The sequence below is a fragment of the Lycium barbarum genome, chromosome 12 (genome assembly GCF_019175385.1).
Source record: "Lycium barbarum isolate Lr01 chromosome 12, ASM1917538v2, whole genome shotgun sequence".
NCBI classification, from domain to species: domain Eukaryota; kingdom Viridiplantae; phylum Streptophyta; class Magnoliopsida; order Solanales; family Solanaceae; genus Lycium; species Lycium barbarum.
The window spans coordinates 47361490-47433578 of record NC_083348.1 but is presented as its reverse complement, the minus strand read 5'-3'; the positions used below and the strand labels follow the sequence as shown (position 1 = coordinate 47433578).

Below are 72089 nucleotides of genomic sequence, written 5' to 3'. Positions count from 1 at the left end.
GTTGGTTACACCATCTACTTAAGTAAGTCATAAACTAAGCATATAACTAAACAGGACATCATTTAACAATATAAACCAGCATTAGCAAGTACTTAGACTAAGCAAGACCCAAACAGACTAGCTAGTTTAACATCATACTAAGAAAAATCTAAATGAGGGAAACAAAATGATAAAGAATTACCTTTTGTATGCACAACCGAGAAAAGAATGGACCTTGGAGCCTTGTGCTTCCAATTTCGAAACTCAGTCACACAAAACACAAAACAAAAGAGAATAATTTTTAGAACTAAGAGAAACTCCAACTTTAAGGTCAAAGTTTTGAAACTTTTATACTGAGAAGCTTAAATTCAAAATTCTACCCTCTTGAGGTTGTCAAAACTTGTGAAATAGTGAGGGTTGGGGTTCTATTTATAGAACCCCAAAATTCATTCAAAGGATAAAATTATGTGGTACAAACACTATTTTGAGAATTAAACCTTCAATACATGAAATCAACGACCAAGATCTAAAGACAACAAACTTATAGGATCAGATCTGACCCATTTTAGGTCAATCCGAACCAAACCCTTATGAACCAATAAGAATTGAGTGCGTACAGTCACAAATAAACACCAAAAATGCAAAAAACGTGTTTTGATTCTGAAAACAAAAGGGAAAAGTAAAAGACAAGGTGATTACGGCTATGTTTGGATGAATTTGAGTGAAGAACGAAGCTAAACATTAATTGTTTCATGCAAATGACTCTGCAAAAGCTGCGTATCCTCTGCCTTCTCTATGATTTTACCATTTTTAGACGAGAGAGAAAGGGAGAGTGTAGGCGGCGGCTTAGGGTTTGCGATGAAAGGGAAAGAGAGAGGATAGGGGTCGTTTGGCATGAAATTAAAAAAGGGGTGTATCCCCTTATCAGATGCGGAACTGGGCCGGGTCGTGCCCATTTGGGCTGGACTCGGTCCAACGTAAAAAAGAATGAATATGAGGCCTTTTGCGTGGATACTATGGATATATATTCGTGTATATACATTCATAAAGGGTAAAATGGGTAAATTAAATTAATGAAAAATGCTGAAATATCAATTATTGATCATATTATAGTAATTAAGACATAATTAGCCTTTGAATTAATTTAAATGTACGACTAATTGTGTAAGTAGGCTCAATTTGCAAATTTAACCTTAATTGGTTTCAATATTAATTGGTTGTTGAAAGTATGGCCATTTTTTTAGCTTAATTAGTCAATTAAAGTTCAATTACATTAATGACCTTAATTAATTTGAGACAAATAATTTCAATTAAGGCCATAAAAAGGCTATTTTTTGCAAAATTGACCCCAATTGCTTTAACCATGAATTGGCTAATTCCATTGTGGCCATAATGTAAATAATTAAATCATTAAAACCCAATTTTACAATAATGCTCCTCTAATTGATTAACTAGCCTAATTAAACATTTATAGACAATTATGAATAATCTTAACAAATTATTCGATTACACAAAATTAAAGGTTAAGGGGTAAAATGGCCAATTATTTTAATTACTAGAACTCCTTGGATTAAAGGGAATAATGTATTTGCTAATTTGGTTTTTGACAATTTAAACAATTAAATAAATAATTGTTTAAAAATTTCTTTTCGTTGATTAAATCTAACAAATCTCATAAATGTCATAAAATGTACCACTTAATACCTAAATGACTTATAATATCATATAAATTGTTTTATCAATTTAAAGAAGTAAAATATTGACCTAAGCAATTTTATAAAATTATTTTGACCTCTAAAATGCATGATTCATCTTTTTTGCCATCCAAGGACTCTAAGTAATTAAAATAAATTATGGAAGGTAAAAAATTAGGTGTCAACAAAGGTAACTATTGAATTTGTACGCGGTTTAAAAGATATGTGGTTTGATTAGTTGTCAATATAAGGAAAATAGAAATAACAATTGATTGAGTAAAACAAAGAGAATGATAGCCTGTACTCGTATATATCTTCTCTGGATTATGGGTCCAACTTTGATTTGTTGAACTGTGAACCCGAGCCAATTACGAGCGCTTATACTTTTTTGATGAATATTACAAAGTAAGAATAAGTGTATGTATGCGTATTCTTCAAGTTGGTATAATATGAGGGTTTCATCCCCATTTTATAGTTACAACAGTGGGCCTTCTCCTAAACCCTAAAAAGCCCGAAATAAACCCTAACTAAAGGCGGCATCTACGCGGAGGGCGTAACTGGCGGCTAGAAATCCGGCTCATTATGGATTCTTCACATAAGTTGGTCGGAGTCTCTTCGGTCTCTGGCGTCTCTTCGGTTTAACGAACGATACTTCGAACATCAATATGTCTGAACCACCAAACTCAGTCCATATAAACCAATAGTTATGAATGTGGCAAACACCTCAAAAGTCATAGGAGACTTCAGCATCTACCCACAGTATGAAACTTGTCTATGGAGCTTCTAAGAAAAACAAACTAACTCAGGACACAGCCCGAAACTACTAAGGAGTAATAATTGACTCAATGAAAACCCACGAACAAATGTGTGGGCTCACCAACAATCTGGAAAGCAGCAAGTATTCCTAACCCGCGAGATCTGCTGCTGATATTCTCCCTGATGGTTTCAAGTATCAAAGTGATTGCAAGGTTTCAAACCATCTTGAATCCGTGGAAAGTTTTGAATCGTTCGTCGACGCTGCCACCATCCCCAAGGTTCGAAGTGACTACAACTTAGGTGTCGATATTGTCATTGTTCCAGTTGGCTGTGGGGTGACAATCGACCACCATATCCTAGGTTATTCCCTTATGTATACATACCCTTTCGCAATCGGCTACTCCTTTCCCATTCCTCAGGTAATAGAGGACTTTTGCGGCCGTTATCGGATTTGTGTAGGGCAAGTTGCTCTACAAGTTTGGAGATTGGTGTATTGTATCATCCTTCTGGCAAACATAGCCGGAGTTTCTTTTACCCTCGACTATTTGAACCCGATGATGATTATGACAGGGGATGGTTACACTGATTTGTTATGATTCGGACAAACCAACTCCATCGTTCTTTAACCGAGCCTTCCCCCGAAGCGTGGAATCCCACTCCGATTTCTGTCGAACCGAAGCTTATAATTAGAACTTTTTATTAGGTTGTTGCTTTTCTAGATGTTTCTCGCGACCTGACTCATAATTGGAGAAGTATCTCCTCCGAATGGTGGAGAGGGAAGAATCGTGGTAAGCTTCTGACATTTGTATTTATACTCGTACTGTTTATCCGTTGTGTGTCTTACGTTAGAACCCCTGTTTTTAGGTCTTTCAATGAAGAGACTCTTCTCGATGAAGAATACTAAAGATGACGGCATTGCAAATTTTGTTCCTTTGAGCAGAATATCAAAACAAAAGAATGTCCCGGCCTTCCCAATTACCTCCATGGGTATTAGCTCCCGGATCAGATCTCGTCGCCTGCTTTCGAGGGCTAAAAGGGAAGTTCTTCGAGGGAACCAAGCTCTCGTAGTCATTCTTGATGACGGTGAACCGCCAGTCAAGGTCAATGTTGCCATATAGGGCAGTCCCAGTGGCAACTCGATCAGGCCAAAATATGGAGCTGAAGCCATTTAGCTGAAGTATGAACCTGCAAGAGCATCCAAGGATATAAATCAAAATTCTTAACCTTCGGGTCGTCGGATTAACTTTTCCTCATTTTTTTTAGGACCATACGCTTAGCCATGTTTTGTACGGTTATTATGACCGAAGTAGTAGCATTCCTACCAATGTATAGAAGTTTTACTTGAATCGAATGGGACCCTTTCGGGTTATGAATGCTTATATCCTTTTTTAGTTTAGTCCGAATCAAATTGGACCTTTGTGTATGAATTTTTTCTTTATGTTCGAGTATCGGAATGTTGATCTTGGTGAAATCTTCTTTTGTACGTGTTGAAACTGGCGGGAAAACAAAACGTCTTTTAACATCACGTCCGTCTGACTTCAAACACGTGTTACATCCCGATTGGGCGCCTTCTTAGTTCTCTGATCGATGCGTTTCGACATAATTACTCCCGCCTATAAATAGTCTGTTTTCCTTCATTTTTACTATTTACAGCTTGAAAAATCACCCCTTGTTTTTCGTCCTTGCCTTGCTTTTCACCTTCATTTGAAACATCCAATCCTTCGCCAGAATCTTCAAATCTGCATCGGTAGCTTCCAAATCTTCATAATTTTCTTCAAACCTTCATAATTTTCTTCAAATCTTCATACATCACCTTTAAATCTTTAGAAATGGCAACGAACTCCCAATTTTCTTCTAAGAACACCTTACCGGCTACCTTTTCTCCTTCGACGACCGACATCAGTACTAGCACCGGGGTTGATGCTCGGATCGAACCCTTCGAGCCTCAGCCACAAGATATTCTGCCCGCGAATTTTCACTTTGACATCGAGTACCATGTAGAGATAGTGGTGAAAAAATTCGATATGGGATTTGATGTCCGATATTACCCCTCCTCGATCAAGGTGACAAACCTACCAAGAGTTCGAACCGACTGTGGTTGGTCCCGTCTTTCAGAGATCGTCGCTGTGAGTCCGAACGATGACATTACCACCTTCGTGGAAGGATATTTGAGTGTTTACACTTATCCTTTCACGTTCAAACTTGACCCCCCGATTGATCAGGTCATTCTCAAAAACAACCTTCATCACTCCATGGGGAGTGTACCATTACAGGGTAATGCCTTTTGTCCTCAAGAATGCCGGCGCAGCATACATGATAGCGATGACTAACATTTTCCACAACATGATCCATAGAGAAATTGAAGTCTATGTGGACGATGTCATTATCAAGTAAAGGGAAAGTTCAGAGCATACGACACAATTGAGGAAATTTTTCGATAGGCTCCGAAAGTTTAACTTGAAATTGAACCCGGCCAAATGTGTGTTCGGAGTATCGGCCAAACAATTACTGGGGTTCATATCAGTCTAAGAGGCATAGAGCTAGACCCAACAAAGATCAAAGCAATCCAAGAATTACCTCTTCCCTAAACTAAGAAAGAAGTCATGAGTCTCCTGGGAAGGTTGAACTACTTTGGACAATTCATAGCCCAATCCACCATCATTGTGGATCCCATCCTCAAGCTTTGACAAAAGGACGCTCCTACAAAATGGATAGAGGAGTGCCAAGAGGCATTCGACACTATCAAGAGATACCTGTCCAACCTTCCAGTCTTGGTACCACCAAGGCTCGGGAGCCCATTGTTGTTATACTTGTCAGTTGCTGAAAAGGCCTTCAGTTGCATGTTAGGGCAACATGATAAAAAAGGGAAAAAAAGAATGTGCCATTTACTATCTGAGCAAGAAGTTCACAGCTTGTGAGGCAGGATACACGCTAGTGGAGAAAACCTGCTTTGCTCTAACTTAGGTGGCTCAGAAATTGAGACGTTATTTGTCTTCCTACACCACTCACCTTATATCCAAGATGGACCCGTTGAGGTACATATTCCGCCAGCCCATGCCCATTGGGAAGTTGGCTAAATGGCATATGCTGTTAAGTGAATTTGACATCGTGTACATAGCCCAGAAAGTCGTTAAAGGACAGGCTTTGGCTGACTTACTAGCTGCAAGCCCAGTAGATGAAGAGCTCGACCCACTTCGCACCTATTTCCCAGACGAAAGGGTGTTGGCCATAGAAGAAGGACCAACAGAATCCTATACTGGCTGGAAACTGTTTTTCGGCGGAGCAGTGAATACAAGGGGTCTAGAATCGGAGCGGTTCTGACATCAAAAAATGGGCAATACTACCCCATGGCTGTAAACCTCAAATTCCGTTGTACTAACAATATGGCTGAATACAAGGCCTGCATTCTAGGTCTCCGAATGGCACAGGATACGAACATCGATGAATTACTGTCATCGGAGATTCTAACTTGCTGATTCATGAAGTGCAAGGCGAATGGGCCACCAAGAATGAAAAGATCTTGCCATATGTGAACTTGGCACAAATATTGTGCAAGAAATTCAGAAAGATCGAATTTCGATATACGCCGAGGGATCAGAATGAATTTGCCGACACCCGGGCCACAATAGCATCAATGATCCAACATCCTGAAAGCAGTCACATCAACCCATTAAGCATAAGCTTGAAAGAGAAGCATTCCCACTGTTGCCACGTGGAAGCTGAGCCAGATGGCAAGCCATGGTACAACGACATCAAAATGTATTTGGAAAGACGGGAATATCCTTAAGGAATTACAAATGGACAAAAGAAGACCATCAGAAGAATGGCAAATGGCTTGTTCCTAAACAAGGAAATATTGTACAAGCAGACGCCGGATTTAGGTCTGCTTTGATGTGTAGATTCCAGTGAAGCCTCCAAACTTCTAGAAGAAGTACATGCTGGGACATGTGGACCCTATTTGAATGGATTTGTACTGGCAAAGAGGATTCTACGAGTTGGATACTATTGGATAACCATGGAAAGTGATTGTTGCAAATATGTGCAAAGATGCCATCAAAGCCAAATCCACGGTGATTTAATCATGGTCCCTCCAAGTGAGCTTAATGCTATGAGCTCAACATGGACTTTCGTTGCTTGGGGAATGGATGTTATTGGACCCATTGAACTCGCAGCTTAAAATGGCCACCGATTCATTTTAGTTGCCATTGACGACTTCACCAAGTGGGTGGAAGCAACGTCTCACAAGTCAGTAACAAAGAAAGTGGTAGCTAACTTCGTACGAAACAACATCATATGCTGGTTTGGTATACCCGAGTCCATCATAACAGACAATGGAGCAAATCTAAATAGCCACCTGATGAAGGATATCTGTGAGCAATTCAAGATCACTCACCGAAACTCGACAACCTACCGACCACAAATGAACGAAGCCGTAGAAGCAACCAACAAAAATATTAAGAGGATATTGAGAAAAATGACTGATAATTATAAAGGTTGGCACGAGCAGTTGCCTTATGCTTTACTGGGATACCGTACTACGGCCGGAACTTCAACAGGAGCAACTCCATACCTGCTAGTCTATAGTACTGAAGCAATTATGCCTACCGAGGTCGAGATACCTTCTTTGAGAATCATTCAAGAAGCAGAATTGGACAATGCTAAATGGGTCTGAGATCAATGTGAGGAATTGGCTCCAAATGACGAGAAAAGGATGGTTGTCGTATGTCACGATTAACTGTACCGACAAAAGATGGCAAGAGCCTTTAACAAGCTAGTCAGGACTAGACTCTTCCAAATTGGGCAAACGGTGCTCAAAACAATTTTCCCACATCAAGATGAATACAAAGGGAAGTTTTCTCCCAACTGGCAAGGTCTTTATGTGGTCGGCAAAGTACTCTCCGGAGGAGCGGTAGTATTGGTAGAAATGGACGGACAAGAGTGGTCGAAGCCAATCAACCCATACGTGATCAAAAGCTACTATGCATGAACACGAAGATTTTCAGTTTGTAATAGCACCCTTTGCTTGTAATCGTTTTTCTATTAAGTTATTTCCTTTTGCTTCTAATCTTTGTAATAGACTGGAGAAACAAAAACAACTTTGTAATATGAAAGATCGGAACGCCATAAGGGCTAAATATCAAGCCACGAGGGCTATAAAAGGACCGAAATGCCACAAGGGCAAACACCTGGCCATAAGGGACCATAAAGAACAAAAGGCCATGATGGCAAGATCACCTGCCAATGGAGTCGTAGTAAAACAACAAGGCATACCTGACCAAGAGGGTCATAGCCGGCATAAAGGATGAAAGAAAGACGATTTCGCCGAAGGGGCCATATCTGTCATTTGCATCACTTCTTCTTATTTGCCATAAGGGCCATTGCATATCTATTTTCCTGCTGCTGAGAGAGCCATCACTTCTTCTTATTTTCCATGAGGGCCATTGCATATCTATTTTTCTGTTGCCGAGAGGGCCATCACTTCTTCTTGTTTGCCATGAGGGTCATTGCATGTCTATTTTTCGGCTGCTAAGAGGGCCATTCATACCAACATGTCAAGAGGGTCATTCATACAAACATGCTAATAGGGCCATTCATTCAAATTGCCATGAGGGTCATTCATTCAAATTGCCAAGAAGTGCCATGCATACGAACTACCGGATATAACAAGATGGCAAAGCGATGTAAAACTGGTCGAGAGACTGCAGTATTCGCTCAAAACGGGCAGAGCAATGTCAAACCGGTCAAAGGACCGCAGTATTCGCTAAAAAAAGTGATGTAAAACCGGTTAAGAGACCGCAGTATTCGCTCAAGAAAACAAGACGATGTAAATCCGGTCAAATGACCGCAGTATTCGTCACCAAAAATCAACGTTACTCAGCAGATGGAAGCAGATTTGTAGCCGCCAAACAGAGCAGGTTGATCAAATCAACTCCAGACAAATTGCCGAGCAAACGTCGAATTTTTTCTTATGCAGCCGGTCGAGATAGGGTGCCCATGAGAGTCAAGCTCTCCGGCCAGGACTTGGAAGACCACAGCTCACCATGCTCAGCCACACAGGATTGCCTATTTGCTTATGTGTTTTGTTTGTTTTATTATTCTGCTATCGGTTGGACACACACCGGTACACACAAAGGCACTCCCACATAAGGGATGACTTTTTCCTCCGATCGAGTCGAACTACAAGTGACTTGATTCCCAAGAACAGGGATATGTAGGCGAAATCAATACCGGAGAATCCGTCACACTCCAACCAATCACTCCAGACTTCCCTGTTTGACAGCTGGGAAATCCAAGAATTTGCTTTAATTTGCATTTAGAAGTCACAATCGAGTCGAACTACGAATGGCTTGAATTCTCATGAAACCTGAGATATGTAGGAAACCCAGAAACCAGGGTCCGGCCATACATTTTGAAAATTGCATGAAAATAAGAGGTAATATAAGTTGGGTCAGTCAAAAATCAGGGTTAGTCAAATTTCGTTGCTCAGGGATGGCCCCGCCATCCCTGAACACCGAAAGGATAGTTGTTGAAACCTAATTTTTGCCCACCCATAATTTACTTTAATTACCCAGAGTCCTTGAATATTAAGCAGAGTGAAATATTTCTTTTTTTGGAAGTCAAAATAATTTTCTAAAATAATTTAGCTAATATGTTACCAATTGTTTTGGTGAAATAATTTCTATAATATTGTAAATTAATTACATTTTAACAATTATAATACTTTTGCTAAATTAACCAGAAAAGAGGATAATTTGCCACAATTATTCACTTAATTGTCCAAATTATTAAAATGCCAATTTGCAAACTATTTTACTCTGTTTAATATAGGGAATATGTTTAATTAAGTAATTTAACCATTTTTACCCCTCCATTCTTATTTAATCAAATTATTGGATTTTTATCATAATTAATTAAGTTTTAATTGTAATTGATTCTGAAAATTGCCATTAAGCGGTTGTCATTGAAATAATTAGTTATTAGCGAATTATGGCAATAATTTGAACTAGCCAAGTTCATGGCTCAATTTAATTAAGGTCTTTTGACAAAACTTATTTTTTTTATTATTATTATTTCTTTTTGACCAATTAGTTTAAATGGGGTTGTATTTTTAAATATCCAATTAGTGGACATCGTTTTAAATTTGGGCTATTTGTTAAATTTTGCATATTCACCCGCCTATATATACATGATATACATGAGTATAAATGTATACTCATGTATATCATGTATATGTATATGTGTGTGTGTCTATATATATATATATATATATATATACACATGATAATCATGCCCTTTTCGTTTTAAAAAAAGGGATTACATCGAGTCTAGCCCAATAAGGCTAGACCCGGCCCAACCCCATTCGTATACAAACCAACAGCCACAAACAGACCTTAGAGGTCTCATTGTGTATCGCATAAGAGAGGAGGTGTAAAACCCTAGCCGCCGCGAGGCCACCCCTCTCTCTCTCTCCTCTCGTTACCTAACGCCATTTTTGGCATAATCTCAGAAGCTTTTCGCTTTCCCCAGGTCTGTATGGCCTTAAGGAGTAAAGCAATTAATGTTTTCGACTATTTCCACCGCAAATCAACCAAACACGGTATTACCATTATTTATTTGATCTCTTTCTTGGTTTCAAACGGTCAAAGACTGTAAATCTTTAATTGCTCTTGTTTGTTTTTTATATTTGAATAAGGTGTTCTTATTGGTTCTTGAAGAACATTTGGGATTGAGTTTTGTTGGTCAAAATCGGACCCTTGATGTTCTATTTGATTTGATCCTATCCCTACGATGCTATATGTGAGGAGAAAATCCCAGGTTTGGGATTTATCCCACAATGATACACTTAGGGTTTGGGGGATTTGGGGATTTCTATATAAAAGGACCCCTAGCTTTCAGTTTGAAAAGGCAAGCAATAGAAATCTTACTTGCATACTCGAAATACTTAAGTTTTTAAGAATTTTCTTCTAAGACTTTAATTGTTCGAGTAAGTTCTAATTTTAAGTGTTTTTTCTGCATTTTTCTTGTTAATTATGGACGAGTCTTTGGGATTTTGAGGAGTAAAAGATCTTCCATGTCCATTCTCGATCGAGGCTGCACGAGAAAGAGGTAATCCTCTTTCTTTCTTTTTTTCTTTTTTTGCAATGTATTTAGCTTCTTAGTTATCTGCGCTAGCTGCCTGTATGTTCACATGTTTATTTTGGTGTTCTTTAGATTAATATGCTCCTGCATTAGGCATTTATAGGTTACTTTGGTTAAATTAGGTAAACATGCTCTTGTGGTAGTTAGCTTAGTTCATACATAGTTAAATATAGTTGTTGTATTAGTTTTTTGTTTTTTTACGTGCTTTATTAAAATTTATGTGTTGTGTGCTTGGTTTAGTGCAGATGTTTATGTGTCAGTTTGGTCTGTTTATTTTAAATGAGCAGTCTATAGCTATGTTTAATCCATGATTAAGATAAGACCAACTGTGTTAGTTTAGCTAGTGATTAAGTATGCTATTATTTTCTCTAATGTAAACTTGTTTTGCTGTTTGATATTGTCTAAACCCTGCTGTTTAAATCTTAGTTATAAAGATAAGTTTAATCTGATTAATCATGCCTGGTATGATAAGTGTGATACAACCTAACTACGTATGAAGCATAAATGTTCATATGATGTTTCAATCAAAGTATTAACTGGCTAGCTAGGATTTATGTGACATTTATGGTCTAAGATGTCTTTGATAGATATGTTGTTGTTGTTGACTAAATCTGCTAAGCCTGTTATCTCTAGCCCACCCTAGTCTAACTTATCCTAGTCAAGTGCCATTCTTTGGTTAGCTAACTTTGTTTGTGGGTGGTCAAAATAAGATTATATAGTTGTGTTGTAGTAGAACTTAAGTATATTTGATCCTAAACCTGGTTATAAAAGGATTGCTAACATGATCTTTGCCTATGGGTGTGTCACGACCCAAACCAATGAGTCATGACGAGTGCCCCAGTTCTACTTGTCAGACACTCCCATACTTATACCTAAATATCACTGAAATAAAGGGTGGCCCATATGTGACTCATAACGGAATTATACTGACTCCTGTATGTAAAGCACAATGAATTATACATCAAGGGCTCACAAGCCTATATATATACACATACTAGAAACAACAATGCAAGCCGGCCAGGACGCTGTAGATGTTGTACAACAAAACAGAAACTGTCAAGGCTACACAACATCCCAACTACAGACAACTGTCTACAGACCTCTAAAAGAGTACAAAGTTGTAGAAAGGATGGGACAGGGCCCCGTCATACCCATATATATATCAAAATAGCATACCCAAATGGATGGCAGCTTCGAGCCAAGTGGAGTGCACTGACTACTGCTGGATGGGAGTCCTACTGAGCTGGACCGCCTGTCTATCTACCTAAACCCGCGGGCATGAACGCAGCCCCCCAAACAATAGGGGAGTCACTACGAATAATGTACCGAGTATGCAAGGCATGAAGAGAGTATATACGAGGCATAAAGGAAACGTGAGGCATAAGAATCAACCTGTAAGACTGAACATCTCTGTAGGTCATAGAGTACATAATGTTATGCATATACGTATGTAATCTATACATCTCTGTATACCACTGACAATCATGGAATATGTAAGTATAATGCTTATGCATATGAAACATGAGGTCGTAAGTAAATACGTGCACATATCATCGTGGAGCCTCTAAAGCCATCACATCGCATCATATCAAATTGGCCCCTCTGTGGGCATCATCATCATCATGTACCAACTGATCTGGTGGTGATGCGTATATAACGCCTATCCCACTCCCCATACCCCATATAGATATAATATACGCATATAACGCCTTCTGGTCATGGGTCAATGTGAATAGGCATAAATGAATACAATGCATAAGTAAGATGAATAAGTAGAACTCTCGGAGTGACGTATGGTCGTGCTACCTCTGATAAACACCTTTAAGCTAATATCATCAATATAATTAATCTCAAGATCCATGAATAGAATGAATAATCATAAAAGGGGTACAGGAACATCAAATATTAGAGTACTCCTATTGCTTGTAAGAGTAGAGTGATATGGAAGTTTGTTAATTCGTTCGTTCGTATCATATAGATCATGCCAAAATTGAAGAAAGGATAGCCTTAACATACCTCAAAGTCTATCTAAATGTCCAACATCTACTTCTCGAGCAAGTAAGTCTAGAACCAAGATAACATAGGTTACAATTAGACTATGTACATCTCTTACTATCCATTTCAAATGCGTAGGAAACTTAACGAAATTCGGGCAGCATTTACTCTATAATTCTTACTCCAACCTAACTCAAAATTAGCCCACAACATATACAACATCATCAGCAACAACATGAACAATATATAGCAACATAAACAAGTAGAAATCTCTCCAGAACTCCCATCAAAAACAACTCTCCCGGCAGCCACATTAACAAACTAGTTTATACCCTTCATAACATATTTTTCTTCACTTTAAACTAAGGAATTCTTCCACAAACAACTTAATTAACAAGATTCGGGTATAATACATACTTTGTGTTTAGAAAACTCAACTAAAACCTTAGATCGAAGCTCAAACAAACAGCCACACATCCAAACATCAATACCAACTTTTTCTCCTAACTAGTTTCCAACTTTTAAGGCGAAATCTTGGTTTGATTTGAAGAAAATTAACTTGGAGAGCTTAGGGAGCATTTGGAGGGTTTTAGGATCTGATTAGAGTGAAAAATGAAGACCAGGTCGTGCTTAAAACTTATATAACAAGGTGCAAAGGTGTCTACCGCCTCAGGTTGACAGTGGCGTCAACATGATCGACGGTGGCGTCGACATGTTGACGGACCGTCAACTTGCAGCCTACGACATGCCACTGCCCCTGATTTTCAGGCAGGGTGGTGTCGAGTTGCACAATGCACTCTTTCGTCCATCGTTGATTCGTTTAACCTCTAATCCTTTCAATACTTGTAATACTTACACTTAGCCATTCATATGCAAGGGTTAATCATGTTCAACATCCCACAACCTTGAAGACGAATCTCAAAACTCAAGGCCAAAATAATTAATATGCCATAAGCTAAAGACGTATCGAAATGGGAGATGTAACATTCTCCCCCCTTAGGAACATTCATCCTCGAATGTTTATCCTATAGAGCCTTATAAAAAATTTGGCAGAGTCTCGTCTATAACTTTACTAATAGCAACCTGTCATACAGAAACCCAACAATGCCAAACCTCACAGGGCTACACGAAACAATAATAAGTATGGCCTCACACGACCAAATGATCATATACCTGAAGTCTGGACCTACTCGAGAGGTGAAAATAGATGTGGATATCTAGATTTCAAGTCATCTTCGGTTTCCCAAGTCATTTCCTCAACGTTAATATTCCTCCAAAGCACTTTCATGGAAGCCACATCCTTAGTTCACAATCGGCAGACTTGTCTATCTAATATAACCACTGGATGTACAGACTCCCGGTCAGAAGGTAACTCTAACTCATATGCTACGTTGCCCACTTTACGAATAATCTTTTATGGCCAAATATAGCGCGGACTAAGTTTACCTTTCTTGCCAAATCTCATTACTCCCTTCAGAGGCGATATCTTCAGAAAGACCCAATCGCTTACTTCAAATTCTAGCTTACGCCGTTGATTATTTGCATAAGATTTATGTCAGCTTTGTGCTGCTAGTAATCTTTCCTGAATCACCTTCACCTTTTCAACTACCTGTTGTATCAAATCTGGGCCTGCTAACTGATTCTCTCCAACATCGAACCATCCCATGGGTGACCTACACTTCCGCCCGTATAAAATATCGTAAGGAGCTATCTGAATGCTAGAATGATAGCTATTATTATATGCAAACTCAATAAGTGACAAATGACCATCCCAGCTACCTTGAAAATCAATCATGTAAGCTCGTAGCGTATCCTCAAGTATCTATATAGTACGCTCAGCCTACCCATCTATCTGAGGGTGAAATGCGGTACTAAGGCTCACCTGAGTCCCCAATTCTCTCTGGAAGGACCTCCAGAAATTAGCTGTGAATTGGGCTCCTCTATCTGAAATAATGGACGTAGGAACACCATGAAGTCGTATAATTTCCTTAATGTAGATCTTTGCATAATCCTCTGCTGAATAGGTAGTTCTAACAGGTAGAAAATGGGCTGACTTCGTAAGTCTATCAACTATGACCCATATCAAATCAAATTTATGCTGAGTATGGGGCAAGCCTGTAATGAAGTCCACATTAATTACCTCTCATTTCCATGTCGGAATCTCGATGGCCTGTAATAAACCTTCAGGCTTCTGGTGCTCTATCTTAACTTGCTGGCAATTTGGACACTGAGCGACAAATTTCGCTATGTCCTTCTTCATACCTGTCACAACCCAACCGGAGGGCCATGACGGGCACTTGGAGTTAACCCACCCAGGCACCTCTCATCATACTTTCACAAACATAACTAGGTGAGCCACAAGGCTAACTCGCAATTCATGTGCATCAATAATGCAAATCTTATCGGGCAAGAGCACTTTTATATCAATATCATCAACTACGCCCATATACATATACACAAGCCGACGAGGCTAACAAAATGATATACAGAATATGAGCTGACAAGGCTACGAGACATCTAGCTATACACAACTATCTACGAGCCTCTAGAAAGAGTACGTAACATCATAAAGATGGGACAGGACCCCGCCATGCCCATATATGTACACAAAAGAATATTACCAACAGCTGCAACTCCGAATCAAATGGAGCCCCTCTAAGCAGTCTCTGGATAAACAGTCTAAGGATCAAGTCTATCTCCCTGTCCATCTACGGGCATGACGCAGCGTCCACAAATAAAAGGACGTCAGTACGAACAATGTACTGAGTATGTAAGGCATAAGTAATAACATTATGAAAGCATAAAGGATAACATGGGGTAGAAGAACCACTTATACCTCTTGAGACGTTCATCACACTTACTTACCCTTTTTCTAATAAAACCCTTCCATACATACACATATACATATGGTAGTACTATACCCGACCATGTAGGTTCGGTGTTATACATACCCGGCCATAACAAGGCTCAGTCTTATACATACCTAACTGTTGTGGTGTGCGCGCAATAGATATCATACCCGGCCACATAAGCTCGGTATTACCAAATAGTCTTACATATATATACATAGGAGTACATAAGTATCATCAATATCATCATCACTATATCTTTCCTTAGAGGGCCAACTATCGCAGGATGAGATTAACAATATCATAAGAGTATCAAGACTTAGGAGCTTTAACACTTCTAGAAATGGGGCGTCATGGGCGACATGGTGAATTTCATGAATAGGTGTACAACAATGGAATCATGCCTTAAGAAGGAAGGGTTAGACTTACATACCTTTATGTATTCTTAGCTACTTAACGTTCACCTCCAAAGCTCAAGAAATCTACATTTGAGAGGGTTCATACCAAGGTTAGGCTTCAAAGACACCCTTAAGTTCAAACTAGTATAATTCGTAAGCTATCAAAAATTGGGCAGCATTTCTCCTATTTCATCTACTTCTACCAAATTCCAAAACAACAATGACATTATTAACAATACCATAATTAAGAGGTTTCATAAAGGGAAGTCCTGCCAGGTCGTATGCCCATGGGTGCAGGATTCTTCGAAAAAGCGCAGGCTTCCCTTTTTTCAGTTGTATTGCACTGCCGCATAAACAATGGATCCGCTGGGCTGCTTATTCTTCATGAAAATATCTGCGGATTCGTGATGCAATTCAAATTGACAAGCAGTAGTGACAGCATAATAAATGTTCGAAGGACAGAACAAAATCTTGAATTCATTCATGTTAAGCATCATCCAATCCCTAAAACTCCTTTTCAAGATCATTCATTACAATAGCTACAACACAACACCATATATACTTATGTACAATACTTCCTCAACATCATTAGTATCACTCACAACAAGATTATACTCATAAAATGCCAAGAATTACAATTCAAGTTAACCCATAGCTCATAATATGCTCAAGTTCACACTTGAACTCTATTTTCACTTTTCTTCCTTTACCCACATGGTATAACAATCAAACAACCTTAACCATATGCAAAAGATGTGAAATCTTACCTTAATCACTCAAGAACAAGTCTTGGATCAACTCACTTCACTAAAGTGAAGTCTCCAACATCAACATCATAAGAAATCTTGAGTTCCACAAACCCTAGCAAGCTTCTTAGCATATGAATCTCTTGATTCTCTTAGATTTCTTGGATTTTGGCTTGGATTAGTTTATGGACTTGTAGAGAGGATTTTGGAGAGCTCAAAAATCTTATTTGGGGAAATAATGATTCCAAATGATATGAAATGAAATATATAAAGCGTAACTTAAAATCCTGTCGGGAAATCCTACGCCCACTTGGACGGACCGTCAAAATTCCTTCGGTCTGCAAAAGTCCACCGTCAAACTGTCCAGCCCAACATGGATCACTGTGACTATTATACGGTGGTGCTCCACCATTTTACGGGCCGTCAAATGGTCCATCAAAGTGTCCCCCTCCGATAAGTTGCTCGTTTCGATTCGTTTGACTTCCAATCCTTATGGAACCTTCTTGGCATTTCTGTAACACTTCATTAACCATCTAAGGGGACCTATAGGTTCTCCTCAAGTCATTACTAAACAAAGTATAACTCAATTGTTGCAAAATCTTCCCAAACATGACTTACATTTCACTTCCTTCGACGAACTTAGTTTCATCGATTCATATGACTTCAAAATCTTATGGTACGCGCTTAAAGTTATCAAATACTCTCCTTAATCTCATAAGGACTTAATGGTCACCTTAAGCTTGCGTTGGTCTACTCATAATGCAACAATCCGAAATCTCCGAGATGTAACAATACCATCTCACCAATACACTTCCATAATATCATGATACATTTTTGTTGTGCCTAGATGAATAGAGTAGCGAAAATAATGAGCTTCCCCCATAACCTGCTGACGAAGTCTTGCAACATTAGGGATATATAATCTACCTCGATACCTGAGAACTCCATCTCCTGTAATCACAAAAGGTGTCTTTTCTTTATGAGGAGTCGTATCTCGATAATGAGTTGAAATAGGGTCCTCGTACTGACGCTATTTTACCTCAGCTACCAAAGATGATGTCGTTGTATCTTGAACAGTGACTCCTACATCATCTGAGTCCTGCAACCGAACTCCAAGGCTAGCCAATTGATGAACTTCGCGAGCTATCTCCCTCTTCTCTGGCTGCAAATATGATAAACTACCCATAGACTTACAACTAAGAGCATCAGCTACCACATTTGCCTTTTCAGGATGGTATAAAATATCAACGTCATAGTCTTTCAGCAACTCTAGCCATCACCTCTGATGTAAGTTCAACTCCTTTTTCTTAACGACATACTCGAGGCTCTTATGATCGGTATAAATATAAACATGGACACTGTATAGATAGTGCCTCCATATTTTCAAAGCATGAATTACTGTGGCTAACTCAAGATCATGGGTTGGATAATTCTTCTCGTGTTTCCTTAACTGTCTGGAGGCATAAGAACTGTTACACCTCGGAAATTTCTCCGTGAACGTACAATGAATAGACCAACGAAGAGTATGAGTGAACGATGTTTTACTAAGTAGGGAATGACGATTCATGAATTTTTGGAAATAAGAAAGTTGTAGAATTTCAATTCAGCCAGTGGTCGTAAAATAGAATACGGACCGTATACTGCCATCGTCCTCCAACGTTCCAAAAATTTCAACTTTCTGTCCAAAGTTTAAATGGTAAAATACGACCCAGTTTACGGACCGTAAACTGAAATACGACCCGTAAACTGTGGCTGTAAACCATCATGACCTCCAGCAAACCTTTCTATTTTTGATATGCTTAAATACGACCACGTTATACGGCCCGTAAACTGTGGTTTACGACCACTGTACACCCCGACAACTGTTCATTAAAAATCAGATTTGTGATTATTATAAGTGACTTTCTCATTCATTTTCATTCATATTTCATCTACAACCTTCAAGAACCCTCTAGAACTTATCCAAACATTTCATCCACAAAATTTAAGAGAATCAGAGGGAGATCAAGATCAACAACACCAAATCCATGAAACAGTGTGAAACTCAAGTGAAGTTCATCCAAACCAAGAAATTCCAAGGAAGGAAAAATAGGGTTTTGAGGAAGGAGGAAAACCTCCACTCTAGGCTTGTTCCACCACCATCTAAGGTACATTCTATGACTTTAGCATGTTTTTTAAGGTATTGGAAAGTTAAGATGCTTGAATTGTAGAAAGACATGGAAAATGGGTCTTAAATGGGAGAATAGTGTCATAATTGAATAGTAGTTGAATGGAACCATAAACGTTGATGTGCCATGATTATGAATATGTTGTAAATGATGTTTAGACCAGGAAATAAGCATTTAATATGAAAAACGTGATAACGAACTACAACCATAAATGTGGAGAAAATAGAGAAAAATGGTGGATTTTGCTCAAAGTATATGAATGACGATTGTTGATACGATATTGTGAGTGTTGTTGTGAATGTTTGGTAGTTGAAATGAAATATGGGAAAAGTAGTAGAAACAAAGGAAATTCTGCTCAATTTTCCCTAGAGAATAGTCACGCGTTCTTATAGTCGATTAACTGACATTGATGCGAATTCTCTTGAAGGTAAAGATGCGAATATTGAAGAGGAACGATCAAGCGATAGCTTAGCTAAAGGACAAAGGTATGTGAGGATAGTCCTTTTCTTTCTATGGCATGAATCCCATGATATGATTCTTCTCCCTTTCCATGATTCTCCTATATCCCGGAAAGCCAAGAGCCTAAGATCATGAATAGCTATATGAGTCAAGAGATATGATATGACGTTCTTATAAAGTAAATGATGTTGTTCCTTGTATACACTCACCTTATATACTAATCCCTTCAAGGTGAGGCCGAATGTTCAAATATGTTCATAATGGAATCGAGGGTTCTCGACCTTACGTCACCCCAACATTGTTATAGATTGTTCATAAGCCTCAATGTATGTCCTATGACTAATATTTCGAGAAACTGTGAGTCTATGTTCATAAAATATTTCATGTGAGATAAAGGTAAGAGATACGCTATAAAAATGATAATGGAAATGATGAGCTTAAGCCAAAAGATTATAAAGACTATCATGCGATATTTATACGAAATTCATGCTACGAATATGATGTGATTTTCATAGATTGTCTTTAAATTTAAATGTGTGCATTAATGAAAGGTTACGATAAGCTTATAAGATGTATGTGATGGCAATGATAAAGATGAGATATATTGATCTTTGTATGATGCATGTGATATGGTCGAGCCATTACGTGGCCGAATATGGAAGATATGTATGTGATATTATCGAGCCACTACGTGGCCGAATACGAATATTGTCGAGCCACTATGTGGCCGAATACGGATACTGTCGAGCCACCATGTGGCCGAATACGGATATTGTCGAGCCCTACGTGGCCGAATACGGATAATATTTTATGTGTATGAGAAGCTACTGCACTACGATGATGAATTATATGACATGATGATGTATACGCTATGATGGTTCATGTACGACGATTATGTATATGCGATATATGTATGAAATGTATTCACCCTTAAAGGTCGCGTAGGTTTTGCCTTCACCTCATGACTTATGATTTCTCTATTATGTTTGTTTCATTCATGCCTTACATACTCAGTATAATAGTCGTACTGACGTCCGTTTTCTTTGGACGCTGTGTTCATGCCCACAGGTAGACAGGGAGACGGCGCAGACCTTAAGGAGCTACCAGCAGATTTGCAGAAGCACTCCATTATTCCGGAGGTGCTAATCGGGTTATACTTTTTTGTATATATATGTATAAGTATTTTGGGCACGACGGGGTCTTGTCCCGTCCATATGTCTAGTACTCTAGTAGAGGCTCGTAGATACGTATGTGTGGGTTATATGGTCTCACAAGGTCCCTACTGTATCTATGTAGATATGTGTACATTATCTTTTGATAGCCAAAGGGATCATGTATATGAAAGTATTTATGTTCTTTAATGAAAATGATTTTCTTATGATCATGAGATTATGAACGAAAAAGGAGGCTTAATGAGTATGATGAGTAGTAGAACGAGCGGTGCTCGGTGGTCAGCCCTGGGTACCCGTCACAGCCCCTAGCTGGGTCGTGACAAGAACCAACCATGTCGTGTTGCATTAACACTCAGCCCAACCCAATACCCGAAGCGTCACAATATATCACATATCTATTTGTTCCCTCTGGAAGAGTTAGAACGGGTGCTGAAGTTACCTATCCTTCAATGTTTGAAAACTTCGCTCACACGCGACTGTCCACTAAAACTTAGCTGACGTTTGGGTCAGCCTTGTCAATGGGGCTGAAAGAGAAGAAAATCCCTCTACGAACCTCCTATAGTAACCTGCCAAACCCAGAAAACTACGTACCTCTGTCGGTGTCGTGGGTCGTAGCCAAGTCTTCACAGCTTCAATCTTTTGCGTGTCAACTTTAATTTCTTCATCTAAAATAATATGAACAAGGAAAGCCACAGAGTTCAGCCAGAACTCACCCTTAGAAACTTCGCATATAACTTTCTTTCTAGAAGAACTCTAAGCACCGCACGTAAATGATCTGCATGCTCAACCTCTGACGGTGAGTAAACCAGAATATCATCTATAAATACAATCACAAATAGATCTAGAAAAAGTCTGAATACACGGCTCATCAAGTCCATGAATATAGCTGGAGCATTAGTCAATCCGAATGACATAACACGGAACTCGAAGTGTCCATATCTAGTCTGGAATGTTGTTATTGGAATGTCTTTCTCCTTCACCCTAACCTGATGATAGCCCGATCTCAAGTCTATCTTCGAAAAGCACCTAGCACCCTGCAACTGATCAAATAAATCATCAATCCTCGGAAGCAGATACTTATTCTTTACAGTCACCTTATTCAGTAGTCTGTAATGAATACACATTCGCAAGGAGCCATCTTTATTTCTCACAAATAATACTGGCGCTCCCACGGCGATGTACTCAGTCTAATAAAGCCCTTCTCGAGTAAATCCCTCAATTGTTCATTCAACTCCTTCAGCTCTGCAGGTGATATCATATATGAAGGAATGGATATCGGCTGAGTATCTGGTAATAAATCAATAACAAAATCAATCTCCCGCTTTGGCAGAAGGCCTGGAAGCTCATCTGGAAACACCTTTAGGAACTCACTAACCATAGGGACAGACTGAAGAGTAGGTGACTCTGCTTTTACATCCCGAACCCGAACCAGATGATAAATATACCCTTTTCTGATCATCTTACTTGCCTTAAGGTAGGAAATAAACCTACCTCTCGACGACGCAGCGTTACCTTTCCACTCTAAAACTGGCTCATCTGGAAATTAGAACCAAACCATCTTTGTTCTAAAGTCGACATTAGCATAACAAGAAGCCAGCCAATCCATACCCATAATAAAATCAAAATCTACCATATATAACTCAATCAAATCTACTATGGTATGACGATTACAAACTATAACTACACAACCTCGATATACTCGTCTAGCTATCACTGGGTCCCCAACTGGCGTAGACACCTCAAAAGGTTTAACCAACTCAGGCTCTATCCCAAACTTACTAGCAATAAATAGAGTAACATATGATAAAGTGGAACTTGGGTCAATTAATGCGTATATATCATAGGAGGAGACTGACAATAAACCTGTAACAACATCAGGTGACGACTCACGATCCTGTCGGCCAGCTAATGCATAGATGCGGTTCTGAGGACCGCTCAAACTGGATGCTCCACCTTTGCCTTTACCACGACCTGCTGGTGCCTGTGAACCTTGCCCCGAAGGGTGTATAGATGAAGAAGAACTAGCTACAAATCTTGTTGGTTGAACCGTACATCTACCACCAATAGTTAGAGAATCTCGCATAATATGGTCGGGATAGCCACAAGTATAACACGCAACAGAACCCAAACGACACTGTCCAGCGTGTAACTTACCACACCGAGTACAGTATGGTAATGGCGGCCTTGTCTGACCAGAATCGCCCATGTACTGTGAACCGAAGCCCTAGAACTCTGACCAGGTCCTGAATAAGTAGATCGATCAAACCTTCTGCCAGAGAACTGAGAAGGTGCACTACTCACCGGATGGCCGGATATCTAAAATACTACTGCCTCTGACCTCCTCTGAACTCACTAGTAACGCCTAAAGATCTAGCTCTCTTACCACGGCCTCGGTCATGCTCACGCTCTGTCCTCCGCTGTCGCTTACGGTCCTTTAGATTCTGTGCATATGCCTGTATGCGAGAAATGTCCATGCCTGTCTGTAGCGCAGCTGTCATACACTCATCAACCATATGTGGTCCTAAGCTAACCACAAAGCGGTGAAATCGATCCTCCATCTCAGCCACCATAGGTAGGGCATATCTAGCCAATGAATCAAAAAGTACACTGTACTCTAGAACACTCATACTCCCTTGCCAGATATTCAAGAACCTATCTGCTCAGGCCCGTCGCACCACTGGTGGCAAGTAATGGCGAATGAAGGCCTCTGAAAAATCTTGCCAAACCGCTAGAGGGGCATTCTCTCCTCTAGATAACTCCCAAGTCTCATACCACTGTACAGCAACATCGCGAAGCCTATAAGAAGTCAATTCCACTGACTCAATCTCATTAGCATGCATGACCCTCAAAGTCCTCTTCATGCTATCGATAAAGTCCTGAAGGGGTCCATATTCTGTCTCAAACCGGAGAACTCTGGGGGGTCTAAAGTAAGGAAATCCTTGACCCTCGCACTAGCATCTCGGTCTGCATGATCAACACCAACCCCCTGACGCTGAGCCTAAGCAGCTACCAATATAGTCAACAGCTTTATGGCATCTCGTATATCTTAACCTGGTACATCTGGCTGAGGGACTGGGGCAGATGCTAGAGCTGGGGCTGGAGCTGGCTCCCCTCTAAGCTCCTCTGGAGTGGGTGGGGTATGCGAAGTCATACGGAGTTTCACTCTGAGACTTACCCCGAGCCCTAGTAGCCCGTAGAGTACGGCTAGTAGCCTTTCTAGTCACTGTCTTGCCCTTCTGGGCAGTTGTAGCTTTCTTCGGAGGCATTTCTGAAATAATAACAAATTATTAGGAAGTGAATTCTTACCACATGGCTCTATCGCACAGTCTAGGATGGAAAGAATGACAACACCTTAAATGTCATCAGCCTCCTGTCTATAGGTGTGGTGCACAACACATTCATAAATAAGACTCTACCAGGCACGGTCTGTAGACAACTCTAAGACAGAACTGCACTGACACCACTTCTATCATGACCCAAACCAATGAATCATGACAAGTGCCGGAGTTCTACTTGTCAGACACTCCCATACTTATACCTGAATCTCACTGAAATAAAGGGTGGCCCATATGTGACTCATAACGGAATTATACTGACGTATGTATGTAAAGCACAATGAATTATACATCAAGGGCTCACAAGCCTATATATATACACACATACTAGAAACAACAATGCAAGTAGGCCAGGCCGCTGTAGATGTTGTAGAACAAAATAGAAACCGTCAAGGCTACAAAACATCCAAACTATAGATAACTGTCTACAGACCTCTAAAAGAGTACAAAGCTATAGAAAGGACGGGACAAGGCCCCGTCATACCCATATATACATCAAAATAGCATACCCAAATGGACAGCAGCTCCGAGCCAAGTGGAGCGCACTGACTACTGCTGGATGGGAGTCCTACTGAGCTGGACCGCCTGTCTATCTACCTAAACCAGCGGGCATGAACGCAGCCCCCCAAACAATAGGGGAGTCACTACGAATAATGTACCGAATATGCAAGGCATGAAGAGAGTATATATGAGGCATAAAGGAAACGTGAGGCATAAGAATTAACCTGTAAGACTGAATATCTCTGTAGGTCATAGAGTACATAATGTTATGCATATACGTATGTAATCTATACATCTCTTTATACCACTGAGAATCATGGAATATGTAAGTATAATGCTTATGCATATGAAATATGAGGTCATAAGTAAATACGTGCACATATCATCGTCGAGCCTCTAAAGCCACCCCATCGCATCATATCATATCGGCCCCTCTGTGGGCATCATCATCATCATGTACCAACTGATCAGGTGGTGAGGCGTATATAACGCCTATCCCTCTCCCTATACCCCATATAGATATAATATACGCATATAACGCCTTCTGATCATGGGTCAATGTGAATAGGCATAAATGAATGCAATGCATAAGTAAGATGAATAAGTAGAACTCTCGGAGTGACGTAAGGTCATGCTACCTCTGATAAACATCTTTATGCTAATGTCATCAATATACGTAATGTCAAGATCCATGAATAGAAGGAATAATCATAAAAGGGGTACAGGAACATCAAATATAGAGTACTCCTAATTCTTGTAAGAGTAGAGTGATATGGAAGTTTGTTCATTCGTTCGTTCGTATCATATAGATCATGCCAAAATGGAAGAAAGGATAGCCTTAACATACCTCAAAGTGTATCTAAATGTCCAACGTCTACTTCTTCAGCTCGTAAGTCTACAACCAAGATAACATAGGTTACAATTAGACTATATACATCTCTTACTATCCATTTCAAATATGTAGGAAACTTAACGAAATTCAGGCAGCATTTCCTCTATAATTCTTACTCCAACCTAACTCCAAATCAGCCCACAACATAAACAACATCATCAGAAACAACATGAACAATATATAGTAACATAAACAAGTAGAAATCTCCCCAGAACTCCCATCAAAAATAGCCCTCGAGGCAAACACATCAACAAACTAGTTTATACCCTTCATAACATATTTTTCTTCACTCTAAACTAAGGAATTCTTCCACAAACAACTTAATTAACAAGAGTAGGATATAATACATACCTTGTGTTCAGAAAACCCAACTAACACCTTAGCTCCAAGCTCAAACAAACAGCCACACATCCAAACATCAATACCATAATGTTCTCCTAACTAGTTTCCAACTTTTAAGGTGAAATCTTTGTTTGATTTGAAGAAAATTAACTTGGAGAGCTTAGGGAGCATTTGGAGGGTTTTAGGATCAGATTAGAATGAAAAATGAAGACCAGGTCTGTCACGACCCAACTAGAGGGCCACGACGGACACCCGGAGCTGGCTACCGAGCGCCACTTGCCATGCTTAACAACCGTACTTAGCCTAAACAAGCATAACTTCTCCAAGTAAAACTTGCTATGAATTAATCGCTACACATCTCCCAAGAATATGCTTATATATATATAAGCCCATGAGGCTACAAAATGATGTACAGAATATACACTGAAGAGATCATGAGATATCTACTACCCACACATAAGTATCTACGAGCCTTTAACTGGAATACAAAAATCAAAAGGACGGGACAAGACCCTGCCATGCCCCAAATATGTACACAAAAGAATATACCAATAAGCGGCAACTCCAGAGTAGTGGAGTGCTCTTGTATATCTGCTGAGAAGGTTCCTATGTATCCGTACCGTCTCCATGTCTACCTACGGGCATGAACGCATCGTCCATAAAAGAAAGAACGTCAGTACGAATAATGTACTGAGTATGTAAGGCATGAATAATAACATCATAAAGAAGTAAAGTAATATGAGATAAGAGATAACCTGTACTGCTAGCCTCTGAAGGCGGATATCATGCATATTAACTTTCACAGAAAACATTTCTCATATACATATATAACATAATAGCGTTTCGGAACGTGTAGCCGATCCATAATATCATATATCGCTGTGGAACGTGCAGCCCGATCCATTTATCTATATATCCTGCGTCCGGGTATCCCGTGTCCGGGCATCCCGCGTCCGGGGATCCCTCGTCCGGGCATCCCGCGTCCGGGACGAGATCATAATATGCCAACTGATCGGGTGGTAATGCATATATAACTCCTCGCCCTTTTTCCCGTATCCCATATATACATACTCATATATCCATGTATATCATATACTATGAATAGTATGCATGGGAGCCCAAGTGAAAGCTATGACTTTATCGGAGTGACATAAGGTCGGTAACCTCCGATTATATTATGGAATAATCATCATTGTTATGTCTCACCTTGCAGGAACCAATATCATGAGGTGAGACTACAATAAGGAATAGCATCAATGAAATCATAGAATAAGATTATCAAGCTCATAATAGCATCATCATCATCCTCGTTATCATGAAACATATCGTATTTCTGTTTCATAAGAAGCTCTTATAATCTTAGACTTTCAACTTTTGGAATGTAAGAAGGTCATGGAAGTATGTAGGAAATCATAATATAGGAGTCATGCCTTTGAAAGAAAAGGGACTAGCCTTACATACCTTTACGTCTCGTTAACTTTATCGACTAAATGCTCTCCTTCCAAGCTCACTACTCTACATTCAAGGGATTTCGTACTAAGATTAAATAATTGAATACATACTTAAGTTTAAACTAAAGCGACTAAGAGCTAACGAAAATTAGGCCGCATTTCCTTTGTTTTGACAACTTCCCACACGTAATAAGCAGCTCCCAATCATCAATAGAAACACCCACAATACTATAACCAATAGACTCCTGCAAGTTAAACAATATTCAATTCTCAAAACTCCCTTTCAAAGTCATCCAGAATCATAATTACCATACAACACCATATTCATTTACACATGGTACTTCCTCAACATCCTTAGTATCATTTATAACAAATTTATACTCATAGCATACTATGAACCATGGCTCAAGTTAACTTACCACTCAAAATACCATTAAATCCATGTTTAAGCTTCATATTCTACTTCCTTCCCTAATCCAAGTCATTCAACCACTCAAATACATAAAAGGAATGTAGAACTCACCTTTGATCATGTAAATATGATCTTTGAATGGATATAATTCACTTGAGAGAACCCCAATTTCAATACTAAAGGAATTCTTGACTTCTATCAACCCTAGTGAGCCTCTTTTGCACTTGATCCTCTTGATTCTTGGTAATTAATCCTTGTTTTCTCTTGGATTTGTGTTAATATGGTGGAGGGAATATTCTAGACCTCTCAAGACTTGTGGAGAAGGTGGAAACTGAAAAAGAAGAACAGGGGTCGTCTATTTATAACTGGAACTGGTAAGTTCCAGCAAGGTGATTCGATGAGCGGGTCGACGACCCGTCGACGGTCCATCGACTTGCTCCGTCGTCTTACACCTGCAGATCTCTGATTGCATAAACATGTTGACGGTGCACAGCGATGGTCCATCGATACGTCGACAGCCCGTCGACACTGACTAATGTCTGCGGAATTTCCTGAATCAGTTCAGATTGTGTCGATTCGATTCGTTCAACTTATAATCACATAAACTACCAGAAATTCCTGATGATACATTTGTACACGGGGTAAGACACTTTATATTCCCGAACTCGGGCACGGGTCTCCATTCTTAAGGCACACTAGACTAGGAACCATAAGTCCTATTACGACAAAAACGAGGGGCATATCAAGGTCTTGCTTAAATATTATATAACAAGGTACAAAGGTGTCCACCGCCTCAAGTTGACGGTGGCGTCAACATGATCGATGGTGGCATCAACATGTTGACTGACCGTTAACTTGCGGCCGTCGACAGGCCACTTCCCCTAATTCTCAGGCAGGGTGGCGTCGAGTCGTACAATGCACTCTTCCATCCGTCGTCGATTCGTTTAACCTCTAATCCTTTCAATACTTGCAATACTTACACTTAGCCATTCATATGCAAGGGTTAAGCATGTTCAACATCCCACAACCTTGAAGACGAATCTCAGAACTCGAGACCAAAAGAATTAATATTCCATAAACTAAAGATGTATCGAAATGGGAGATGTAACAGGGTGGCCTAATTGTAGCCTTGGATGTGTTCCTTGAATCTGCTACTCTGTCACTTAGAGATTTGGTAAAAAATGAAATTATGAAAAGACTAAGAGTGCTAAGCTTACCTGAAACAACTTTGTTAATACTAGGACTAATCCTGCTCAATTATGTGGCTTTTTTTGTTTTATACTGCCCATGTATCTCCCTACAACACCATGCTAATACCTGTTTGAAAGTTGTTAAGACTAATTGAGGGACCTTTACTGTGTAATCTTGGGTCTTATGACTTTAATAATAATACTTGTTTACTGTTATGTCTGGATATGACCCAGAAAAACTACAAATTATGAGTAGGGTAAGTTTAGATGGCACATAAATATGATACCATAGTCCCTTGTGACACTCATGTGTGTTGTGAGGCTTGTTCTGATGCATTTTGAGTAAAAGTAAAAGGTCATTAAAACCAAAATAATGTTTGGGTTCTTTGTGTGGTCCCTGATGATCCTATGTTCAGAGTTAGTAGACTTGTATTATTTGTTGTTTGGAGCATATTTTGGGTGAGTCTATACTGAGGTCTTGTGTGAAGAATGTAAATGAGTGCTTGAGGGTTTAAGATAATAGAGTAAGTGTTGTGTGGTGTTAACAATAAAGTCTGAACTTGCTTTCTTTTTTCTTTTTTTTTTTACTTACCAATGCTCTGTCAAGATTTTTGTTGCACTTGCCATGATCATGATTTTATTACCCAATTTTTTACTTGGTATTTGCCAAAAACAGAGCTTGATTTGATTGAGAATTAGTGGTGGATAGTGAACCTTTTAAAATTGTCTCTGTTCTGTTTAAATATGCATACTGATGTCCTATGTGCATTTAATCTTATTGCCAACATCTACATGAGATTTTTACTAAGTGCCTTAGCCTTGAACCCTTTTTTGCTTCTCCTTAGTAGGATTTTCTGTGTATAGGGAAGATACTCTGATATACAAAGTATACCCAACTTCATATACACTCCTGTGTATATGAGAGGGTATATTTGGCATATATAAGTTTATATCATTTTGTTTTTGTATAAGTTATTAAGAATATGTGGGCTTGTGCCATTTTAGGACTATTGGGGCCTCGGTTGCATCTTGGTTCAGGGAATACTCAGCCTAAATCTTATTGTGATCATGTAAGTGACTTGACTGGGCTTGAATCTTCTTTGCATTGCTTAGTTGAGTCTTTATCTTGTATTCTCTGTCTATGTGTCTACTTGATTAATATGCATAATTTGCCTAGTTTAAGTTGCAAATTACATGCTTGCTTAAATGTTTAGGTTAGCTACTAATCTTTACTTCTTCATTTCTTTTCTTTTCTCTCCATGCTTATGTGAACCTCCTGGGCCACTTGGGCCTCCACATCCCTACATTAAACTCTGTTGGGCCAAAGGCCCAACACTACTTCTTCATCGATTCCGCACAAACAAGGGAAGCAAATATGATTGAAGGCCCATCCATGGGTGAAAATGGAGGCTGGTGAGTTTGGTAGGCCCATCAGCTTAACTTTCTTTCCTTTCAATTTCAGTTGTATATCATATATGTATATGTATGTGCAAATACTCATGTAAAATATTGAAACCCTTATGCGTGTAGAACTAGGAAAAACATGTACTATTTAGGAAAGTTGTCAAATGATTTTCATAGAAAACTCAGATGATAATTATTTTTCATATAAACTGGGAATTTAACAATAAGTTTTAAGTCTAAAAACCGTTTTAAATGTAAAGTTTAGCACAAAGAATGAAGAAAGGGATTTGGTTAAGTTTTAAAATTCATTCAAAATTTTCGAACAAGGCAAAATGTTTTCTTCAAATGTTGAGTAACAAATTTCGGGTCTTAAGCCCATGATTCGAATGATAAACTGTGGAACAAGTGTGTTTCAGAATTGGTTTAAAGGAATGGCTTTTTTTTTTTAAGGATGCGTAATGGGCTGTACGAAAAAAGCAATTTTGGACTTAAGCCAATCTGGGTAAATTTTAAAAATGGATCTGGACTTGAACAAAAAATTTGATAGAAGATAAAAGCTATTTGGGCCTGGAAGCCCACAGTAAACTAAGACTAAAAAAAAAAACAGAACTGATTTGGACTGTGTTGACCGAAATTATTTGGACTGGGTTATGATAGTGAGATGAACTTGGACCCTGAAATATTGTTGACTTATGGGCTTAAATGATTACAAGGAACCTAATTTAATGAAGTTGTATTGTTTATATATATATATACACACAAAACGGAGATATACTCCATATTTTATATATATACGTATAATAAAACCCATAGGTGCTAAACCCATTTTGTTAGGACTAGAATAGTAGTGACTCTACTCGGGAGAAATCCCAAGTGTGTCCTAGTCCGGCAACAAAATGAGTTGAACACTTGCGCGGATTTTCTAAACCAAAACCCCTTTTTATAACGGGACTTTTTGCTGAATTTTTCCTTGAAATTATGATATGAATGAAATGACATTTTGCGGAAAACCAAACACTTTAAACAATAAGTACATTAATCACACATTGAAGCTCGTAGGTCAACTGTATTCTACGGATCTTTAATACCAGGGTGCGTAAAACCTTACCTAGGGGATTACCAGAACCCTTACCTCGAACGTTGGTCCAAAACTTTTTTTCTTTTTCTTGAAACAAAATCTTTTAACCCCGTTTTCCTAGTTTTCCATAAATAAATTAGGTGGCGACTCTAAAAAAATACTAAAATTCAATTAGAGCACCAACAACCTCGTAGTAACTTTTATGCCTTAAACTGCGTAAAAGCGAACCGTAAAAAGTTGGATTTGTATTTCCTTCAATGTAGCTCTAGCTTTCTCAACCCTAGCCTCCACCCCATTATATGCATCTTTTGTGAGCTATTTTATACCAGTCTGAACTTGCTTAAGCTTCTTCTATACTCTCATCATAGCATTTCCACTAGCAGGTTTCTTCCAATTCACTTCTACAACCTTAAGAAAATAATAGTGTCCAGAAGGTAGTTATAGAACTTGAAGGACCCATGTCTTTTGGTCAGAGTACTTTCAAAACAGACACTTAATGAATTATGTTCTGAGAAGTGAGCATCAAGGATAGCCCCCTCTAGATGGGGCCACTGTCCAAATAGCATTTGTAAATATTTTGTCAATTTAACATGTGGTTGTTAGACCAAGTAAAATATTTGTCAATAGTCTTTATCTCAAGAAGGCCAGAGTCATATATAGAATCAGCAAAATCCTTCACTTCATTCTCCAGAACAGGATTGTCATTGATTCTATCTTCAGTTGACGCGATAGTGTTAAAGTCTCTCATAACCAGGCCAAGTCTGTTTAGGGTAATGATGGCATCCTTCAAATTCCCCCACAAAGCCTTCCTATCAGTGATTGTATGAAGCCCATAAACTATGTGCAGCTCAAACATAGTATGAGATTGTAAAATGCTCACCTGCCCATGCATAAACTGTTGAATTCACAATTGGATTGAATTCCACTATATTGTGGTTCCACAGAATCCATATCCTTCCCCCTGATGCTTCAGTATAGTTTGCAACCCAGTGCCAAGTGCCGGCTATTTTAGGAATAATTTTGGATACATTACTCTCGTGTACTCTATTCTCTGTGACAGAAAGTAAAACTACTTTATTAGTATTGCAAAATTTCCTAAACTCCTTGTGTTTATACACCTTATTCATACCCCGAACATTCCATGCAACAAAGCTCATATTACTTTAGATCACAGTACCCCCTCTATCTTTCACTTCTGTCATCATCCTATCCTTCTTAATTTGTGAGCAAGAAACCTAAAAACCATTAGGATTCTCCATCAATGCAATAAATGCATTACATATCACTGTTTCTTGTTGAGGAGGGCCTTCCCAGGAGATTTTTCTATTGCTTTACCATTAACAGTCTTCTAATCCACACTCACCCTTGTTCAGGTGTAGTAATTTTATTCACAGGGCAGAATTGGTCCAATGATCTACCTTGAGCATCAATAGGATCCACAGATGGATCTAGCTGCCTATTGAATTTCCACTCCTTTTTTTGTTTAGTTGTATGGACTTTTTGTTTCACCTCTTTCTGCCCTTGCTGAGCCATTTGAGTTGTTGGGCATAAGTGTCCAATTTGACAGCAAACTGGACAATATACATGACTTCATTCATACAAAATTGTTTGGTGCACCACTTTACCGTGTGAATCACACAGTCTGACACTTCCTGGTAGTGGTCTGGTGACTTTCATCTCTACCAAAAGCCTGGCATAGATAATCATGTCTGCATTTGTAGTGCAATCATCCGCATAAAGTGGCTTTCCAAGAGCACTCCTAATTCCACTTAAACCATCTTTACTCCAGTTAGTGAGGGATAGGTTATGGAGTTTACCCATATAAGAATGGTTTTAAGCACTTCCTCATTGAAGTTAAACTCAGAGGTCCAAGCCTTGGTGATAACAGGTCTGTTGTTGATAGTATATGGGCCTGAAAACAACACCTCATCCCTATCCTTAACACTGATCAACTTTACCACAAATTATCCATCATTATGATATAGGACCTAGGTTTGGATACAAAGTTCCATTGACTAGCTATATACCTTTCAATTACACCAATGGAAGGAGTATTACCAACCACATATATAATAGCTTCAAAATCCTCTTTAAGGAGATGAACAACTATTTCCCCCTCTTCAATTACATGCGGGATATATGTCAAGTTCATTCCCTTTGCAGCGAATTTGTTTCGTTCAAATAATCCAACCTATTTTTGTCCCTCCTGATTACCCTTAGCATCAGTACTCGAATTAAGAACATCAGTATTACATACCTGGCCATCAATCGAAGCTGCTTTAGTTTGAATCTCCACTAGTGGAGAAGGAACATCATTGCCCTCGAATCGACAATTGGGTTCGAGTTCGGGTTCGGGTTCGGATTACCAACAACAATAATTGAACTCGGAGCTGAAATCGAACTTGACGCCTTTGTCTTATATTTGATACAATAAGACTATGCGCTACATTTAAGATGTGTCACATAAATTGAGACGAAGAGAACAAAAGATTTACAATGCTACATCAGCTGCATGACTGATCAGCAGAAACAAAAAGTTATCTATCGACTCAGAATGAATACCTTTTTTTCTTTCATAATTTTGTATTATTTGCCCTATGGTGCTTTCACAGTAATAGACAAGTGTAAGTACAATTTTTCCAAACACCCTAAACACTTACATTTCATGATTTACATGATAGAAACATATAATCACTTAGAAGTCCCAGATTTGACTCTTGCCAATAAACAGAATACAGCCAATACACGGACTGCATTGAGTACAACAGACGAGCTGAACAAAATATCACATGAAGCCAATAGGCATGTTTAGCAGATATATAATTCAAGAAGTTCTTAAAGAAATGAACTTTGCTCTGTGGGGGAATGAACAACGCAAACTAGAATGCAGTGATTCCGTAACCACCATGCACAATTTGAGAGCTGCAGCAGGAAAGGGGTGCACGCAACATCATAAGAGGTTATATTTGCAATATTATCAAAGCTAGAACAATTAACTGATCCAACTTGTATATCACTCACTCCCTATAAGCAGACAATGCTGTACAATGTAGAATGGACACAACTTGTAAATACAACATCCAACTTTTCTGAAACTATTGTTGAATTAGGGGGGAAAGGACAGCAAGAACTGGGAAAGATAATTAAATGTATGCATCTCCATGATGTCGTCACAAGGTAGAAGGTATAACCCAAGAGGCAAATGTATGTTGAAGGTAGCATCAGCCCAAGATGCGCACATGGTTGGAACTTTTTTCAAGATGCATGTATTTATAGTGATCCCAAAATTACCGTCACAAAGTTGTTAGTGCAGTGATAACTAGGCATCCATTGACTTAAAATTCTGTTTCGTCTCTGATATAGCCTCTCGTGACACTATATCACCTTCGCGTCTCATTTTGAGAAAGCTGATCCCTGAGGTCCTTGAGAGCATCCACAACTTCTGCATCGAGGTTGTGCTTTAACAATTTACCTTGCATAGAAGTAGATCTGCAAAGAAATCGATACATCAAGCAACTATTAGCATCGCATTAGTTGTGAATAAAAAAAATTACATAAGTGTGAAACAAAGACAATGTTGAATAGGATACATTAGTCATACTATAGCCTCCCATTACTAGTTTCACCAATTGATTCGACAGCTGGAAAGGAAAGGAGTATCCTGAATGGGTAGTTATACATAGTTTTTTTCAAATAACCGTGGTGTCCGGGCCAGCTTGCGCGCCCTTGGATTTTTGTCTGTTGGGATTTGAACGTGAGACCCCATGGTTCTTAACCCACTTCATTGACCACCAGGCCACACCCTTAGGTGCGATAGTTATATATAGTTGACGAGATTGAAATGTCCACAATGCAAATGATAACTACTTCAGCGGAAGGGGAAAAGAGCAATAACAACAAAAAGCAACATCAGTACCACAATTTCCTAATTTTATTGTGCACACACAATCATACAAAATGTGTATTGTCAACCTTTTACTTCAAGAATTTCTAACTATGTGTCTTCAGTTAAACGTAAAACCAAGAAAATGATTCACGAGACAATTGCCTTTGGGTTTAGCTTACAGCAGTTAGTGAGGTACGTACTGTTATTAGTTCTGGCGTATACTTGTTTGTCAAGCATAACCTAGCATTTTCTTTGTCATATCAGAAGAAACAAGACAGACTAGAAAATACATTAGACTTCATCAACATGCTAGAGTTTACATTCTCACCCGCTTAGCAAAGGACAAGGGGCTTGAGTAGGTCAAGTACTAAATGACGCTTACCTACATGCTGTAAGAAAGATGAAGGATCCAGCAATGTCCCTTCAAACCTCAACTAGATTAAGTAGATTGTAAGGCTAATCACAAGAAATGCCTTCAAAACAACTTTAAACAAGTTAAAAAATCATTATTGAAAACTCTCTTTAAGAAAGCCTGATACATTATATGCATTACAAAAAAACAAGTGTAAGGTAAATACAAGAACAAACCATTGCAAACTAGCATCCACTAAGTTAAATATTTTTTCTTGAGAGGTCAAGGAAGAATATGGAAAAGGTGAGTGGCTTCAACCTTCCAAAAATACATTCAGATGAATCTTTTTCCAACCAAAGTAAGGGGGGAATCTTCAGATTACAGAAGAAATGAAAACAATTCAAGCTACGCAATATACCTATGTTCCCGCAGCATTCTCTCAACCTCCTTATGTGAAGCTTTGATCTACATCATCTCAAAGGATCAGGGAAATTACATCAGAAGTAGGGTGCAGACTATACATAGAAGTATCTGTTACTACTTAGTGCAAACACTTTATCAGAACATTCAAGCACCTAGTCTTCATATCCATGACAGAATACAGGTGTTAGACACTTTTAACTAAAACAAAGTAGGATAACATGCCAATGCCAACAGCGCAAACCACGTTCTTAAAGCCTCTAATCCAAATGTCAGTTATACTCAAAATAAGACTAGTCTCAGAGTACATGTACCGTACAAAAAACATTTTTTACTAGTAAGTTGTTGCTCGGACTCTCCAATGATGTCGCACCCGTGTCGGATCCTTAAAAATGCACTACTTTTGGAGGATCCGACATGCACCCATGTCCATTTTTAAAGAGTCTGAGTAGCATACTTACTACGCAATACATTAGGGCAAAGGACCATATAGCTTTAAACTTAACACAACAGTATTGCATAAGCTCTACACTATAATTACTCCCATGTAAGCCCTTGAACTTCCTTTTTGGACTCAAGAAGCACCTTTCAATAGGTTGTTAGGTTACGCCCATTAAGTTGAGGAGCAACTCCCATAATTTTCCATTAGAAAGAAAATGGAGAAGGAAAAAAAGATAAGAAGATTGAGAAAGAAAAAAAAGGAAAGAAAAGAAAGAGAATTACAAATATTAAAGAATAAAAAGATAAAAAACAAAGAGATTTTTGGGAAGGAAAAAGGAAGCCTCTAAACATGAATATTTAACTAACGAAAACAAATTTTAATAATAAACGAAAATAAAATAGATGTGATTTTCCAAGAGATTAAAGAGAATTAAAAAGGCATAATATATAAATAGGCACTCAAACTTGGCCTCACTGTGTCTCATGGCCACCCGATGCTGACGTGACACATAATTTTGGAGGTGTCTAGATGATCATTTTGTAAGTTGGAATGTTCAACTGACAGTGGGGGCAAGTTGAGGTGTTCATATGTGCACTCCCAAAGTTGGAGCGCTTACTTGCCGGCTAAGGCCAAGTTTGAGTGCCTGTTTACGTATTATGTCAATTAAAAATGCAACACAAAGTTGAAGATTTTGTTTGTTTCCTTCTCCATCTCCTTCCCTCAGGAAATTCGTTGCCCCTCAACCTAACGGTCTTGTAATCGATTGAGCTTCTTGAGTTCAAAATAAGAATCTGACTAGATGATAGTAAAGATAGCTTCAAAAAAAATTGGATAAAGGAGAGTAAAAATAGTATTTAAGACCTTATGTGATAAGTCTCTTGTGAAATTTAAGGGCCCATAGGGTCCAGCACAAAAATTGAAAACAAAAACTCATTCGGGTAATAGTTGTCTCAGCCTATCAGGTGCCATGCCAATATTATCTGGCATTTCACCGAAGACTAGAAATAAGTTTGTTTTACTGGGAATTACACAGAAAAGGAACAATAGACCTGAACATAGTAAGTTTTGTTATGTAGGGTAACACTTGGTCAAAGAACAATAATAGTTGAATGGAACCAGGCTAAAATCAGGGTACACTGTGCAAACTAGGATGTTTTGTTTGAGAAGTTTGCCGCCGGTAATTGTGTTTTTGGACCAATATCTGAGCTGGTTTCACACTACTTCCGGTTCCCGAAATTTCATTAAATGTTCACATTGATATAGCATGGAGCCATGGACCAAGCTGACTTAACTATACAGGGTACACCTGACGCTGGCCATGTTGGACTCTGACAATGCAAAAACCTCCCTACAACAGAAAACAGAAATTGGAATCCTGTAGAAAATCATACTACGTGCTACAAAATTGACCTTAGAACCCAAGCGTCTTGTGGAACTATGTAACGACACGCTTGGTCGTTATAGTCTTTTCGGCACTTTTGACCCTTCCCCGAGCTTGGTTAGCTCACTTTTGACCCGAGGGGACCGTTGACACGCTTCCCGAGGTGTTCGGGGTTGATTTTGGTGACTTTTTGGGAAAAAATCGCTTTAAGCAAAAAGAGCTGACTCAAAGTTGACTTTTAGGTAAACGAACCTTTTTCGGAAATCCATCGATTTCGAGAGGTCCGGATGGTCATTTAGAACTTGTGTGCATATCTAGTTCGGTTCCCATTGCACTCAGGTGCATTTTGGGACTTGGGTTGGGAAGTTGGAATTGAGGCATCGGGGGTTGACTTGGTCAACGAGACCTCCGTTGGGAATTTTGAGGCCAGGAGTGCGTTCGTAGCGGGTTTTATGTGTGTCTGTGTATGTGGTTTGTGAGCAGATGGCCTCGGGTATTAGTCGGGATTTCGGATTAAGATTGTGTTTATTTTGGGAATTTCTGGTGCTGGTATCCGCCCCAGCGGTACCGCCGTAGCGGTTGGGTAGACTACCATAATGGCCTAGAGCATTTGTGGGAATACCGTCAGGGGGTCTAAGAGGCCGTTGGAGCGGGACCGCAGCAGCCACAGTAACGGTATCGGGCATGTTATTCTATTAATTGTGTATTAAAGCCCTTAGTCTCTCAGTTATTACTATTCCGAAATCTGAGCTATTGGGAGCAAATCTAGGGTATTCTATGAGAAAATTCTTAGTGGTAAGTCCTTCTAATCCCTTTGCTATTCCATTATCCCTAATCATCTTAGAATCCCTTTATGTTGATAGTTCATTAAGTAATTGAAGATTAAGAAGGGGTTCCATAAATATTCTTTCTAGGCTTCTAAATCATGATTTGTTGGTTGGGTTAGCTTTTTTAAGCATTGAATTGATGATTAGAATCCTCTATTTCATTTCTTCCTAATTAGAGGCTAATTTGTGGAATTGAAAGTTAGGGTTTGTGCCCAAATTTGGGGGTTTTGCCTAGAATCCGAAATTGAGTGAATTGTTGATTATTCTAGCTTGCTATTGATGGGAATTGACCACGTAGAGGTTTAATTTCATGCTGGGACCTTTAGATTCCTAATTTCACCTTTCTAGTTCATAAACTTTATTCCATAGGTTAGGGATTTGGGTCTTGAATAGCAGTAGGGTTTGTTTGATGTTCTTCTTGATTCTAATTCCATGATTCTAATATGCTTAGACTTTCTTGATCTCGAGGCTCAAAGGAAAGGAAAGGCTAAGGAGTGATTGTTGGTGATATTGTTGTTCGGCCTTCCAGGTAGGTTACGATTTACCCTATGGTGAGACTTCGTTTAGCGAAGCATATATTTAAACGATATTATCGGAGAAAGCATGTAAACCTTCGGGTGTGAAGTTGAGTTGGATATTGTCTTAGGTTAGGCCCTGTTGTGTGATTGGGGCTAGCCACCCCGTTGTGATGTGATTTGATTTGTTCTATTGTTGTTGATTTGATGCCACGTGATGATACTAGATATTGGAGAGTATTGATATATCTTGATCATGATATTGTAGCATCTTACTTGTTGACGTTTGATACGAGGATAGTATTCTACATGGCTTGTGTAGCCTTTTCATGATATTGTAGTATCTTACTTGTTGACGTTTGATACGAGAATAGTGTTCTATATGGCTTGTGTAGCCTTTTCATGATATTGTTGGCGTACCCATGCTTGGTACTTGTAATATTGATCTGATTATTGACATTGAACTCATACATTGCACGCATTCTCATCCTGCATGATATATTGTTGACACACTGATGATACTTGAGGAAACACTGTGATGAGTTGGGCTCAGTTGGATGAGAGTGACGTGAGGACCGATATCCGATGGTTGTCCCGAAATCGAGGTTGTGCGTACCGATTGCCAAGGTTTTTGCCGGAATCATGAGGCAGCGGTTGTCGAGGTTTATGCCGGAGCCGTGAGGTACATGGACTCCGCAGGTCCCCCATGGGTTGTGCTACCGAGATGTTGATATTTCCGTTCGGAGTACATGTGTACACAGCATTGCATTGCATATACATTTCATACATTATTGCATTGCATTGCACTTGGCTTCTGTTGTAATATTCTTGTGATATACGGATTCGGACTGAGTATTTGAGACTTGACACAACTGGGTTTAGATGCTATAACCTAGGTGATGACATGACTTGATTTCTGGCTTGTGTTTGACTTATACCTTGATTGATTACCTGTATATTTTACTTTATTGACTTGATATGTGTTAGCTAAACTTAGTCGCCTCTGATACCTATCAGTACTTGTTGTTTGTACTGACCTGCACTTGCTGCATTCTTTTATGAATGCAGAGTTCTAGGTAGGATCGACCTCCATATCTCGTGGCTGATCTTTGTGCGAGAGTTGCTGCTCAGAGTCTTACAGGGTGAGCATGGGGACGTTCGCCGCCTTGGAGATTCTTCCTTATTCTATGTCTTATTTACGTTCCGAGACATATTCAGACATTTGATGTATTTTGTTATTTTCAGACTTGTATCTAGTTAATTGCTCTTGTATGATTAGACAGATATCTGGGGAGGTTTGATGTATTCCGCGTATTCTATCTATTATTATGTCAGACTTATGTATTTCTATCTCTTCCGCTTGTTTATTTATTAATTCATGTATTTGAGACTGTTGGGATAAGGGTTCGCCTACCGAGGTCGGAAAGGTAGGTGCCCGCGCAACTTAGCTAGTTTAGCTATTTGAGACTCTCAACTTCGTTTCTTCTGTTTCGAGACATGAAGTAGCAAAGCAAATTGAGAGATGACAAAGATTAAGAAGATGATATTTGCATATTACCTCAGAGATTAATGCCTTGCAGCTCCAAACAAAAGCCCCCTGGTATAACCATAAAAATTTGAACAAGGAAATCAGTCTCTACCCAAAGGATGTTGGCTAGAGAATGGATGGCGATGAAAAGAGGTCGCCAACTGTGGCTGAAATAGCTACTCATTTTATTTTTTTATTCTGAAACAGATAGCTAATGGCTTTACTGCCATGGAAGCTTAGAGTACCAGAAAATTTTGAAATGCGTGAGTGCTATCAGAAATATATAATCAGATTCAAAGCAGAGGGCAAAGTTATTGGTGTACTTCAGTTAGTATATGGATCAGGATATCACAGGCATAAGAACTTCACTTGAATTAAGAAAATTCTGAAGGAACATGACATTTAAAACCAATATGTATGTAACTCAAATACCAGCAAAAGAAATCTGTTTCTGCCTTTTGATTAAAGAGTTGATGATAGTAACCATGCACTTCACAGTTCGCTTGTTTTGTTTTTTGGACAAGTAACATTAACAAAAATGGCCTTTGACAAATGGACGCACAATGCACAACTTGAAGTGTAGTGTTAAGCCTGAAAAGAAAATCTGAGAAATGAAGAAATATTTGAGTTAATAGTTGAACAAATTTAGCCAGTCTGCCTAACTAAAGTGAATGCCCCCACCCCCAGTCACTGACCCAAAGGGATGAGAGCTATTCCAACCATTTGATACTATACCAACCTCAAAGAACTTGCACTAAAATAGTCATTTTAGTCAAAGAAGAAAAGGAGCGTTTCACAACCATCCTCTTTCCAAAACAAAAATGTTAGAAGCAAACTGATTGTTCTTTTTCGTTTAGATCACATGTCAAGGTAGAAGTACATACTGCTCCATAGGCTGCATGCTGCTGATTATGATCAGATGTGACAACCCAGACTTTTGGACACCCATCCTCCCTTAACGCGACCACCTATCAATGTTATGGAGAACAAATCTATCAGTCCAAATATTATACATAAAGGTATGTGCATCAAGCAAACTAGTTTTTATTATCCATTGTAAGGCAGTTTTGCATCTAATGGTGGTGTTGCAGATCACACAAGAACTGGAGAGGTAACTTTCACGTTCAACCATACCAAGTACAATTCCCCTTCAACCTCTTGTGGTCCAAACTCTAATGTCAGCAAAATAGACTAGGAAATTCATGGGACATACACTATGATTTCACATGAATACCATGCATTCATCTGGTTAAGGATTAAGCTAGACATGGTTTTCTGTAATAGAAATTAATAGCCTGTTTGGCCAAGCTTCTAAAATCAGCTTATATTGAAAAGTGCTTTTCAAAAAAGTATTTTTGGTGAGAAACAGTTTTGTTTGGCTAATCAATTTGAAAAGCACTTTTGAGCGACAATTAATGTTTGGCCAAGCTTTTAAAAAGTGTTTTATTTCCTAAAAAGTGTTTTTCAAGAAAGTACTTTTGGAGAAAAGCCACTTTCTTTTAGCTTCTAAAAACAGCTTCTGCTACTCCCCAGAAGCACTTATTTTGTCCTAAAAGCTTGGCAAACACCTCACTTTTTAAAATAAGCACTTTTGGCCTCGCAAAAGCTTGGCCAAACAGGCTACAAAAAGGATTAGCACAAAAGTGCGCTATCTTGATCCTAAATGCACAATCTTGACAGCAAAATCTGCACTGTATTATGACATGGATAAAAAGGTAAGAACAGATGAACATCAACCCATACTAAGTCAAAGCAATGATTCAACCTTAACTTCTAATGCAAATGAGCATTCATTTTGCAATTGTTCTCGCAGAAAGACGATTTACCATCAAAAAATGCTATCAAGATAACATACTTCTAGTACATTGGATGTTCTAGCTTTGAGGGGAATCAGGTGGACAATGCCAAGGAGTACATTGGATGTTCTAGCTTGGTAGAATAGAGATGGGAATATGTCAGGACACAGGGAGAGATGGAAGATTGTCCCAGCTTGCATTTGGTGGACAATTTGGAAGGAGAGTAACCAGAGATGTTTTAAAGACAAGAGTATCTCCTTTCAGAAATTGAAAATGAATTGTCTAGTTTTTTTCTATTTTTGGTGTATTCATGACCTTCCTCAAGAGGCTGAGGACATTGTCACTGTTTTAGATTGTCTGTGAAGGTCCTAGGTGGTAGGTTTTGCCTTTGTAACCACTACTTGTAAGTATTACTGAAGTACACCTTTGGTGTAGCTTTGTCTATAATAGAATGTTAACTGTTTCAAAACAAAAACAAAAAAACAAAAAAAATAACATACTTCTAGTACCAGCACACATTGTTAAATTCATTCACCCACCAACTTGAAAATAAAAATGATAAATCTTCTCTAAAATTGAACTTCATCACATTCTCACCTCCTTCTCAATCCATGCATCAGCACATGTTTCACTTGAGTATACTACATCAACGCTGCAAAACAAAGTAGCTAGTCATGGAACTCTACTACTAGAATGCATATCAAGAGCTTTAATAGGACAAGTAGATCGATACAAGATCTAAGAAACTGAAAAGTAGACGTATAAATGAACTGTCATTTTAAAAATTGACCATTGCAAGTTTGGTTTCTGAATCAAATATCAAGGAACATGAAAAATATGATAATGAAATCAGACTTCTTCTTTTGTCACTTGAACAACTCAAAAGTGGGAGAAAATAGAGACTGAAAAAAACCACAACAAGAAATCCTTGAAAGTATACTCAATTCCAGACTCATAATTGTTTTTATATTATAAACAATGAATAAAACAAGTAAAATAATATAATAGACGTGATATCACGTCAAGGCCCAAGAATATTTCACAAGCATGTGTCACTGCCTTGCTATTAACAATCAATAGCATATAGCATTAGTATGCAATGGCATATCCACATATTACCTTTTGAAAGGAGGAGAAGAGTCTGACTCCATAAGTTGAAACTACGCAATGACAGAACAAGCAAAAGAGTAATACTCCTTCCGTTTCAATTTGTTTGTCTGGCTTTGACTTGGCACGGAGATTAAGAAAGTAAAGAAGACTTTTGAATCTTGTGGTCTTAAACTAAAGATATGTATACCAAAATGCCCTTTAATCTTGTAGTCCTAAACATGTCATGTGGAAAATTGGAATTAAAGAGTTGCCAAAAAAGGAAAGAGGCACAGACTAAAAAGGAAAGTAAGACAAACAAATTGAAATGGAGGGAGTCGCAAATCCGAGAGCCTGTCCATCAGACAGATATATATCCACAGAACGTAACTGTGGGGGTTGCTTATCATTGTCTAATAGGAATTACCCCTCAAAGTTTTCCTTGTGTGTAGGTAGTCCAGACATCATGGCATCAAATACAACCACCACTTTCACCTCTGCAATATACTGAAATGAGATAGGGACATTTATCCATCGAGAATTAATTAGACATGAATAAGTATACAGAGAGCACTAGTTTGACAATACGGGATTTCTACCAGCTTATTTCAATCTAGATGCCAATTATCTGATGGAAAACAGAAGAAAACACCAACATAAAGCTTTGCAAGAAAAATATAACTAGTCCTAGAAAATAGTCATCTAATAGAAAACAGTAGCAGAATCTGTATCAGATAACTACTTCAGAAAATACAAGTATCAGAGAAGGTAATCGCTACAAGGATAGTTATGATCCTTTCAAGTGAATTTTGAGACGCAACTATGAAAAGGGCAGCCCGGTGCACAAAGCAACCTGCGTTCACACAGGGTATGGGGAAGGGATACACCACAAGGAAGTATGATGTAGGCCGCCTAGCCTAATGCAAGTACCAGTGCCTGATTCCACAACTCGAATAAGTGACATATAAGTCACACGGAGATAACTTTATTCATGTTATTCTAGAGCCAGGCTCTTCTACATGTGCCCTAGCAAGCTTTAACGCAACATAGTAACAGGCTCATTGAAGGATAAGAAGAACCCAAACCTCTTAGCAAACTGAATGATACAAGTTCATCAATGAGCTTTTGACGAGCAATGTCAAGACTTCCATTCATAAAATGCTTCTTCAACTTTGGCCAATATCCACACACATTATATCCATCAACAAGCAAGACGGGAACTGCAATATCTAATACCTGATTTGTACTACAGAAAGTTCAAAGAAACCAGTAGTTTCTCAACTCATCCATTATGATGTCTACCGAACAAGAAAATTCATTATAGATGAGACCTGGAAAAAAAAAATTACTAGTATAGTGCCAAAGTAGGATCGCGATAGATCTCATCGTCTTCTGGCAGGTCTTCCTTCTCCACCTTCTTCTTACGATAACTAGTAGCAGGCTTCGGAGTACTGGATTTTCTCTTTTGGAACTCCTAAAGGATTTTTCCGCAATATGAATTGCTGAAAGGAATATTTAAATACAGGCTCCATTGATATTAATCGAAGACTGACCTTCCATAATCTTAGGAACTGCAAATTCTGCTTCAAGTTTGATGTAATCCTCGGAGGAGGTGTCTCAGTATCCTATTTGAACTCGAAGAAATAAAGTATATAAGATTTAAATATTTCAGCTTGACATTCAAATTAGAGAACAATCTTGTCATTTCTAGGTGGAATTATCAAAGTACTTTAAAAATTGTAAAAAGTACGCAAATATCAGTTGAAAAATGGGAAAGATTGGCAAAACTAGGACACATTTCCAGTGGACGGATTAATACATGGTTTGGTATCCCATGACGTCCAAATAACTGTTTGCTGCAATTAGTTTTCAGCAACTGTGATTTTGTGTCCAATTTAATAATTTCTCCATCATACAATTATGATCCCCAAAAATCTTTTCAGTTGACCAGCTCCAGCACTCAATGAAAATTACTTTCAAAATCCACTTCTAACACTTGCATGTCTAGGTGGCCATAGAAGCGATAGATCCACTTGTGAGCAACTTAGATATACTGCAGCAAGATTATTTCATAAAAAAAACAATAGATAGACAGACGAACATTTCCAATCACTTCAAAACAAATGGAGTGCCTATATGTTTGACAAAGCGAGCAAAGTTTCTTCGTTACTTCTATCATTTCTGATAACTCACCTTATCCATAACATCGAAAAGATTGTGATTGCTAACAAGGAAGCTATTTAGAGTACTTAAAAAGACAAAAAGCACTCTGTCTTTAGGTAGACGAATGATGCCAAGTTCTGTACATTTCTATCCCATGGTGTCAGCAACAAAAAGTACTACTCCCTCTGTTTCAATTTATATGTCTTGCTGTCCTTTTAATTTGTTTCAAGTAAAGACCACCTTTTATTTTTATTTTTTTTATTTTTTTCACACTTCCCCTAGGAGCTTCCCCTTTTTGCTTCCTTGGTGAGTCGAACCCACAACCTTCGGGTTAGAGGTGGACGGTGCTTACCATCTGAGCAACCCCCTCTTGTTCTCTTTTTTTTCTAATAACTCTTTAATTCCAATATCCTACATAGCATGTTTAAGACCACAAGAATCAAAAGGCATTTTGGTACATTATACACATCTTTGGTACATTATACACATCTTTAGATTAAGACCACAAGATATAAAAGTCTTCCTTACTTTATTAAACTCCGAGGCAGTCAAACTAAAACACATAAAATAAGCGAGGAAGTGCTTTATTATCAAGCTGCTGAATATCACAATGAGCGTTTAGGGTCCTTATATACTGAGATTTTCTTGGGTCATGATCAAAGCACAACAATGCTTCATATCCTATTACTCACATTTTATCTATTTTGCCTTGATAATTCTTAAGTCCAGTTATAGTATCTTCCCTGTAGTTTGTCATTAAATGTGTTCATTTACATCATAGTCCTAGCAATCTCTTATGTTTCTTAAAACAAGGTATAACTAACTAGACAACCTAAATCATTAGTAGATTTTATTTCCTTTTCCTTTATTGAGTGAAATCTCTATAAACTTTACAGCTAATGTTTCTTTAAATTAAATTTAAAATTCTAAAATATGATACTACTAGATTTTGATTTTTCAAAATTTGACATCTAATAGAGTAAGGAACGTAAAAGTTTTTTTTTTTTTTAATTTACTTTACTTTATAGAACAATAGCAACCATTTGTACAATGAATTCATTATGGTAAAAGAAAACTATATGTCTAAAAGATATTAAGAAATTAACCAAAGTTTGAAATACAATAGACAGGGAAGTATATTTAAACAATAGTTGGTTCATAACTAAAAAGTAGCAGTCCAACTAACTTTTGATGAAGAGAGGAATATTCTCCAAATGAAATATTGAACTATAGTGGAGGTTAGTTTATACTCAAATTTGGCGGGGCAATCAGGAAATATGATAATTTAGAGAGGAGGTTAATGACCAAGTACTTAAGATAGGCTACAAGAACCCCGTTTTCTTTCTCCTTAAATACTTGTTTATTGTGACCAAGAGGTCACGGGTTTGACCCGTGGAAACAACCTCTTGCTGAAATGCAGGGCAAGGCTGCGTACAATAGACCCTTGTGGTCCGGTCCTTCCCCGAACCCCGCGCATAGCGGGAGCTTAGTGCACCGGGCTGCCCTTTTATATACTTGTTTATTGTTTCTTGAAGTCCCATTAACTTTTATGTCTCCTTTCAGTATTATCCAAAAGCATAATGACATTGGCTCCTTATCATTCTAGAACAGACCCGATGCAGCATCACAATCTACTTCTCTACAGGGATAGATGTAGTTTAAGAAGTTATGGGTTTATCCAAACCCAGTAGTATTAGCTCAGACCATGTATTATATGTTAAAAGATTCACTAATAAGTACAAATAATAGATTTCAAACAAATAAATCAGAACGGCTTGGTCTAATTTCAAACTCGAACCGTCAAATTCTGGATCCTCCTCAGCTTCTCTGTTTACCCGAGAGTACATTTCCATTTGGAAGAAACTTATCACCAAATGTGTATGACAAATCTGAATGGTTTTTCACAGAACTTCCGTCAAGAGCAATAATTGATCACTTCTCTTTTTCTAATTGAAGAATCAGCATATACTAAACACTAGTCCCTCAACCACAAATTTAAAATTCCAGTTGTTAATTTATAATGGTGATGTGCAGGCCAACTTGCAAAATTCCATTCTGATTTTCCATATCTTGTAAAGGACCAGATGATGCATCAATAGTCGCCTGTTCTTCTTGCCCCAGTATGAGACTATTCTTTTTCTGAAAAACAAATCACATTTCTACCTCTCTTTTATTTTTATTTTTTGGGACTATTCCATCCCAGAAAAAAACACGTTTTACCCCCATAAGTGTTTGCATTAGTTCGAATCAAAATTCATTAGTCCTCAATGAAGACATAATTAAGAATATGCTATGATAGACCTAAAAATGAATTCAGATAAATACAAGAAGAGGAAAGGTAAGCAAGGAGAGAGTAGGTACTTTAGAAGAGGGTGTGTCGGAACTCTTGGTCTTCTTAGCCATAATTGTGTAAGCATGAGTGGGCTTGATGTACGCGTTACAGCCAATGCCAGTGTATGCAAATGCAAAGGCTGATAGTGTTTCTGAGAAAGATATACCTTTCATGGGTGTACGTTTACCACTACCTCATCATTCTGCATTTTCTTCAATACCAAAACACACTAATAACTCAAAATCCTTCTTCCAATTCTACTTGCTCCAGTATGTGTAATATCAATCTAATTGCTCTGCGGTGGGTCTACTTTTACATTCTACTAATTACTCAAACTCTGATTGAGTACTTCTAAAGCAACTACGACACCACGACTTGGAGAAAACAGCAGAGATGAAGTGTAGTTGGAGTCGTGGAGGGAACATAGCCATCCGTTTCGTTTTGCCTCTTCAAATGGGCCGCTTCCTCTATTTGTATAGTGCTACCCAAGCATGCGTGCCTCTTCAAATGGGCCCCTTCCTCTATTTGTATAGTCCGGAACCAACCCAAAAAAAACCATTTGAACCAAAATATTCCAACAAAAAAAAAGTGACCATACTACCTTTAACGCCTTTAAAAGAGTCCTTTTTTTTTCTTTTGGTTAAACTCCTCTTTCTTTACACCTTTTTACGTACTTTAGTCATAGATTAATCATGTTTCGGGACTTTAAAACTTTAATATTTTATATAGAACCCTACTTGTTTTTGTGCGATTAATAAGGTAGGCTCAATACATCAAAGATAAGCAAAATTTCGGATTGTCATTTTAGTGGTTGAAAAGTACTCGAACTCCATTTTTGTTTGAAGACTTGGTGTCATTAGCTTTAAGTTATAACAATACGAAAATACTTAACTTGTTCATTAATAACAAACCGAAAGTAGAAAAAATACAATCATCAAAGAAAGAAAAAACTTAAAATACATTTATCAATTCATGCCCTTGAGTTGATGCAAAACTAAACTTACTAATATTCTTCAAATTAACAACATCATCATAAATTAAACATAAAATTAAAATCACAATATTCCTAATCATCATCAGAATAGAAGTCCTCAACTTCGTCCTCAGAACAATATTTTGGGTTTCTTAAGACATATCTTTTTTCTGCAGATGCTAATTCTCTACTTGTTGATGATGTTTGTTCTTCGACCAACTTTAGCATGTAAAATCTATAACGTCTTGCTAGCATTCTGCTGTTTTCTTTTCTAATCCTTTGTACGGCAGCCTCGCATGTTTCTGGACCTACTCGATGCATGGTTATTGAGTACCTTGTTGGGATTTGAGCGTTGAGATTTTTCAAGTCACGACAAGACGTTGTGATTCGGCATACCGATATGCCCATTCGTGACGTAAACCACAATAATATTCACGTGGATCTGAATATTTTAACTCACGAAAATCGTCATTACGCTCTATTAAAAGGTAGGGCTTGAAATCGTCTAGCACGAATTCACTGTTATCAGTTGAGGAATCACCGGAATAGTTGCTTTGATTTGAGTTGTCATCACCACTACTATTCAAATCCTGTGGAAAAAATGTCGACTAATCTATATTTCTACTATTCGACATTGAATTTTAAGTAGATACTAAGTAGCAAAAGGCTCTTTATATAAGTATCAAACTCAATAGGTTGTGGGATCATGACTATGACTCCACCAAATTTATTTAATACAGTACAACTATTAATAATATCATGGGGAATCATCGTTATCGGACATCTCACAGTCCGAATCCCACTTGGATCTGAATCTAGCATAACTATGTTGACCATATTCTACCCTGAGGCAACGTATTTTCATCCGATTGTTCTCTTCGCGAAAATGGTTAAGAGCAAAATTCAACTCTTGTGGAGTGCCACGAGGCATTGACATAGCATGTCTTTTTGGGCGTTTAAGCCCTAGTGACCTCAAGTTTTGTTCTAGTGCTGCAGCCTCCCTAACACGCCAATTCCACTCGCCTGTCATCATATTCTTGTAACATTGGTTGTATCTTTAGTTCGGGTTATTCGAGTATTCAAAATCTTCACCCAATTCCCATGTCCTACCCATTGCGTCGAATATATCTCCTAGAGAGAACGTTGTAATACGACTAATATCTCCAAATTGGTTAAAAAATGACATAGTAACTAAATTTTCTGTGGTTGGTAGTTATTCGTCAATTACGTTATATAACACTTTCTAGCATGAAACGTAAATTTTGGATTCGAATTATGACGTTTCTCTGTATGACAACTGAGGTGGACAACACAGCGCACAGATATAGCGCGGTAATATACTGCGTTATGTCAGAATAATGCAGTAATTTACTGCATTATCTATTAATAACGCATTAATTTACTGCGTTATTCTGACATAAAGCAGTAAATTACTAGGCTATATCTGTGCAAACTGGACTATACTGACATAACGCAGTAAATTCATGCGTTATGCAACACTCCGTATTTAATTTGACTGGACGTAACACTGCAAGACACACTAATTGCATGCATGCGTTGATTGAAAATTCAAACGCATTCAAACCTTATTAATACGGATTTTGTATGAAAGGAAAACACAGTTTCTAAGTTTCATCTAATTTCTTTATTTTACACAAATTCTAAGTTTCATCCAACTTTTACATTTTGTACTCCTAAATTAGTCAAGAAATGGAATATGCTTCAAAAATTAGAGTTTCTTTATTCTGGGATGGAGAAATTATATTTGAGGAAAATAATTTGCGTTATGATTCTCCCCCAAAATACCATGTTAAGTGTCCACTTAAAATTCTCAAAACTACTCCAAGCCTTGTATAATAGACTACAAGTGAGTATCGGTGATTTTGATTTAAATATAATTAGAAGATATCCAATATCATTTAAGCCTCAAGGTGTAGTTAGTTATGGGCAGTGGTATATTCAAGACGATGATTCTTTGACGGATTATTTCAAGGCGCCTTACTATTATAGGGAATGCATAACTTTAAACGTCCTTGAAATGTACGTACAAAAGGTCCCCATTAATCGACTTGAAGTCATGGTTATAGCTCCTCGGGAAGCCCGAAATAGACCTCATAGGGCAACCCATCTAGAATTCAGGCTGAAGTTACTGAAGCGGAACCTACCCATGAACACAATTACCTTGATATGAGGACTTATGAAGGCATTTTGAGGAGCCAAATTCCTCTGGAAATTTTAAGTCAGCAATTTGATGGGCAGTGGTAAATATTCATTATTATCATTATTATTATGTGTAGTAGCATTTGTTTATTACTTGAATGCTACTAATGATGTTGATTATATTTTTTACGGGTTATACACCTACTCAAAACGATGGTCCTTCCTCAAGTTTCGGTGCAGTTGATTACTATCGGTACGTCTACTTTTTTAACATCAATAGTATTATTTGATGTCTAGTAGTTAAAATACGCTAGTTTCTTATGTAGGGAAAATGTGGTTTTTGCACCAAATTATAGGCAAAGAGCTGCTCTGGATGGTCCGGATTATTTGAATTAGATAGTGACATCATCAAGTGAAAGGGAGGGAATACCTAATGCGGAGGAAAGTGAAGATGAAGAAAGTGAGGATGACGTTGAGGTTGGTACTAATCCTCAATACCAAGTAGAACTGTTGCAAGACATGATGAATAGTCCGGCACACCAGGAAGAACTTTTGACCAGCAAGCGCCAATGCTGCAAAGCCAATTTCAACAGCAAGAGCCGACCCCGGTTCAGTGGCATTCCGATGAGATCCCCTATCTTGATCATCTTCAAGATCGCCCGATGCTATCACGATCCAACCGGAGGGCCATGACGGGCACCCGGAGCTAACCTACCGAGCACCTCTTACCATACTCTCATAATCATATCTAGGTGAGCCACATGGCTAACTCCTAATCACCACAAAACCAAAAGACACAAGTTCCATCGAACATAGGCGCACCTATATAAACATCTTTAACTATGCCCATATAGACAAGCCGAGAATGCTACCAAAAATGATATACAAAATATAAACTGATAAGGTTATGGGATATCCAGCTATGTTCATCTGTTTACGAGCCTCTACATGGAGTATGTAATATCATAAAGACGGGACAGGACCCCGCCATGCCCAAATATGTGCATAAAAGAATAGTACCAACAAAACTGCAGCTCCGGATCAAATGGAGCACTTCTATGCAATCACTAGTAAAGCTGCCTAAGGGTCTGGTCTGTCTCCCTGTCTACTTGCGGGCATGAAAGCAGCGTCCACAAAAAAAAAAGGACGTCAGTACGAACAATGCACTAAGTATGTAAGGCGTGAATAACAACATGATGAAAGCATGAAGATAACGTAAGAATAAGAGAACAATGTTTACCTCATAATACCACTTAAGATGACTGTCTTACATACTTAACCTTTATCTAAAGGATATATTTCATACATATACATATAATGATACCATACCCGACCATGTAGGTTCGGTGTCATCCATACCCGGCCATAACAAGGCTCGGTGTTGTCCATACCTAACTGCAGTGGTGTGCGTGCGATAGATATCATACCCGGCCATATAAGCTCAGTGTCACAAAATAGCTATATACATATATGACATACATGAGTATCCAAAGGAAACATTACAGCTCTATCGGGGTGATATAAAGTCGGTACACCCCCGATTTCTGTTGTGGAATCACCATCATCATCATCATCATCATCATCATCATTATCATCATCACTATGAAGAGCTTTTATCAATAATGTCTTAAGAATCTTGAAAGTCATGAGCTTCTAGCATTTTCTAAGAATAGGACATTACGGATATCTTGGATGGATTCACAATAATGAATCATGCCTTTGAAAAGAAAAGGTTAGCCTTAACATACCTTTACGTCTCCTTAGTCACTTAACATTCTCCTCCCAAGCCCGAAAATCTACATTCAAGAGGATTCATACTAAGGTTAAGTCTTAATAACACTCTTAAGTTCAAACTAGAGTAATTTGTGAGCTAGCGAAAATTGGGCAGCATTTCCCCTATTTCATCTACTTCTACCAAATTCCAAAACAACTCTCAATCAACACTAATATCATCAACAATACCATAATTAAGACACTTCATTCAGGTTATGCTCCATTCAATGCCCAAAACTCATTTTCATTGTCACGACCCAAACCGATGAGTCGTGACGAGTGTCTGACCTCTAGCGACCAAACACCCCTATACTCATGTCTGAATCTTACTGGACATTTAGGGCCCATACATAAATTAAACTGATCTCATAAATAGGCGACATCATGAACACTGAACAATCTGTATATACATAAACATGCGGAAAGAACAGTGCAAGCCAGCTAGGCTGCTACATATACTGTACACAAAAGAATAGAAGCCGACAAGGCTACATCATCTGACTAATACATACAACTGTCTACAGACCTCTACTGGAATAAAAGCTGTAGAAAGGACGGGACAGGGCCTCGTCATACCCATGTGTATATACATCTCAAAAGGTTGGCATACCAAAACTGACTGCAGCTCCGGATCAAATGGAGCGTACTGACCACTGCTAGATCTAGAGGTCCTCCTAAGCTGGACCGCCTGTCTGTCTACCTGTACCTGCAGGCACGAACGCAGCCCCCCGAGCAACGGGGAGTCAGTACGGATAATATACTGAGTATGTAAGGCATAAGAACAACATATATATACAAGAATCATGAATAAGATCTGAACTCATAAGCTGAAATGACTATCTACATGTACTTGTATGAACTAGTATATGTCTGTATCTACATAAATCTATGTAACTGACAATGCCACTGTGGGCGCATAATATGCATGCTCATGCCTATCAATGATGGTCATACATCTATATATGTGTGCGTATATAACGCCTGATATATGTGCGTATATAACGCCTGTCTCTTTTTTCATATCATATCGGCCTTTCCGCGGCCATCATCATATACATTGTTGCGCTACTTGCAGCCTAATTTTAATATCATCATCATAGCGGTAATGCGTATATAACTCCTATATCTCTTCCCGTACTTCACATAGATCTAATATTCGCTTATATAACGCCTTCTGGTCATGGGTCAATGCACATAAATATATAATGAATGTAATGCATGGGTAAACTGTATACATATAACTGGATACATAAGACTGGACCCATGAATAGAAGGAACACTCATAAACTAGGTACATGAACATCAAATACTCAAGGACTTCTAATGCTTCTAAGGGTAGAGTAATATGAAAGCTCGTTTACTCACTTGTTGACTCATATCATAGGATCATGCCAAAGGAAAGAAAGGATAGCCTTAACATACCTTGAAGTATATCCAATCGTCCAACTTCTACCTTTCGAACTTGCAAGTTTACAATTAAGATAACATAGGCCTTAATTAGGCTATTTGCTTCGCTTACTAACCATCTTTAAGCACATATAGAGCTTAACGAATTATAGATAATAATTTTCCCTTATATGCTTACAACTCTTCAACTTTCCATTCAATCCAACATTAACCACACAACAATAACAACACTTATATATACATATGTACTCAAATTTATCCCCAATCATCTCTTAATATAGCCTCAAGTCACTACCTTGGCCTTGATCAACTTACCACTTCTACAAATACCTTCTCTTTACTTAAAATCACTAAAACTCTTGATAATAAACTCAAATACAAGGGTAGAAATTATTTACATACCTTGAGGGGTCTAAGATTCCAAAGATGAACTTCAACTCCTACCCCTGAGCTTCATAACTTGAAGAAACCCTAGAAACAACCTTCTTCTTGACAAGCACGGGTTCACGGGCTCAGATCTTACCAAATCTCCACTAATAATGATAGAAAATATTGTGAGAGAAAATATTATGGTTTTTCTAATTTGGAATGGAGGAAAATAAGAAATAAGGTCTTGAACCACATATATATACTTGGAAACCAAAAAGTTATAGCGGTCCGGTTCGACGAGCAGGTCGACGACCCGTCGACGTGTCGACGGTCCGTCGATTTGCTCCGTCGACCTGCGCCTGCAGATACAAGGTTGTGGAACCCTGTCGATGCCGCACATCAACAGTCCGTCGACCATGTCGATGACTCGTCGACGATGAATGGTGTCTGCAGGTTTTCTCAGATTCAGCTCAGATCGCGTCGATTCGATTTGCTCAACTTCTAATCCTGCAAATTGCCAAGAATACCTGCTGGTACCCTTGTACACGGAGCAAGACACTTTCTACCTCCAAACTCAGGTTCGAGTCTCTATTCTAAAGGCATACCCGACTAGAAAACCATAGGTTCTACTATGATGAAAACGAGAGGTGTAACATTCTTCCCCTCTTAGGAACATTCGTCCTCGAATGTTCGAACAGTTATAGGTTATAAAATTTCAACAGAGTTTCCCTTGTACTTATACCAATCCGTCTTGCACATAGTAACCCAAAGTAATGCCACACAGGGCCACATACTATAACATACAATACTAGGGCCTCACACGACTAATCGCGATAACTGAAATGAATCAATACCTGGGCAAGATGGTGCCTCAGACTGCACCTCCTGTACTACTGGGAACAAATGCGGGTACTTAATCTTTATCGCTTATTCCGCTTCCCAAGTCACTTCCTCAACATTCTTATTCCTCCATAAAACTTTAACTGAAGCTACATTCTTGGTTCGTAACTGACGAACCTGCCTGTCCAATATAGCTACTGGAACCTCTTCGTATGATAACTGCCCGGTCACCTGGATATCATCCACCGGTACAACTCTTGAAGGATCTCCGATGCATTTACGAAGCATAGATACATGAAATACCGGATGTACTAACTCTAACTCAGAAGGCAATTCTAGCTCATATGCCACCGTGCCCATAGTACGAATGATCTCATTGGGCCCAATATATTGAGGGCTCAACTTACCCTTGCGAAACTTTCAGGAACAGCCAATCGCCTATCTCAAACTCTAGCTTACGTCACCGATTATCCGCATAGGATTTCTGTCGAATCTAAGCTGTTAGCAATCTTTCTCGAATCACTTTCACCTTATCAATTGCTTGCTGAATCAAGTCTGGGCCTACTAACTAATTCTCCCCGACATCGAACCATCCTATGGGCGATCTGCATCTCCGCCCATATGAGGCCTCGTAAGGAGCCATCTGAATACTTGAATGGTAACTGTTATTGTAGGCAAACTCGATAAGAGGAAAATGATCATCCCAACTGCCTTGAAAGTCAAGTACACAAGCTCTAAGAATATCCTCAAGTATTTGTATAGTACGTTCTGCTTGTCCATCTGTCTGCGAGTGAAATGCAGTGCTAAGACTCACCTGAGTCCCCAATCCCTGCTGAAAAGACTTCCAGAATTTAGCTGTGAACTTTTCTCCCCTATCTGAAATAATGGTCGTAGAAATACCATGAAGCCGTACGATTTCCTTGAGATAAGGCTTCGTATAATCCTCGGCTGCATAAGTAGTTCTAACAGGCAGGAAGTGGGATGACTTTGTGAGCCGATCAACTACAACCCATATGGAATCATACTTCCGCGGAGTACGGGGTAACCCGGTAATGAAATCCATATTAACTACCTCCCACTTCCATGACGGGATCTCCATAGCCTGCAATAGGCCTCCGGGCTTCTAGTGCTCTATCTTGACCTGCTGACAATTTGGACACTAGGCAACAAATTTAGCTATATCTCTTTTCATACCATCCCACCAATAAACTTCCTTGAGATCATAGTACATCCTTGTTGAGCCTGGATGAATAGAATAGCGGGAGTAATGTGCCTCCCCCTTAACCTGCTGACTGAGCCCTGCAATATTAGGAACACATAACCTACCCTGATACCTAAGTACTCCATCACCTGTAATCACAAAAGGTGTCTTTTCTTTCTGAGGTGTTGTATCTCGGTAATAAGCTAAAACAGGATCCTCATACTGATGCTCCCTTATCTCTACTACCAAAGATGACACCGCTGTGTCTTGAACAGTAACTCCTGCATTACCTGAATCTATCAATCGAACTCCGAGGCTAGCTAATTGATGAACTTTACGGACCATTTGTCTTTTCTCTGGTGGCACATATGACAAGCTACCCATGGATTTACGACTAAGGGCATCGACTACTATATTAGCTTTCCCAGGATGGTACAGAATATCCATATCATAATCCTTTAGCAACTCTAGCCATCGCCTTTGACGAAAGTTCAAGTCCTTCTGCTTAAAGATATACTGGAGACTCTAATGATCAGTATAGATGTCAACATGGATACCGTATAAGTAGTGCCTCCATATTTTCAAAGCATGAATCACTGCCGCTAGCTCAAGATCATGGGTTGGATAATTCTTCTCGTGCTTCCTCAACTGTCTAGAAGCATAAGCAACAACCTTACTGTGCTGCATCAACACACAGCCCAATCCAACACTTGAAGCATCACAATATACCACATAGCCATCTGTCCTTTCTGGAAGAGTCAAAACAGGTGCTGAAGTTAGCTTATCCTTCAACGTCTGAAAACTCTGCTCATATGCATCTGTCCATCGAAACTTAGCTGATTTTTGAGTCAACTTAGTCAATGGGGATGAAAGAGAGAAAAATTCTTCTACAAACCTTCTATAATAACCTGCCAAGCCTAAGAAATTGCGTATCTCCATTGGTGTCGTCGGCCGTGACCAATTCTTCACAGCCTCAATCTTTTGGGTATCCACTTTAATGCCTTCCTCTGAAATAATATGACCCAGAAAAGCCACAGAGTTCAACCAGAACTCACACTTGGAAAACTTGGCATACCACTCTCTACCTCGAAGAATTCCAAGCACTGTTCGTAGATGTTCTGCATGATCAACCTCTGACGGCGAATAAACTAGGATATCATCTATAAAAACAACTACGAACAAATCTAAGAAGGGTCTGAATGCACGATTCATCAAATTCATGAATACGGCTGGGGCATTAGTTAGCCCGAACGAAATAACACGAAACTCATAGTGGTCATGTCTAGTCTGGAATGCCGTCTTCAGAATGTCCTCTTCCTTCACCCTAACCTGGTGGTATCCTGATCTCAAGTCTATTTTGGAGAAATACTTGGCGTCTTGCAACTGATCAAATAAATTATCGATCCTCGAGAGCGGATACTTATTCTTTACAGTCACTTTATTCAATTGCCTATAATTATTACACATTCGCAAAGAGTCATCCTTCTTTCTTACAAATAACACTGGTGCTCCCCACGGCGATGTACTAGGCCTAATAAAGCCCTTCTCGAGAAAATCCTTGAACTGCTCCTTCAATTCTTTCAATTCCGCAGGTGCCATCCTATAAGGAAGGATAGGTATTGGCTGAGTGTCTAACAATAGGTCTCTAGTGAAATCAATCTCCCTTTCTGGGGGAATGCCTGGAAGCTCATATGGAAATACTTCTGGAAACTCATTAACTACAGGAACACACTGAAGAGTCGGCGACTCTGCTTGCACATCTTGAACGCGAACTAGGTGAAATGTACCCTTTTCTGATCATCTTCTCTGCCTTAAGGTAGGAAATAAACCTACCCCTAGGCGAAGTAGCATTTCCCTTCCACTCTAGAACTGGCTCATTAGGAAACTGAAATCGAACTATCTTTGTTCTGCAATCAACATTAGCATAACAGGAAGCCAATCAGTCCATGCCCATAATAACATCAAAATCGATCATATCTAACTCAATCAGGCCCGCTAGGGTATGACGATTACAAACTATAACGACACAGCCCCGATATACTCGCCTAGCTATAACTGGATCACCAACTGGCGTAGACACCTCGAAAGGTTTAATCAACTCGGGCTCTACCCCAAACTTGCAGGCAACAAAGGGCGTAACATATGATAAGGTGAACCTGGATCAATCAGTGCATAAACATCATGGGAGGAAACTGCTAATATACCTATAACAACATTGGGAGACGTCTCGTGGTCCTACCTACCAGCCAATGCATACACGCGGTGCTGAGTACCGCTCGAGCTAGATGCTCCACTCCTCCCTCTACCTCTCCTTGCTGGCATCTGAAAAACTTTCCTTGAAGGGCGCACTGCAAAAGTGGAACCATCCACATACCATGTAGGCTGAACCATACCTGTACCAACCCCCATTGGGCACTCCTTCATCCTGTGGCCTGACTGACCACAAGCATAACAACCATCCAACCCTAATCGACACTGCCCAGTGTGTAGCCTACCACACTGAGCACACCACAGCAAGGGTGGCCTCGCCTAGCCTAACGTTGATCTGTACTGAGATCCTGCTGCTCTAGAACTCTGGCCCGCTCTGGAATAAGAAGACCGATCAAACCTCGTACCTGAAAACCGTGGAGATGCACTCCCTGTTGAATGGAATGGATAGCAGGGATACTGCTGTCTCTGTCCTCCCCTAGACTCACCCCCTATCTCTAAAGATCTGGGCCTCTTACCATGGCCCCGGTCACGGTCACGATCTGTCCTCGTTTGTCGCTTGCTATCTTCCAGAATCTGTGCATATGTCTATATACGGGAGATATCCATGCCTGGCTATAACGCAGCAGTTGTACAAGCATCTATCAAATGTGGCCCTAGACCAGCCACGAAACGGTGAACTCTGTCCTCCATCTCAGCCACCATGGTCGGGGCATATCTAGCCATAGAATCAAAATATACACTGTACTCCAGGACGCTCATACTGCCTTGCTCAATACGTAGAAATCTATCTGCTCGGGTCGCCTGACCTTAGGAGGTAGATAATGGCGAATAAAAGCATCTGAAAACTCTCGCCAAATAGGAGGAGGGGCATTCTCTCCCCTAGATAACTCTCAAGTCTGATACCATTGTGCTGCAATATCACGGAGCCTATACGAAGCCAACTCCACAGACTCGGCCTTATCCGCGTGCATAACCCTCAAGGTCCTCTACATACCATCAATGAAATCCTGGAGGTCCATATTTTGCTTTATCACTGAGAACTCTGGAGGACCTAACCCAAGGAAGGTCTTAACCCTCGAACTACCAGTCCTATCTCCCTGGTCACCACCAACTCCCTGCCGCTGAGCATGGGCGGCTACTAATCTAGTCAACAACCGTACAACATCCCGCACATCCTGGCCCGGTGCATCCGGCTGAGGAACTGGGGCAGGTGCTAGAGGCGGGATACTCGATGTCTCAGATGACCCCTCACTCTGAATCTCATCCTGCGCCCTCATAGCCTGCCGAGTGCGGCTCGTGGCCTCACCTGTTGCTCTCTTGCCTTTCTGGGCAACTGTAGCTTTCTTGTGGGGCATCGCTGAAATCAGAACAATTCATCAGAAGCGAACGCTTCACATGGCTCTATTGTATAATCTAAGAGAGAAAGAATGACATCATCCAAAATGTCCTGTAGCCTCCTGTTTATAAGTGTGGTGCACAACACACCCATAAACGAGACTCTACTAGACATGGTCTGTAGAAAACCCTCAGATGGAATTGCTTTGATACCACTTCTGTCACGACCCAAACTGATGAGTCGTGACGAATGTCTGACCTCTAGCGACCAAACACCTCTATACTCATGTCTGAATCTTACTTGACATCTAGGGCCCATACATAACTTAAACTGATCTCATAAATAGGCGAAATCATGAACACTGAACAATCTATATATACATAAACATGCGGAAAGAACAGTGCAAGCCAGCTAGGCTGCTACATATACTGTACACAAAAGAATAGAAGCCGACAAGGATACATCATATGACTAATACATACAACTGTCTACAGACCTCTACTGGAATAAAAGTTGTAGAAAGGACGGGACAGGGCCCCGTTATACCCATGTGCATATACATCTCAAAAGGGTGGCATACCAAAACTGACTGCAGCTCAGGATCAAATGGAGCGTACTGATCACTGCTAGATCTAGAGGTCCTCCTGTCTGGACCACCTGTCTGCCTACTTGTACCTGCGGGCATAAACGCAGCCTCCCGAGCAAGGGGGAGTCAGTATGGATAATATACTGAGTATGTAAGGCATAAGAACAACATATATATACAAGAATCATGAATAAGATCTGAACTCATAAGCTGAAATGACTATCTACATGTACTTGTACGAACTAGTACTGTCTGTATCTACATAAATCTGTGTAACTGACAATGCCACTGTTGGCTCATAATATGCATGCTCATGCCTATCAATGATGGTCATACATCTATTTATGTGTGCATATATAACGCCTGATATATGTGCGTACATAACGCCTGTCTCTTTTTTCATATCATATCGGCCTTTCCGCGGCCATCATCATATACATTGTTGCGCTACTTGCAGCCTGATTTTAATATCATCATCATAGCGGTAATGCGTATATAACTCCTATATCTCTTCCCGTACTTCACATAGATCTAATATTCGCTAATATAACGCCTTTTGGTCACGGGTCAATGCACATAAATATATAATGAATGTAATGCAGGAGTAAACTGTATACATATAACTGGCTACATAAGACTGGACCCATGAATAGAAGGAACACTCATAAACTAGGTACATGAACATCAAAGACTCAAGGAATTCTAATGCTTCTAAGGGTAGAGTAATATGGAAGCTCGTTTACTCGCTTGTTGACTCATATCATAGGATCATGCCAAAGGAAAGAAAGGATAGCCTTAACATACCTTGAAGTATATCCAATCGTCCAACTTCTACCTTTCGAACTTGCAAGTTTACAATTAAGATAACATAGGCCTTAATTAGGCTATTTGCTTCGCTTACTAACCATCTTTAAGCACATATAGAGCTTAACAAATTATAGATAATAATTTTCCCTTGTAAGCTTACAACTCTTCAACTTCCCATTCAATCCAACATTAACCACACAACAATAACAACACTTATATATAGATATATACTCAAATTTATCCCCAATCATCTCTTAAAATATCCTCAAGTCACTACCTTGGCCTTGATCAACTTACCACTTCTACAAATACCTTCTCTTTACTTAAAATCACTAAAACTCTTGATAATAAACTCAAATACAAGGGTAGAAATTATTTACATACCTTGAGGGGTCTAAGATTCCGAATATCAACTTCAACTCCTACCCCCTAAGCTTCACAACTTGAAGAAACCCTAGGAACAACCTTCTTCTTGACAAGCACGGGTTCACGGGCTCGGATCTTACCAAATCTCCACTAATAATGATATAAAATATTGGGAGATAAAATATTATGGTTTTCTAATTTGGAATGGAGGAAAATAAGAAATAAGGTTGTGAACCACATATTTATACTTGGAAACCAAAAAGCTACAACGGTTCGGTTCGACGAGCGGGTCGACGAACCGTCGACGATCCATCGACTTGCTCCGTCAATCTGCGTCTGCAGATGCAAGGCTGCGGAACCTTATCGACGCCGCATATCAGCCGTCCGTCGACCATGTCGATGACCCATCGACGATGACTGGTGTCTGCAAGTTTTCTCAGATTCAACTCAGATCGCGTCGATTCGATTTGCTCAACTTCTAATCCTGTAAATTGCCAGGAATACCTGTTGGTACCCTTCTACACGGGCCAAGACACTTTCTACCTCCAAACTCAGGCTTGGATCTCTATTCCAAAGGCATACCCGACTTGAAAACCATAGGTTTTACTACGATGGAAACGAGAGGTGTAACATTCATAATCAACCAATAACAACAATTTCAACACAACTCAATATAAACTTGTATACAACACTTTCACATCATCATTATTACCACTCATAACAAGACTATACTCATAATATGCCAAAAAGTATAACTCAAGTTAATTTATATGTCAAAATATCATCAAATTCATATTTGAACTCTCTTTTCATTTTCCTCCTTCAACCAAATTGTATAACAATCAAACAACCTTAACAACATGCAATAGATGTGAAAACTTACCTTAATCACACAAGAACAAGCCTTGGATCAAGTTATTCCACTAGAGTGAAACCTCCAACTTCAGCACTAAAGGAATTCTCTTGTAAGCTTTCTGGCACTTGAATCTCTTGATCATCTTGGGTTTGCCCTTGATTAGCATATAAACTTGAGGAAAGGGTTTTGGGGAGTATTTGGACTAATTTTGATGTGGAAATGGTGATAAATGAACCTTTGGTCAAATTTATAACATCAAAAAGTCGGCCACCGACTTACTTTTTGCGGTCACTTTGACGGACCGCAGAAAATTTGACGCTCCGTCAAATTGGTCCGTCAAATAGACCACCCAAAATGTGCTCACTGGAACTGCTTTAAGATGGGAAAAATTTCATTTGACGGGCCGCATAAGATTTTGCGGTCCGTCAAACTGAACCGTCAAATTTCTCTGCGCGAGCAGTCTGTCTTAAAACACCCATAACTTTCTACTCCGATATCACATTGACGAACAGTTTATTGCGTTGGAAACGAGACTCAATAAAATTCAATTTGGTAAAACAATACACACCAAAACTCGTCATATGCTAGGAGATATACCTCTCTCAAGTTGGACCAAAAATCCTGTCCAAAATTCTGCCATGTTTTCCCAAAGTTCCGACAAACTTAATTTCCTTAGTTCTCTTGTTCTCAAATCCTTCCATAACTTATTACAGGAACTTAAACCCTCATAACCATAAAATATGCACATATAATATCATATATCTTAGAAGATAACTCCAATGTCCTCAATTAGGACAACTAACACCTAACGAATCTCATTGTACAAAACTACGAGGTGTAACATCCTTCCCCCCTTAGAAACATTCATCCTGGAATGTTACACTCATAGGAATTCTATAAAATTTTGCCAGAGTTTCCCCTGTAACTATATCACTGTCATCCTATCACAACAACCCAAAATATACAATGCTTCACAGGGCTATAACAATAATGGCCACACATGACCAAGAAATCGTAAAAAAATGAAGCATTATGTACCTGGAGATAATGGTAGCTCTATCTGAACCTCTTCTGAGAGTGCAAACAAATGTGGATACCTGAACTTCATATCTTCCTCAACTTCCCAAGTCATTTCCTCTCTATTGTTATTTCTCCATAGAACTTTAACTGAGGATACATCTTTGGTTCTGAGTCTCCGAACTTGTCTATCTAGAATAATAATGGGAACTTCTTCGTAGGAAAATTGCTCAGTGACCTAGACATCGTCCACAGGTACAATTCTAGAAGGGTCTCCAATGCACTTGCGAAGCATCGACACATGAAAAACTGGGTGGACTGACTCCAAGTCTGAAGGTAGATCTAACTCATAAGCCACCTGGCCTACCTTGCGTACAATCTTATAAGGCCTAATATACCGAGGACTAAGCTTGCACTTCCTACCAAATCTCATCACACCTTTCATAGGTGAAACCTTCAAGAATACCCAATCATTAACTTAGAATTCTAAGTCTCGTCGTGTAACGACCCGTTTGGTCGTTATTGCATCTCCGACACTTTTGACCCTTTCCTGAGCTTTGTTAGCTCACTTTTGACCTGAAGGGACCATTGAAATGTTTCCCGAGGTGTTTAGATTTGATTCTTGTGATTTTTTGTGAAAATTGGGCTTAAAGTGAAAAATGGTTAACTCAAAGTTGACTTTTGGGTAAACGGACCTTTTTCAGAAATCCGTCGATTCCAAAAGGCCCGGATGATCATTTAGAACTTTTGTGCATATTTGGTTTGGTTCCCAATGCACTCGGGTGCATTTTGGAACTTAGGTTGGAAAGTTAGTTTTGAGGTATCGGGGGTTGACTTGGTCAACGAGACCACCAATTGGAATTCTGAGGCCACAAGTGCTTTCATAGCGCGGTTTTATGTATATCTGCATATTTGGTTTGTGTTTGGGAGGTTCTGGGATGGTTCCGAGTGATAATTCCAAGTTTGGAAGACACTAGAAAAATTCTGGTGTCTGGTGGTCGCCGAAGCGGCGCCGCAGAAGTGGCTGGGTGGCCGCTGAAGCGGTCGACGGGCCAGATTTTTCATTTAAATGCCTTATGAAACCCTTCTTCCTCCTATTCCAAAAATTACGTTTCCATAGAATCTTTGAGGCGATTTAAGGGGGCTTTGGTCAGATTTCTCATGAGGGTAAGTTCCCTAATCTTAATCTCTTTCTTTTAGCTTCCCTAGTAAGAATCCATGGTAGAAAATCGATAGAACTTGAAGAATGAAAGTGGGTTTAATAGGTATTCCTTCTAGGCTTTTAAATCTTGATTTGTTGGTTAGGTTAGCTCTATTAAGCATGGATTCGATGACTAGAATTTATTATTGCATGATTTTAACCTAGTAATAACTAGAATCAAAGAGGGTTTTCATGGGTTTTGGGAGAAAAAGTGTTAAAAACGAAATTGATGAATAGATGGAGTTAAATGATGAAATTGTTGATGTTTATGATAGATTATCATGTTTCCATACTTAGTAATCAATAACTCATGATTATTTCATAGAAATTCTTGAATAAAAAATTAGGGTTCTTTGATCCAAATTGGGGATTTTTTCATATAAAAAGGAGTTTGAGGATTAATTGAACATTCCTTTGATTTTAATGATGAGTTTGGGTTAATTGGTGTTGAAATTGGTATTTTGATCATAAAATTTCCGTTTTTCCCTTAAGTCCCGTTTTCCTATATTAAAGAGCGGGTTTGACCCGAATAGAATATAACCAATATGGGTGTTGTTCTTCTCGTATTCTTACATAAAATCTCTATTTGATTAGAGTTGGATTGTGTGGAGACTCAACGTGAGGGCAAGGAATTAGCTCGTGGTTCGTGATTTACTGTTCGGCGTTCCAGGTAGGTTATGGCTTACCTTTGTGGTGAGACTTCGACTAGCGAAGCGTATATTTAGATAATATTGTCGGAGATTCATGTAAACCTTCGAGTATGAAGATTGGGTTGGATGTTGCCTTAGGGTTTGGTATTGCTTGTGACTTGTTTGATCGGGCTTGTGGCCTGTAGACTCCATAGGACCTTGTTTGGTATGTTGTGTATAAATTGGTGGATTGTTTGTGAATTAGGAGTCAAACGGAAGGACGAAATTACTTGATATGGATACCAGCACTTAGTGTACGCCTTGTTGTAGGAATAGAAATCTCGTGATATTTGATCCTTATTGTTATGGAAATTGGAGATTCATTATGATTACTCGGTGTTATATCATTTGTGATATTGGTGCGCTATGTTTGGCACGGCTTGAACTTGAGATCGTTCGCGGATTGTACTTGCATAGTTCCATATTCATACTCATATTCATGGCATATAGATTATTGAGTCATCCTAGGCTTGTGACACGGAATGACCGAGATGGAAATACTGATACTAAATTTTTAGGCTTGTGATTGGTACTGATCATAGAAATGAGAAGGAAACATTGATGACTATGATATTGTGAAGCTTGATTTTTAGTACAATTGAGAGTTGTGACTCCATTGTGGTTTATCTTGTTGCCTTGATGATGATATTACTTGTGCGCCCCTGCATGGCACGATTGGTTGATATGATTCATTGATATTGTACTTGCATCATATTCATACTACATACATTATTGCATTGGACACTGAGTCATCTCTGGGCTGTGTGCGGAGTGACCTATATTTTTCTGAGACATATTTGATATTGAGTCATCTTTGGGCTGTGTGCGGAGTGACTGATGTGGAACACTAATATTATGAGACTTTCGAATATTTGGTCCTCTGAGGTGTGTGCGGAGTGATAGTGCTTGGACTTCGCGGGTCCCCCATGGGTTGTGCTGCCGAGGCGTGGAGGTATTCCGCCATCGGAGTACAAGAGTACAGGCGCATCGCATTGCATTCATACCTAATATTGCATTGCTTTGATTATACTTCTTGGTTGATTATGACTTGGTTATGGTGTTGGTTATACTTCTTGGCAGTTTATGAGTTAGACTATGTTGGTTGGATCGTACTAGTAGACTTTCTTGATATACATGAATAGTTGGAACAATTGAGATTAGTTTCTATAACATAAGGTTGGATATGAACGGTGATTGTGTGGAAAAGCATGACTTGTACTCTAGCGTTTACTTGTTTTCTTTTACATTATTGTCTTTATATATGTCAACTAGTCTTAGTCGGCCTATGATACCTACCAGTACTGTTGTTTTGTACTGACCTACGCTTGCTGCATTCTTTTATGGATGCAGAGTATTAGACAGGTTCACTCTTTTCCCTCGCGGCTGATCGACGAGGCTGCTGTAGAGTTATTCTAGGGTGAGCATGATGACGACCGCTGCCCGGATGTTCTTTCCTTACTTACTTATCTTACTCTTCTTTCGAGACAATTGTATTATGAGACTTTTTCATCTTCAGACTTGTATTTAGTTAGTGCTCTTGTATGATCAGACCTGATACTGGGGTGGTTTATGACTATTTCTGCATTTACTATAAATTGAGTGACAGGCTTCGTTGCTTATTTTCTTCCGCTATATATATATATATATATATATATATATATATATATATATATACTGAGTTTGTGAAGGTTGAATTAAGGGTTCGCCTACCGAGGTGAGATAGGTAGGTGCCTGTGCGACTTTGTGAAATTGGGTCGTGACACGTCGGTGATTATCTGCATAAGATTTCGGACTACTCTGAGCTGCCAATAATAGATCCTGAATAAGCTTGACCTTTTCCATGGCTTGTTAGATCAAGTCTGCATTAACTTAGTTTCTCCCACTTCGAACCACCCAACTGGTGATCTACACTTGCGCCCATATAAAGCCTCATACGGGGCCATTTGGATGCTGGAATGATAACTATTGTTATAAGAGGATTCAATAAGCGGTAAGTGATCATCCCAACTACCTCCGAAGTCTAACACAAATGCCCGTAGCATTTCTTCGAGAGTCTGAATGGCATGTTCAGCTTGTCCATCAGTCTGCGGGCGAAATGTTGTGCTAAGACTCACCTGAGTCCCCAACCCTTCTTGGAAAGACTTCCAAAAATTAACTGTGGACTGGGTTCCTCTATCAGAAATAATAGATACTAGAACACCATAGAGTCGTACTATCTCTTTGATATAAAGCTTTGCATATCCCTCAGCTGCATATGTAGTTTTGACAGGTAGAAAATGAGCTGATTTCATAAGTCTATCCACAATTACCCATATGGAATCATACTTCTGCTGAGAAAGGGGCAAGCCTGCGATGAAAGCCATATTAATCACTTCCCATTTCCAAGTCGGAATTTCCATGGTTTGTAATAATCCCCCAGGCTTCTGATGCTCAATCTTCACCTGCTGATAGTTAGGACATTGAGCTACGAACTCTGCTATGTCTTTCTTCATTCCGTCCCACCAATATATGGATTTAAGATCATGATACATTTTCGTCGCTCCTGGATGAATGGAATAACGGGAACAATGGGCTTCTTCCAAAATCTGATGACGTAATCCTGCAACATCAGGAACATACAATCTGCCTTGACATCGGAGAATTCCATCTGCAGAAATCTTAACGGATGAATTTTTCTTTTGAGGAAGTGTATTTCTGTAATGAACTAATATGGGATCCTTATACTAGCGTTCTTTCACCTAAACCACCAATGACAAAATAGCTGAATTCTGAATGGTAACTCCCATATTGCCCGAGTCCATTAATCGAACTCCTAGGCTAGCTAACTACTGAAGCTCACGAGCTAACTCTCTCTTCTCTGGCTGAATATCACCTAAGCTACTTATGGATTTGCGGCTAATAGCATCGGCTACTACAGTCGCCTTTACAGGATGATATAAAATACTCACATCATAATCCTTCAATAGCTCCAACCATCGCCTTTGCCGTAAATTTAACTCCTTCTGCTTGAAAATATAATGGAGGCTCTTATGGTCTGTATAAATATTAACATGAACGTCATACAAATAATGCCTCCACATCTTCAATGCATGGATCACTGCAGTCAACTCTAGATCATGGGTCGGGTAGTTTTTCTCATGTTTCCGCAACTGATTTTAAGCATAGGCAATCACTTTACCATGATGCATCAACACACAACCTAACCCAACGCCTGAAGCATCACAATAGACAACATAGCTTTCCGATCCTTCTGGGAGTGTCAGAACCAGGGCCGAAGTCAATCTATTCTTCAACTCTTGAAAACTGCGTTCACATGCATCCGTCCATTGAAATTTAGCTTCTTTCTGAGTCAGCTTTGTTAGTGGTGCAAAGATGGAAGAAAAGCCTTCTACAAATCTTCAGCAATAACCAGCCAAACCTAGAAAACTATGAACCTCCGTAGGTGTTGTAGGCCTTGGCCAAGTTTTTACAGTTTCAATCTTCTAGGTATCCACCCGAATACCATCAACTGAAATAATATGCCCCAGAAAAGTCACAGAATTCAACCAGAACTCACATTTTGAAAACCTTTCATTAAGCTCCCGAGCCTGAAGAACTCTAAGGACAACACGTAAGTGATCTGCATGTTCTGCCTCGAATCGAGAGTATACCAAGATATCGTCGATAAACACAATCACAAATGAGTCTAGAAAAGGCCTGAACACACTATTCGTCAAATCCATGAACACCGCTGGTGCATTAGTTAATCATAACGACAATACCCAAAACTCGAAATGACTATATCTAGTTCTGAAGGCTGTCTTTGGAATGTCCTTCTCCCTAACTCTCACCTGATGATACCCGGATCTTAAATCTATCTTTGAGAACCATTTGGCACCCTGCAATTGATCAAATAAATCATCAATCCTTGGAAGTGGATATTTATTATTGATCATCACCTTATTAAGTTGTCTATAATTAACACACATTCGCAAGGAGCCATCTTTCTTCCTTACAAACAACACAGGTGCTCCCCACGGCGATGAACTAGGCCTGATAAAGCCTTTCTCGAGCAAATCCTTCAATTGCTCCTTCAACTCTGCAGGAGCCATTCTATAAGGAGGGATAGATATGCGCTTAGTATCCGGTAGCACATCAATGGAAAAATCAATCTCTCTCTCTAGTGGAAGACCTGGAAGCTCGTTCGGGAATACATCAGAAAACTCATTCACTACTTGGACAGATTGAAGAGTCGGGGGCTTTGCTTCTGTATCTTGGACCCGGACTAAATGATAAATATAACCTTTAGAAATCATCTTCCTTGCCTTGAGATAGGAAATAAACCTACCTCTCAGAGATGCTGTATTACCTTTCCACTCTAAAATCAGTTCTCCTGGGAACTGGAAACAAACCATTTTTGTTCTGCAATCAACATTGGCATAATAAGAAGCCAACCAATCCATACCCATAATAACATCAAATTCCACCATATTCAGCTCAATCAAATCTGCCATGGTACAACGGTCACAGACTATAACCACACAATTTCTATTTACTCGACGAGCTATCACTGGATCACTAACGGGTGTAGCTACTTCGAAAGGTTTAATTAACTCAGGTTTCACCCCAAGCCTGGATCAATCAGTGCATATACATCATGAGAGAATACCGATAATATACCTGTGACAACATCAGGGGAGGACTCAAGATCCTGTCGCCTGGCCAGTGCATAAATATGGTGTTGAGGACCACTCGAACTGGGTGCTCCTCCTCTACCTCTACCATGACCTGCTGGTGTCTGTGAGTTGTGCCCCGGAGGGCGTACAGAGAATGAAGAACTAGCTATTGATCCTGTGGGCTGGACCATACCTCTACCACCTCTCGATAGACAATCATGCATAATATGGCCTGGCTGACCGCAGGCATAACAAACATATGAACCTAACCGGCACTGTCCCCAATGTAACTTACCACACTAAGTACATCGTGGTAAGGGTGGTCTTACCTGGCCTGAATCATCCCTGTGCTGAGAACCCGAAGCTCTGAAACTCTGACCCGGTCCGGAGTGAATAGGTCTATAATATCTCTGGCCCGCAAATCTTGGAGGTGCACTAGTCGCTGAATGGCCTGAACGCCTAGAATACTGCTGCCTCTGACCTCCTCTAAACTCACTACTCAGACCTGAAGATCTATCCCTCTTACTATAACCCCTATCATGCTCACGCTCACTCCTCTGCTGTTGCTGCCGTTTTTCCAAATTTTGGGATGGGCCTGATTGCGAGAAATACCCATGCCTTCCTGAAGTGAGGCTGTCAAACACTCATCCATAAATGCGACCCCAAACCGGTGAACGCGATCTCCCATATCAGCTACCATGGTCGAAGCATACTTGGCCAAAGAATTAAAATGAAGGCTATGCTCCACGGAACTCATATTCCCCCGTCTAAGATTCAAGAACCAATCAGCTCTGGCCCGTCGAACCTCTGGCGGCAAATAGTGTCAGAGGAAAGCGTCTATAGACTCTTGCCATACGGGTGGATGTGCGTTAACTCCTCTAGAAGACATCTAAACAGTATACCAATGAACTGCAATATCCCGTAATCTATAAGAGGCCAACTCTACTGACTCAACATCCGAAGCATGTATTACCCGCAATGTTCTCAACATTCCATCGATGAAGCCCTGCGGATCCTCATCCGATTTTGATCCAAAGAATTCTGAAGGGTTCAAACTAATGAAATCACGGGCTCTGGCACTGACAACTCTATTACCATGACCCGTACCTTTCCGCTGGGCCTGAGCGGCGACTCACTGGGTCAGCAAATAGATGGCCACTCTCATTTCTTGGCCTGAGACATCTGGTGGAGGGACTGGGGGTGTCGGAGCTGGGACTGAGGTTCCCTCATGCTCCCCTGAAGCAGGCAGTGAGTGAGAGGACCGAGATAGAACCTCATTCTGGGACTCGCCCTCCTCTATGTCTATCGGCGGTACCCGTTTAGTTCTTCTTCCTGCCACTAACTTTCCCTTCTGGGCCGCTGTAGATTTTCTCTTCACAGGCATCGCTGAAAACATAACGCACAGTTAGGAAAAGGGAAATTCTTATATCATGGCTCTATCGCACGATCTATGATGAAGAAGAAGGTCAATCATTCCTAATTACCCGCAGCCTCCTGTTTATAAGTGTGGCGCGCTTCACACCCATAAATAAGACTCTACTGGACACAGCTCGTAGACACACCATAGGACAAACTGCTTTGATACCACTTTTGTCACGACCCAACCGGAGGGCCATGACGGGCACCCGGAGCTAACCTACCGAGCACCTCTTACCATACTCTCATAATCATATCTGGGTGAGCCACATGGCTAACTCCTAATCACCACAAAACCAAAAGACACAAGTTCCATCGAACATAGGCACATCTATATAAACATCTTTAACTCTGCCCGTATATACAAGCCGACAAAGCTACCAAAAATGATATACAAAATATAAACCAATAAGGTTATGGGATATCCAGTTATGTACATCTGTCTACGAGCCTCTACATGGAGTATGTAATATCAGAAAGACGTCGCAGGACCCCGCCATGCCCAAATATGCGCACAAAGAATAGTACCAACTAACCT

At 39.4% G+C, this 72089-nt stretch overlaps 1 protein-coding gene across 13 annotated transcripts; it reads right to left on the bottom strand.

Moving 5' to 3' along the window:
• Positions 1-33899: 33899 nt before the first annotated feature.
• On the bottom strand, positions 33900-48175 carry LOC132623710 (uncharacterized). 13 transcript variants are annotated; one of them, XR_009576348.1, is made up of 12 exons: positions 47718-48171; positions 44747-44818; positions 44543-44667; positions 44279-44439; positions 43621-43690; positions 42705-42759; positions 41196-41279; positions 40342-40380; positions 35617-35663; positions 35229-35319; positions 34551-34823; positions 33900-34449 (listed from the first exon to the last, which is right to left on the bottom strand). XR_009576348.1 is itself a non-coding variant. In XM_060338501.1 (11 exons), the coding sequence occupies exons 1-10, from the start codon at positions 47859-47861 to the stop codon at positions 35277-35279; spliced, it is 801 nt and encodes a 266-aa protein (XP_060194484.1). In that variant the 5' UTR covers positions 47862-48170; the 3' UTR covers positions 33900-34449; positions 35229-35276. The 13 variants fall into 13 exon arrangements, 5 of the variants coding, with proteins under 5 accessions (XP_060194484.1, XP_060194481.1, XP_060194485.1 ...); XR_009576351.1 differs by having other exon boundaries at positions 35229-35280; positions 47718-48170; XR_009576353.1 differs by lacking the exon at positions 40342-40380 and having other exon boundaries at positions 47718-48173.
• Between the last annotated feature and the right edge of the window lie 23914 nt (positions 48176-72089).

Bases quoted from the DNA above. Each gene is read 5' to 3' on its own strand.
- LOC132623710 (XM_060338498.1), bottom strand. From the start codon at position 47,861: ATGAAAGGTATATCTTTCTCAGAAACACTATCAGCCTTTGCATTTGCA. The intron at 42,760-43,620 runs GTAATTCCTATT...TTTGTTTTGCAG, and splicing joins CACAAGGAAAACTTTGAGGG to CGTTGATGTAGTATACTCAA. The intron at 41,280-42,704 runs GTGAGAATGTGA...TAACATTGATAG, and splicing joins ATGCATGGATTGAGAAGGAG to GTGGTCGCGTTAAGGGAGGA.